Raw genomic sequence first — 70,126 nt, forward strand, 5'->3', positions numbered from 1 at the left:
AATCGCTTTGTCTTTTAGTCATTGTTGTTGCCAGCTGACAACAACGAGGAGCGCTGTTGCTAGCAGCACACGTGAGAAACTTTACAAATGCTGAGATGCTAGGAAGGAAGCTGCGTCGCCGTCTGTGATTAAAAAGCAGCAGCAGCAGCAGCGCGCAACGCCATTTTGCCAGCTAGCTAGGTGTTGTTTTTTGTTTTTGTTTTCTGCTGCTGCCTTCATCATTTTCTGTGTGCGCGGCCATTTTCATTTGCAACAAAGTTTAAGGTCCTTCATACATAAATAAGCAGTAAGCAGGCGGCGTCGCCTCAAAGTGCCAAGCAAACAGCAACAGCAGCAGCAGTAGCAACAACAACTAAACGGACATGACACCCACTAGAGGAGCGCACTTCAAGAACGACCAACAACAAGGCGACAACACTCATCAACAACGGCCAAACACGATGCGATAAAAACAAGCGCAACAAGGACTCGAGACTCGAGACTCGAGATGCGAGACGCGAGTCTCTCGTCCGCCCGACACATGACACATCGTCAACGCGCGCGAGTTCGCGAGAGCGCCTGACAGTGTGCCTATGTCAATGTGTGCGTGCCACTGTGTGGCAGTCAGTCATGGGCTCTGGCACATAATTAAGCCCCAAAACCAACAGGCCAACTGACAAAATGACAAAATGACGTTGCTTTAGATACGCTAACAAGCGCTAGTAAAAGTTGAATTAAGTTTAATCAGCTTCGACACTTGTTAATTAATAATAAAGGCAGCTAAGCTTAAACGCACGTTTGCTATTTTCAATACTAAAAGCGAGCAAATAATTTTATTAGCAACGCCCCAAAGTATGCAATGCTATTTGTTACTTTCCTCATATGCAGCAAGGACAAGTTTTTGTTTTTACACTGACTGCCACTGCTTGCATTTGATGAAACAGTATACGTGTCTGTGTGTGTGTGAATGAATGAATGATGAAAGCAAAAGGCACAAGACGTTAGCTGCCAGTGCCGAGACTAGAAGACAAAGCCTCAAATGAGCATAATGAGCATAAGGAGGCGTCAAAGCCAAAAGTGCTCTCAGGCGCAGCTGGCCAGGACAATGCAGCAGGAATTGTGTCATATTATTAATGAAAAAAAAAAGAAAAGAAAGCAAGCAGCAGCGAAAGCAAAACGAAGCGAAACGAAACGAAGCTGAGCCAGAGTAAGTGAGACCGAGACAAAATGTTGGCTAAATGAGCAGCGGCGGTAAAATAAAAACAAAAACAGGAAACTGAGGCACTTTTAATATGCAACAGTCTAGCGGCTGCGTATATGTAAGTTACTCTCAGTGTATGTGTGTGTGTGTGTGCGTGCGTGTGTGTGTTTACTAAATGAAAATGAAAATCAAGCCCGGGACTTGGCACAAAAGCAAATAAACGCACCAAGCACCGAGCGTAGCGTCAAGTTATTTATTTGGCAATTGTGCGATGCTTTTTATTGTCATCAGAGTTGCGGTGGCTTGGCTGCTGTTGTTTGCTTTTGGGCCAACCAGCCAAGCAGCCAGTGGACCAAACAACATTCATCCACTTGCCAGCTGTGTGTATTTGAATGCTACTTGGCGGCCCTGGGGCGAGTGCGAGTCGTCAAAGGTCAATGGAACAATTTTCAAATGCTCGCCCAAGAAATCGTCGCTACTTGGGGACACACCGCAGTGCACCTGGGGGCATGGGGCATGTGGCATGTGGCAGAGTAGCAGCTGGTGAAAATTTATGCGCTGCGAGTTATGATTTTGGTTTTGCTTTCGTCTGCATATTTTCTATATTTAATTAAATAACAAATTTTAGTTTACTCACCTTTTCTCCTTAGTTTGGGGTTCAACGTATGTTGCTTTCCAATTTGTTTTTGTATTTATTAGAATTTGTTTGAACTAGTAGCTGAATGCTATAAATATTCCATTTATTGTGTCTTTTTGTTTTTTAATTTAATTTGTTAAATAATTTATCAAATTTATGCATATGAATTTAATTGTTATGCATAGATTATTAGATGAATTAATGAATGTAATAATTGTAGTACAATTAATTGTAGTTCAATTTGTGATTAGTTCTTTAGTATTTATTAGTATTGTATTTGTAGATTATATAATATGCATATGTATGTATCAAATGTTAATGTTTTAATTCGCTTGTCTTCTCTTTTATATTTGAATTATGAATAAATTTGCGCTGACGAATTCAGTTTTTTTGTTGTTATAACGCGAATGCTTTGAAAATTCAATGCAGCCAATAAAAATTCACTTCTTATTTATTTAGATCAATCTTGTGCGTGTTTCAGTTGCTCATTATTGAATTATATATAATATATATATACTTGGTTGATTAAATATGCGTATGACTTTTCTATATAATAGAAAGATTTCGTATTCAAACTGCTGTTGAGTATTATGTTTTAGATTTTAAAAATGTTTTCATTCAGCGATCAAATGCCAACGATTCAATGCGTTATTAAATGTAAAGATTTTAATATTTACAATAAATTTCAAATATTTTAAAGAAGTTCGCTTAGTGCTGCTTTGGTATAAATATTCCGTTTTTTTTTTTTTGTTTAGTTTCTTAAGCCTTTTTCAATTGCTTCAGTAATAGATTTTCAAGTTTCTTTCTTTGTGTTCAAAGTTTCTCACGCAACCAGAAAAAATATTGCTTATCTATAAGTAATTTGCTCGAATATGCAGTTTTGAATAAATTGTTTTCCTAGATTTCGCATCCATTGTTTGTTGCTTGCACTGCAAAGAGAAAAGAGAAGTTTGAGTTGCCATATGCCAAATAATTTAGATAAATTCAAACTAAAGGCGCCGCACTTGTTGACCAGGCCAATGAAAAACTCAATTGTTACTTTACTTTTTGGTTTTCTTATATTTTTGGCACCTGTTATACACACACACATACATACAAAGAAGCGTGCACTTGACATGTATCCAAAGGATACTCATTGAGTTACTTTATTTGTCGAATATTTATATTTTGAAGCTGCAACATTTGATTTGATGGTCAATTAGAAATTTACTTTGCCATTTGCAATTCGGCTTGTTCGTTTTTCCGCAGCAATAAAAAATATAAAAAGCAATGCAAACAGTAAATAAAATATATACTGATGATGAGATAGCAAAGGCACAAAAGCCAAATGGTAGCGGGGGGCAAAAATATGTACACAATGTGCCTCAAATAACGAGTCCTCTGCCTCGCATCAACACTAAACCACACACACACACACACACGCACACACATACAGGCGCAGGCAGAGAGAGAGCAGCGTGTGTGTTTTTTTTTTTTGTGTGTTTTTTGCACAAGAAGAAATAAGAATATCAATTTCCTCCTGTTGGAAAGCGCACACACAATGGCAAATGTTGTACCACGCACACACTCTCACGCACTTGGCTGGCTGGCAAGTCGATCCAGCAGAGAGCAAAAGATATAGTAGCAGATATAGATAACTGACTAGTTTGATTGGCTTTAGCGATTTACCTGCTGTTGAGTTTTGTTGGTTATTTAACGGTTCGAGCATCCATGTTGAACATTATTGGTCGCTTGTAGTGAGTGTGTGTGTGTATTTAGTACATATTAGTCAACACACGCGCAACACACGCACATTTCACTACACACACTGACTGGTCACACTGTTTCACACAGAGTCACTCTAACTCAAACAGTCTTTGAACGCGCGCGCAGCGTTGGCGACAGACAACAAACTCACACGCACACACACACACGCACAATCACACGCACACGCACACGCATAGGGCACAGGACACACACTGGCACTGGCACGGGCCACGACGCGTCTCCGCTTGACTCTGCTGCTGCTGCTGCGATTGCTGCTGCTGCTGCTGCTGGCTGTGCAGGAAAAGGCAACTAACAGCACAACCCGAAACCGGAACACCAACTGAATCCGTTGCCAGCCCGAAATTGCCAGCCAGGCGTCCCTGGAAGCGACTCTGACTGCAGCGACAGCAACAGCGACAGCGACAGAGACGAACCCCCAGCAGAGCAGCTAAGCTCCCAGCACCAGAGCACGACGAGCATCCTTTGCAGCAGTACGAGGCGATTGGATTGGACAACGTGACTGGAAGTGCAGCGAACGCTGCCTGGAAAACACAGAGAGAGCGACAGAGAGAGAGCGAGCGATTGCTAAGGAGAGAGAGCTCAGCTAAACGCTCGAAGCGGCAGCTTTTTTCATGTGCGTGAGTCTTGTCTTCCTTTTTTTGTGCGTTGCTGCTGTAAAATGAGTCGACGCATGTTCTTTATTAAGCTCTGCTTGAGGTAGCTAAGCACGTTAGCAACTTATACAGGGTGTGAGCAAAGTCCGCTGTGTATTGTCAAAATAATGGGCAAACATTTTGTGAATGAAAGTTTGTATTCGAAAAAGTCGCTTAAGCTTTTCTTTTTCGGAAATCAAATTGAGCAACACTTTGGTTTAGCTACAATTTAATTGATTTATACTTTGTCTTAATTTTTAGCGCCTCATTTTTAGTTACTCGAGTCAAATATGCGTAACAACAAATTCTTTCATTGCAATCGCAACTAATTCGAAAGATTTCAAATTTCACGCACGTTCATTCATGCACAAACACACACACACATACACACACTCTCTTCTCACACATACAGACGCACACACACACTCTCTCTTTCTCTCTCTTTGAGCTGTACGCACTGGGCAAACGCTCTGCGTAGGCTGCGCCATGCCAAAAATGATTTATGGGCCCACAAAAAAATTAATTTAAAGTAAATTCGCATGAATGAAAAATGGCTTTTACAAACGGAAAAACTACAGGGCGCCTACACAACTAACTGTGCGTGCGAGAGAGAGAGAGAGACCGAGCCGAAACGCAGTTAAGAGCGCCACCATTCCAGTTGCTCTTTTAAGCCACTTGTAGGTGCAGCCGAGCCGAAGCTTAAAAGCTTAACTCGCTCTCTCAGCTTCCATTGCACTTATCCCTGTTTGCGCTTCCAGTGGCTGTCAAACTTTTCTTGCGCATACGAAGGACACGAGAGCCCGCCCGAACTGCTCTTGTTCCCGTTTGCTATTCCTGGCCTCGTCTCGGCCATTCGGTTGGTATCCATGAATGAAGCCTGCTCGCCTTGCATTTGCGCTCGCCACACAGCGCAGTGCACATGGCGTATGCGTAATATGGCTCAAAGATCTTGCATACCATGCTATCAGTAATAAATAAATACCTTAATAAATATGATAACAACACAAAGACAGTTTAACTTTTAAATATTTAGCTTGAAGCAAAACTTCTTTTAACTTTGAGGCTACATTTAATTTACTCTTGACTTTTGTTGTTTTCAGCTTAATTGCTTAAGACCATAATCTTTGTCCCGCCTATCTCAACTCTCAAAAAAACACGTTTGGCAATTTTATTTATTTGCTTGCCGGGTGTGTTAACAGACATTTATGTCAATTTTCCCCAAATAGTTTATAAAGCACAATGTGTTAACTTGGCGTATACGCAATTTATCTATGATATGTTTACGCAATTGTCTGTCCGTCCCTTGAACCAGCAGCAGCATTTGCTCTCTCTCTCCCTCTTGCCCCTTACTCTGTCGCTTTTATCTGCCTCTCTGTTCAAATATTAATTCATATCAAGGTTTCGCCTTTCATTTTGGTATGTCTCAACGACTGAATCTAGTTCTGGGCTCTGGCTGTGGACCGATTCACTGGGCAACGTGTAATGAAATTTAAGCAGAGTTGTAAACAAAGTTGTGCAATAAAATCAACAAACCGCAAATAAAGTGCAATTTAGAGCAGTTCCGTAGTAGTCGCAAGCAAAAAAACGTTTTATTCCTTTTTTATTTGTTGCCACACTTTTTGTCAATATGCCGACGAGAGCAAAGCAGGGCAAACGACTGCCAGTTTGACTTGGCGGCGCTTCGAGTGACTCGAGTCCTTGCAGCTGCAGCTGCAAGCTGCTTGGTTGGGTGGGGGACGTTGCAGCGTCGCGAAAATTGCCGCAAATTGAGGCAAAGTCAACGAATTTTATTGAAGAGTCAAAAGCTGACTGTCAGTGGAGCTCTTAAAGTCCTTGCAGTTGGCAGTTGAGCGTTCCCTTCATTGTTTCAATTTGTGTGCATTTGCGCCCCTACGCCAATTGCCAGCTGATAAGTTATGCAAATTCCAAACAATTTACCGCTCTACTCACTCCCTCTCTCTCTCTTGCTGCCGACTCTATTTCGCTCTAATGAATCGTGACTGCGACCGAAATCACCCATGCACAAATACGAAAGTGGTCGAGGACATGGACGCTCTCTAAATGAACTCGCCATTTCAACCTGGAATGTGAATTAATCTGCTAGTGATACATTCTAAACCTCAGGACACCGCGTAGGCAGCAGCAATTAAGGCAAAGCCAAGCCAAATAATCGATTGAAATTCCACCATTTGCTGTACGACTAAAACCCACACACACACACCACTCTGCATTCTATGCTAGACCTTTGACGCTGCAAACGTTTGTCAAAATCTTCTTAGAATTACATTTCTTTTTTTTTAACGCAGCAAATTGTAAATTAAACAAAAAACAGCAGCAACGGCTGGCTGACAACTTTGAGATAACATTTCATAAGAAAGAAGAAAAGAATCAGTTGAGCATGTACCACCACACAACACACTCATACATAATGTATATAAACATATCAATCATAATCTATATAAAAATAAATCCAATTATATCAGAAATATAAGTAAAGCAGATAAAATAAGAACAAGGACGAATAATTAGTCATTAGAATTCACACCACCACACACCACACCCACACCACAATATTGAGCAAAGAAAACAAAAGCAAAACATATATTGTGAAATGAGCGGAAATAATTGTCATTGTCAATTGTGTGCTCAATGTTTTTGTTTATTTGTCTACACTCTACTCTACATCTGCATGTGTTTTATTTAATCTTTGGTACAAGACAGTAGGAGAGTAGTCTTATAATAAGTATTAAGTTTCAGGGACCACAGTTTTATTTAAATTTATTATTAAATAAATAGCCATCAACTTTTATATAGAAAACTCAGTGGCTCAGCATAGCTGCAAATAGGCAAATTGCTATCGAACTTGAATGAATTGACATGAATGCAAATATGAACCAATAGAACCAGATGTCGATGAACAAAATGCGTGTATAAATTAAAATAGATATGAATTTTTTAGTTTTACAGTTTCATAAATAAATAAACTCTGCAGCTGCTGTAAAAACAAATATTGATCAAGCAGAGTGGAACTGAGCAACTCCGGATATGCCGCTCAGTATGCGCGAGAGCTTAAATATTTTTTAAAATATATTTGCTAACGAGTTTATTGAAACTTGGACTTCAATTTAAAGGCTTTGAACGCTGGAAGTTTGCAACAAATAAATCAAATCAAAGCAGCAATAAAAAATTTTGTTCTTATTTATATCCAATTGCACTCACATTGCAATGTGCATAATGCTTCAATGCAGCATTTGTAAATTGAAGTTACAGTGGCCCAACGTGCCGACTGTGGCAATACAGACTAGTCTGGCATCCTGCTGCAATTAAGCAACAACCGCAGGACACATGAGTATGAGTATCAGTTGGGTATGAATGTTGGCAAGTAACCAAAAAAAAAAAAAGAGCTCACAGGTGTAGCAGCACATAAAACCGCCTGACTGCACACACACACATACATACACACCAATGTATATATATATATGTGTATATGTTTGGTTGATGGGGCAATGTTGCATTTCATGTTGCATGCCAATAAATCATAACGGCTCCGGCTCAGTTGAAACTTGGAGCATCGAGTGGGGCAACAGTAATGGTGCAATCGGTCATGTTATTATTTTGTTTGTTGCAATTGTTGCTCTGCCTTTTGTTGTTGCTGTTGTTGTTGTTTGCTGTTATGACTGGCATGTCGTTCGCTTGGCGTTGCGTTCCGTGCAAGTTGACTTGTCATAAAAATTGAAATTGTTATCAACTCGTCCGTGCGTCCGACGTTCAGGATTATTGCATTAAGGTGCGCCCGGGCGCTTCGTAATGGAAAATTCTGCAGCAGCGAGCACCTGAATGTGTGTCACGCACACCAATACAGCTGCCACTTATAATATGACAGCACTTCCTTTCGCTCTCTCTCTCTCGCTCGCGCGTACGTGAGCTGCGGATTAACATCGACAAAGTGTTGGCAGGCTTGCTCACATTGCTGTTGTTGTTGCTGTTGCTGGAACTTTTGGTCCTTGTATACGCGACTGGGCTGTCCTGACGGCTTATCGTTGGCATGCAATGAATCGAGCATTCGCAATCGCAGCATGTCCAATGCATTTACGTGTTACGCCATTAAAATTATACCGAACTGCATTTTATCATTTCTACCCATTTCACATTTCGCATTTCGCATTTCGCAATGTGTGCGCCTTCATAAGTAAGTGCACACAATATGAAAAACGATGCCTCGATTAATTGTAATTAATGCATGAGGCACACAACGTTGCCTCGACTGCCACTCAATAAAATTAATAATAATTGCCTGCATGATGGAAATGCACACACAGAAAGCAAATGGCGCAGCAGTCAAGCATAAAATATGTGAAATGCACTCGAATAAGTTGACAACCTGTAGCACAAGCACTAGTTCGGTAACTACTTGCAGTCGCACACAATTTAATTTTAATTTGCGCCTCAACTGAATTTGAAAATTACAACGATTATTCAATCAGTTGTCTGGGCATGATTTTAAACGCTTTTCACATAACACTGATTTGCTGAAAGTTTCGTTGTCAGCAGCAATTAAAACAACACCCGAAAATGCACAATAAAAGCTCCACCAACACACAAAAAGAAAGAAAATGAGAGAGATGAGAGAGAGAGAGAGAGAGAGAGAGAGAGAAACCCGAAATCAAGTCAGGCCACAGAGCACTGCAAATGGGGCAACGAAAAAATGGACAAAAATAAAACAAAAAGTTTTGCAGGCACAGACTGTGCGCAAAATGAAATTAAATACAAAAGGCATGCGGGCGGAAAAGCGTCAGCGTCAGCGTCAGCATCAGCATCAGAGCCAGCGTCAGTAGCATCAGTTTGGCCAACAGGCTTTTGGCCCAGTGCAGCAAAGTCAGCTAGCTAGGCATCCGGTGCGATTCTAAAACCAAAACCCAAACTCAGGACCAGGCCCAACTGCCAGGCAACATTTTCATTCACATTCTCGTTCATTGTTCACATGCCGAATTTTCAGCAAAGCAGCAAGCACCAAATAAATAAACACACATACGCATAGTGTGCTCGTATTCGTTTATATGTGTGTGTGTGTGTGTGTGTGTGTGTGTGTGTGTGTACATATGAAACACTTGTATTTATACACAGCTCACATACGCAGCCTTTGCAGTAAAAAAAGGAAACACAAACTAAATGCAGCTCTGTGTTTCCTGTAATGAAAACTTTAGAATTCCTTTTTTGTTTTTTTTTTTGTTGCTGCCAGACGCCAAGCTGCTAAATATAAAATTTCTTTTCGAAACTTGTTAAAGCTTGAATAGAGCATAAACATGAAATTAAACTGGCAAATAATTGAAAGTTTCAAAACAGATTAACAGCATGCAAAAATTTTTTTTGTTAATTTACTTTTATACAAAAGTTTATGCTTTAATTGTTGAAACAAACACATGTATTTTTCCACTATTCTTAAGGGCTTAGTTGCGCTTCAAATTTTTTTTTGGTCATAACTCTTATTCACGGTCCCTGATATAAATCTTTTGAAACTACGTGCAATGCTCTAAAAGCTTTTTCAATGAAATTCAATGATTTGCTTTTACACATGGGAAAAAGGCTTAAAGCAATATTTCATATATAAAAATATTTATTTCTGTAAATTTATCGACTATAGACAGTCGACAGTAGAAGAAAATTGTTAAAATAACTGAAATAAATATATAATTTAATGTTATTTAAAAGTAAATGAAAAAAGACATCAGGCAAATCATTTGTTGTAAGATTAGAACTAAGTTAATGATGGTTAATAATGATTATGAAAGGTAAAATACAGCGTTCACCATTTACTAAATTAATTGTAAATATATAATGAGAATAGATTAAAAAAAAAGTCTACTTGAGTAATGTGGTAGATTACCAGCTGCAGCCCAGTTAAGGCAAAGCAAAAATACAACCAGATTTAATATTAATATTGAATATTAGAGTATTGTGGAGATCAAAACGCAAGAGCCATAATTCCAGAATCGGTTGGAGTAAAGAAAATATACAAAATAATTTGAAAATCCAAAGAGCAGAAACATGCCTATCAAACATCAGTTTACGATCATGAGCATTTACATTTACTTCTGTTAATATATTGATAAGTATTACTATTATTATTATTGAATGGAATATTTGCAATGCGACCTATGAGATCTATTGTGGCTCCCACTAGTTCAATTCACTGACCAGGCCAATCAAGTGGAGAAATGCCAAAAATGTTCCCTCGTCTTAAGTTCCTCATCCCCAACTGACACTCCACCTGCAAATGCACCGGAATTTCCTCAGCCTCTAGCCAGAGTCTGCATATCACATCATGCATAATTTGTAGCTTGTGCAGATGTTTCAGCAGTCTAAAGAGATCCGTCAAGAATCGTGTGATTATCCGAAGAGAGTTTTTATTTATTGGGAGGCAATTTATAAACGTTGTACTTAAAAATGTGAGGCGAGTGTGGATACGCCTTGAACTTAAAACACTTAAGCTATGCTTTAACTTTTATTATATAAATTTAAGCAACTAAACTAACTATTTTTATGCTACAGTTTGTGGTAACTAGACTGGCTTACACAAATCCCAAGTCAACGGTACATTGAGTTCTGTAGATAAAGCATAAACATAACAAAATTCATTTTTCTTCTCTAATTGATTGCTTGCCGTTGCCTTGTTTGTTGTTTTCTTTTCTAATTGCACTGTGTGTTGGCCCTGGCAACCGCACTGGCGTTGGCAATTAAAAGTTGAGGTAACAGGCCAAGACGGGAGCACGTACAATGAGCATATTGAAAAATTCATTGTTAGCGCAAACAGTTGCGCAACAGCAGCAACTAGAACAGAAATTAGTGTAAGCTGAGCTGAATTTGGGTTAAATTGAATTGAAACGAATTAAAGCACATGCGATAAGTAAATATTATGTCACTTTATGCACATAATGAAGCAAAGAGCATGCACTCCACAGAAATATATATGAGTGAAAAATAAATATATAAAAAATATTGCGCCACAGCAGACAGACGAACGCAAATTTATTTTGCGGAACTAAATTGAAATAATTTTGGCAGCTGAAATATGCACAAAAAAAAATGTAACGTTGAGAATTATTTTAATACGAGCCAAGCAGACACAGCACAGAGAAGTGAGAAAGGGGCGAGCGGGGGGCACAACTTTGTGCACACATACAAATAAAATAAGCTTTGCCGCTCTCTCTCGCTCTATCGTCGCACCGCAAAAGCAACTCGATGTTATCTGCAAATCTGTTGTTGAATTGTTGCTGCTTTCTGTCTGGCAGTTGGCCAAGTTGAAGTTTTTTTTTTTTGCTTTTTGTTGGGCACTTGCAACTGCAGCCAAGTCGAGGCGTTGGGATGGCAAACAAACCGCCAGCAATTGAGCTACATATTAAATTTGTCATTTTAGCGCAAACTGTGGGAGTGGCAACCTGCCCAACGAGCCAAGCTATGCTTGCTGTCAATTGCAGTGCAATTTAAAAACGCATTTTGCATTCGCCGGCCATGAAAATCGAATTATAATATGAAAGCGAACGGCAAATGATAAAAATGCAATTGCAAAGGCAGTGACAGCAACAGCAGCTTTGCCAAGACAAAAAACAAAGTTTCAAAATGCGCAATATATATGTATGCATTGGCTGCTGTGGCGTATGCGTAACATATTACGCATACGCGCATCGCATTGCTTTAATCGTGTTTGCGCAACTTCTGACTCGAAACCTCAATGGCATCCAGAAATAGTTTCAGCTCCGCCGGCAGCTCAGGCAGCGCCCCCGCCACCTCCGGATAAGTGCTCAACACCTCGAGCACACTGCAGTCCGTTATGCATTGCTTGGTGAAGACAACAGCGCGCACAAATCCATCGCTCAGCGTTATGAACTGCTGCTCCAAGTAGACAGCCTTGTCATCCCACCACACCAAGCGCGTGCATATCTTGTACGGCTGGAACAGATATATCGAGCGGCGATAGCGTATGCTGGTGGTGCAGCGCATTATGCTGCCGCCGCGCTGACGCACGCGTCTATAGAGTCGCGTCAGCGTGTAGAAGTCATAGCAGGCAAAGTCCAGTTCGCGCAAGTAGCGCGCATTATTCATATGACGCATAAAGATGTCCACATCCTGTGTAGTGCACACTCCATAGATCGTTGTCATATCCGTCACTTTGTGTTTCTTCTGCATTATCCAGCCCAGCCCCACTGTCAGACCGGTGCGTAGAAAATAATTCACATCAAACATAATGTACAACATCAGCGGCAGCCACAGCCAAGCGGTGCCCACAATCTTCGCCATGGCCTCGTCGTTTATCATTAAAATAAAAAATAAGAATTTCAATTCAACGCGTGGAATTTCTTTGAAGTGTAAGTCTATAGTTATAGTGTTTAAAATTTAAGAGTCATAGTTTACTATTGAGTTCAATATTGAGTGAAATAAAATAAAAATCGTTTGTACTTATGAGTTAAATAATTTAAACAAATTCAAAGAATATCTGGTTGGTAGCTTTTTGAACTGGTAATATGACAATGAAATTATAGAATTGAATACTTAATAACTTTTATACTATTAACATATTTTTATCATTACATTTTTTTTATATTTTATTGCTCACCAGGGTTTGAGCTGCTTAAGATGAATTTAAATTTATTAAATCAAAAAACCAACATTCCTACGAAACTTTCCCAATTATAGTCGAGGTATGATATCGTAAGAAGGAGAAGATAGGGGCAATACTATCTTTAATTCGTGAAACAAACTTTATTAGTAAATTCGATTCGAAACTTTAACTATCTGTAATTATCCAATATACAATTTCGAAAGTTGCGTGAAATTGTTTAAGAGCTCAAGCATTTTATATTAAAAAATATTATTACTATCTACACAAAAAAAAATTAAATAATCTATTTGTCATAATCTGCATTTAGAATTTTCTATAAATTAATATCATACAGATCTGACTTTATGCATATATTTTTAAAAGCTTACAGATAGCGCTCATCAATATAATTATTTTGGAAAGTTTACTTATAGGAAAACGCTGCAAAAGTTGTTTGTCAAAATATTTGTGCCGACTTGTGTAAATACAAATTCAGTTAAGCTCTCTATAGTTTCTTTTTTTCTTTTTGTTCACACATCAATTTCAATTTGAATTTGCTGGCAGCGCAACTGCAAACTTGGCGCTGGCTCAAAATACAAAATTAATAAACATTTCAAGTGCGGCAACAAGCAAATTTGTATAGTCATAATCGCCTTGTCATACACACACTCACACACATACATGGGGGCTTGTGGACTAGCATATTGTGGGCAAAGCGCATTTGGTTAGTGTGGCTTTTGGCACACACAATGAAACAATATTTTACAAATGCAGGCAGCTCAAATAGAAGTGAACAACAGGCAATGGCTAAGCAGACTTAATGCAAGGAAGATAGTCTCTGGATTGCGGCTTTTTGACAAAACCAAAAACATGTTAATGAATTAAATATGATGAACGCATGCTTTGATGCGGATTATAGTTGTTGCCATTATGTATTCGGCATATTATTTAGTTGTTCGACCTAAGCAATTGAAAAGATAAAGATAACTTATTCGCTCGTCTATTGTTTGGCATATTTTGTGTTTATGTCAGCTGGTGATTGGACAATTAAATGTACAGCACACATACAAACAGCATTTTACGTATAAGTAATAAATATATAATGGAAATTTAAGCTTGGCGTAGTTGTGTATGCGATATTTTTGGCATCGATAGAATAAAGCTTTGGTTGTTGTATAATGTGAAGAATCAGCTGAACTCGCCTCTTCAATCTTCTGATCTTAACCCCATAGAGCACATATGAGATCTCCTGGAACGCACGATCATGGCTCACATTTTAACGTCTAAGGACAAAGAACAAAGTAATGGCTGACGAAGAGAGCAAAATAGCGAAACCAGATACCCAAAAATGTATCCAATCAATATTAAATCAGTTGGCAGAAGTTCTTAAACGTAATGCACACACGATTTTATATTATAATCTTATAGAGTAATAAACTAGGATTTCGTAGTGAATAATGCTTGTGTACACATATTTTTTTGACTAGTAGTGTGACTATTTTAAATAATTTTTTTTATATTTTAAAAACTTAAGTGCTAGAGTTTAACAAAATCTTTTGCTCACAGTCTATTGCGGCTTCGCTTCAAAATGTTTGTTGTTGACGTCAAAATAATTCTCCTCGTCTTGGAACAGATTTTAAAAAAAGGCCAGTGCTCATATTTAGTTTAAGCATATTTGAGATATTTAGCTTGTTCGGTTTTGGTCACACATTTTGACTCGACAAACAATTGATTTTGAGCTTGGGTAGCCACTTGATTGCTTCTACTTTAATTTACGCATCTCCCTTCAAAATATCATGCACATCGACAGGCTCATTTTAATTTTCCCCTAATATTAGCGAAATAAGAAGAAGTCAAAGTGTAAATATTTCGATATCGGCCGGACAGTTGTTAATAGCCTATTTTGTCTATACACCTTTGAATCGATAACAGTTCTGCCTAACACTTATGAATCAGAGTCCTAGCTCTTTAATTATTTTTTACCACTTTCAATTAGTAGTTAGAATCCAAATGAAATTCAATTATCATTCTTGCGAAAGTGCTTTAACTTAGTATAACAAAGCTGCCTGCTATAAACTCGAGTACATTTTTTTTTTTCCATAGGCAATTACATTTTATATACAAATAAGATTCAATACATTTCGAAACACAAATTGTTGTTATTTTATATCAAAAACAGTGGCCAAGACGTAAATAAAAAAAGGATGAACAAATATGTGTAGAGGTGAACTTTTCTCATTTTCCATTTTAATTGTTTGTATTACACTCTCCATCAAAAAATGTCACATTCTCAGCATTAACTTGAGCCAAAATCAACACAATGCAAGTGTATTTCATTTTAAACATAATTAATGATTGCTTTACATATGATTTAATTTGCTTCCGACACAGTGGGCGTCAACAATAGAACTAAAATTAAATTTAAAAAAACAAACGCTGCTTATCGGCAGCTGAGTCTTGAAATAAACTATTGTGGGCTAAGCTATGAATCATTACAAATCGAAAACTTATTGGGCACAAAGACTGCCCAGTCCTTAAACGTGCTTAAGTCATCTCTGGTTGTACACGAACCAAGGGATGTGCGCCAGGATACTTCATTTGCATAGGCTTCAGCATTGTCGTTTGGGGGTCTAAGAATTCGCCTGTTTCTTATGAAAATTCGAACTAAAATTATCAAAGCGATTAGAATGATAATCAAAGCGACTACTAAGCAAACATAAATGATAATTTGCAAAGTCTCATAACCTTGCTGCAGTCTACAGCTGCGCAGCTGTGGCACGAGATGGGAATTCATTTCATTTGGCGCATAGCCCGGATTGCAGGCGCATTCATTTGGTGCAACACACTTGCTGTTTGCCGGACACTGAACGTTGCAAGGACGCTTGCAGCTTTGAAGCTGCGGCACCTTGCTACTATCAATCCTATCCGCTAATAGCCCCATGTTGCAGACGCATTCATTAATGCCATTCTTTCGAAAGCAGCTGCTATCTGCAGGACAACCAGCGCCACCACAGTCGGGTTGGCAGTTCGGTGGAGTTCCCACGCAGCCCGCAAGACAATCTAAAGCCAAGTCACCGCTGCTATCGTTCTATCAAAGAAAAGACATTTGTTAAGACTAGCTTAGGAATAGTTAGTTAATACCTTATAGACCCAGCCAATGCAGCTGTTATCAGCTGAGACGCCGCCAGCGAGCAGCAAGCAGCACACAAAGCAAATTAAACTTTGAGACATTGTGGCAACCTCAAACGTTGAAAGCTGTTGCAGAACTGAAATGAGAAAATAATAAGAGACTGAAACAAATATGCTGAACCACAAATGAGTAATAAAATTGCACGTAATTTAAATTTTATAATAACACTTGATTCATTTATTTATTTATTGAGCAATATAGTAAAATTATATTTATATTTTTCATTTATTTAAATCGTATCACTAGGCTCCAGTTCATAGCAGTGAACTGTCTTAGCTTGGGCTCTGCGCTTATGACACACATAAATGACAATTATAATAATTATTGTGAGCAATAACAAAGCAACTGCTACCGCACTTATGGCAAAGATTAAAGCATCTGAGCGTATGCAGCTTTTCAATATCTCGGTACCAAATTCCAGTTGTGTTTCATTAACATTGTAGCCAGCATTGCAGCCACAGACGCGAGGCATGATGCAATGACTATTGGAAGGACAGCCCATATCGCATATGGGCAGACATCGATTTCCACTAACTTCTCTGTAGCCCGGACAACAGAACTTTTGCAGCACAGTTGTAAAATTAGCCTAGGACGTATATAAGAATTAATATAATATAAGTATTAAGCGTAATAAGTATTACCTCTGGGTTATATTCCCATTTGGTGCAGTATCCCTCAGCTGAGCAATTTTCTATAAACAAGACAATGCTGCAGAGTAAGCTAAGTTCGAATTTCAAAATATACTCCCACATTTTGATAGCAAAACAATCGTTCACCGAGTTTTTCTACATAATAAACACAAATTTGTACTGGGCTCAGCTCTTATAAAAAGCTGATGACCAATTGCAAACGCTTAGGTACAGTCATAGAAGAGAGAGAGAGAGAGAGAGAGAGAGAACGTGAGAGAGCTGGCAGTAATATATGCGTAACCTTTTAATCATGTAAGAACATTTGTTTTTATAGCTTAAAAATATTATTTATTATTATAATATACCAGGAAATGATCTGAATAAGCATTTTTAGTTTACAATTTAATTTTTTAGTTTATTTTGAATGTGATTAAATTTATTGATATTTGACTTTACTCTAAAACTAAAATTGTACATATTTTAGTAATGTCTGATATTGTAAAATATTGTTTGATGGTTATTTTGGTTCGGCTTCTTTAGTAAATCTGCTCTCCGTTTTCCAAAGTGTTCATCAGTGACCCGTAAACACGAAAATAAAATTTAACAAAATGATATAGTAAGTTTTAAGTATAGAAACTTAAAAATACATTTAAGTTTTTAAATGGCCCAGATAGCAACCGTTATAGCCCAGATATTTTGAATTGTCTACAGATCATCAAAGCTCCAGCACAGTCGTCAATGTCGTTAGAAATTTGTGAGCCATATTTGTAATAAGAATAAGCTAATGAATTGCTAGAAATACTCTTAAAAGGAGTTCTTCAAAAAAATGAGGCCATACAAAATACTTAAACTTGAACATAAGAATAATATTCCTATGGACATTAAGTGCATATGGTTTAAATATTTAATAACAATATTTTTGTTTATTATTAATATTAATGTTCCAATGCAAATTATTGCATTTAATTTTTTTGATATTTTTCTCACTTAACGATTTTAGTTCTTAGCTGCGTTCAACTGTTTAATTTAATTTAACAATTAATGCTTTGCTTAATAACCAACATTTACCAACGTCCCATTGCCCCCGATTGTCTCTCCAATTTACATTAAGTTTGAATTTGTTGGCTGAGAGGTTCCCAGCTGGCCAATTAGTTGCCTGCATGTCAACTACTAGTTGACCATTGAGTGTGGACAGTCGACAGTCATATAATTAATTGCAGCCACAAAGGCAACTCCGGCAACTCCCAGCGTGGCAGTTAAAGGCAGAGCTAAACGGTAGTCGCGACAATTTGTGTTGACTGTAAGATGTGCAAATATTTTGACAACTCACACACACAGACTGGGCCAGCTGATTAAGTAACTGATTAACTATCTAGACGTGCCGACAGGCAGCGCTGAGCAGCTGCATTAAGATAAGCGCTAGTACTATAGTCCGCTCTAGAAAACGCGTTTAGTCTGCTGCGAAATGTGGCCTTTATTGCTGCTACAGCTGCTGCTGAGCTTTGACGCTCATCAGGCGCATCCTTTGCAGCTGAGCAACTGCAACAGCAGTCAGCTCAAGGAGTTGAGCAATGTGCAGGCGTTGACAACGCTTACGCTTAGCAATTGCAAACTGTCACAGCTGGAGAACGCCGCCTTTCTGCGTTACAATCAGCTATTGGAGCTGAAGCTGCAGCATAGTGGGCTGAGCACGCTGCAGGACTTTGCATTGAATGGCTTGACGCGTCTGCAGCGACTCTCGCTGGCGCACAACAACATAAGCCAGCTCGGCAGTTGGTCGGCTGAGCCTTTGGCAGCGCTAACGCTGCTGGATCTGAGTCACAATCGCATTGCCGAGCTGCCCGCCAAGTTCTTGGAGCGCTATCCGCAGCTGCAGCAGCTCAACTTGTCGCATAATCTCATCATGCGCTTGGGCGTTGACTGCTTTCATGGTCTGGCCCATCTCAAGCACTTGCAGCTGCATCACAATCAACTGCAGCAGCTCGAGAGCAGCCACTTTCTGGGTCTGAATCGCCTCCATAGTCTGGAGCTGCAGCATAATTTGATCGAGCAAGTCCAGCCGGCTGTCTTTGAGAGCAATGCCCAGCTGCGCACGCTGCGCCTGGAGAGCAATCAACTCAGCCAGCTGCAGTTTCTGCAAGGACATGCGCTGTCTCGTCTCTTGCACTTGAATCTGTCGCGAAATAAACTGCAGCAGCTGGAGCCGCTCGGATTTGCGAGCAACGTTGAGCTACAGCATTTGGATTTGAGTCATAATCTGTTAAGGGAACTCCATAATGATAGCCTTACGGGCTTAGAGTCGCTGGAGGTGAGTTGACAATCGAATCCATTCGATTCATGAGTTTATTGTTATTAGCAATTTGAATTACGCCCATGGCGAATAAGGACGATGAGTTGATTCAACTAAATAAGTCATTCAGGCACTCTAATTCAAATTGTTTTAATTATTTTTTTTTTAAATGAATAAATCTTAAGCACATTATTTCATTAAAATCATTGTTTAGATTTACTCAAGGATTCTGCTTAAAAAGACAATTTAAGATTAATGAAATTCAACAATGATTTTTTTACATGTCTGGTATACAGCAAACTATTTTGTAATTTTAACTTTATCAAATCCCACTACAAAGTCTTTATCTTAACTTATCTTATCTTATCTCCCTCACCTACAGCATCTCAATGTCAGTCACAATGCTGTAAGCCACATCGATGCGCAGAGTCTACAACAACTGAGTGCTTTAATTCAACTCGACCTGAGCTACAATCAACTGCATGTCTTGCCCGAGTCGTTGCTGTATTCGAACACCCAGTTAGAGCAATTGGACATATGCAATAACCATCTACACAAACTGCCTGCCCATTGGTTGCAACACTTAACGCAGCTGCAACAGCTGAAACTTGCTGCAAATTCGCTAGAAAATGCACACTGGCTGCAACATCTGGCGCCCGGACTGAATCGCTTGGCCTTGCGTGTGGATTTGAGCGCGAATCGTGTGCAATCGCTTAATCTGAGCAGCTTGTTGAACTTTCAGCATGTGAATCTGGCGGATAACCATTGGAACTGCAGCTGGCTGATTCGAAATATGCTGCGTACACCGCCTGCCAACTTGAATTTCGGACGTGTGTGGCCACTGTTGGCCGCGTCTAGTGATGATGTGCTGCAGGTTAAGGGCGTTGATTGCTACGATGGTCACAAGAATCGCTCCATAGTGCTGCTGGATATGGGCGAGCTTAAGTCTGAGCAGTCCACGCCATGTGATTGCGATGAAAACAGCGATGAGCTAACTCCACCGCCATTGAGCTGGCCCAAAATACGTACAGATCGCTTTGATTCCCGTTCGGTTATCATCTGGATGTTGGTAGCCATAGCAATTGCCTTTGCGGGCTTGCGTTGGGGCAAGCGTTTTATGGATCGCACCGAAGGAGGCCGAAAGCTAAGACTTGTTAATGGTGTGGTAAGTATAAATACCATTTGCTATACACTTTGACATTTTTTTTTACATGTGAATTTACATAAATTTGTTTTGTAGGTCGCTAGCAAAGTGGATTATGAGACACATCGCTTAAACAATGATCGCGATCGGCTGTAATGTTGTGTTTTGAATTTTCAATTTTGTTTTTTGTACATAAATATATTATAATCTTGTCTAAATACTTGTTAGACAAACTTGTCGCCCAAATATAAAACATCAAATCCATATTATTACTAATAAATCTTATATATGTCGGATCTAAAATCATTGTTCTCAGTATATGACAAATAATTTGGCACGTTGATTCCTTGCTTTGCCCCGGCTATTCGCCAGGTGGCCAAAATACTCAGTGTATGATGCATCAGGTTAGAAGTTTGAGAGAGTTACGCACAATACGATTGTCGTGCGTGTATTCTTGAGTCACTGCGAGAGACAGAGACGGTGAGAGGTCTTTGACAGAAACTGCAAGGTAGCATGTGAGGTGTTTGCGGCAGGAACACTCACTCTTAAGTTAGCTGCAGTGAACACAAGACTATTCGCCAAGTACAATCGGTTATATTAAATAAGGCAATTATGTCCAACAACGAGAATTGTGATAACCCGACATCAGAAGTGGGATCTGGCCTTTTGCCTCCAAGAGTCGAAGAACCATGGCGTATAATGATGGAGTTGCAGAATAAAAATTTAATTGAACTTGTGCGGGCCATTAAAACAACTACACCTGACGCAGGGCAGAGCAGATCTGTGCAACTGCCTAAATTCAACCCAGACAAGGCAAGCGCCAACGCTTCATCGTGGTGTAATACGGTTGAAATAATTTTACAAGAAAATGAGCTAAAAGGCAGTGCGTTGGTTGTGCCCTTAAGTTCAGCATTGGAGGGAAGCGCTTCGCAATGGCTTTCGCAAGTGTGCTTCGCTGATATAACCTGGCTTGGATTTAAAGAATTATTTTTACAACGCTTTGACATTATAGAAACACCAGCCGCCATGTTTCTAAATATGTTGTCAAATAAACCGACTGATGGCGAGAGTCTGGCTGTGCATGCAAGCCGCATGATTACCGAACTAACGACAAAATGGCGTCAAATGGAAACTGAAGAGATTGCTGTGTCTGTGACTCTTGCATTATTGGCAAATTTCGATAGCCGACTGCAGCGTTTAAGTTTTACATCAAATGTTCGAACCAGAGCCGATTTACAGTCCGAATTAAAAGCGTTCACTTTTAATAAAAGAAAAAGTGGCTTTTCGGAACAACAACCCGAAACTTATCCTAAGCGGCAAAAACAATCATCAATAGAGTGTCATTTTTGCGGAAAATTGGGCCATAAGATGTTTGAATGCAAACTCAAAAAACAGCAGAATCTCTTTGCGGCTGACAAGACACGACATGGCAGATATGGTTATCACCGTGAAAAACCAAATATTACTTGCTTTAAGTGTGGAGAATTGGGTCATATATCTACGCAATGTACAAAGAAGGAAGCTGATAAGAGCAAGATTTTCAACCGAGAAAAGCGAGTGGAGCAGTGCAGCGTTGCAGTACCTAAGGGATGCCTTAACCATAGAGACGAAATTTTTGAAATTACTTTTGATTCTGGATCGGAATGCTCGTTGATGAAAGAAAAGCTAAGTACAAAATTTTCTGGTAAAAGATTTAATAATATTGTTATGTTAAAAGGCATAGGCAGCACTGGCATATGTAGTACTGTACAGATATTAAGTAACGTAAAAATTGATGATAATTGTATGGAAATTTTGTTTTATGTCATAGCCGATGACCATATGCAAAACGACATTGTGATTGGCCGCGAGATACTAAATCAGGGCTTTGATATTTTCATGTCATCAAACCAATTTAAAGTCTCAAGAGCTAAAATAATTAATTTATGTACCGGCAGTGAACCGACTGATATTAATACTGAGCTTGAGGGACAAGATAAAATAAAATTAAATTCATTGTTAGCAAAGTACTCAAATTCGTTTATCAATGGTATCCCAAGTACCAAAGTGACAGTTGGCGAAATGAAAATAAGATTGATTAACCCAGCAAAAACTGTCCAAAGAAGGCCATATCGTTTAAGTCCATGTGAAAGAGATATAGTTCGGGAGCAAATTAGTCAACTGCTAAAATGCAATATAATTAGACCAAGCTGCTCACCTTACGCAAGCCCTATATTACTGGTTAAGAAAAAGAATGGCTCGGACAGACTTTGCGTTGACTATAGGGAACTTAATTCAAACACAGTCGCTGACAAATATCCGTTACCACTAATACAGGATCAAATTAATAGACTTGGAGGAGCTAATTACTTTACATGCTTAGATATGGCCAGTGGATATTACCAAATTCCCTTACATGCAGATTCTATTGAGTATACAGCGTTCGTAACACCAGATGGCCAATACGAGTTTTTATCTATGCCATTCGGGCTTACAAACGCACCTGCTGTTTTTCAACGATTGGTGATGCAGGCGCTGGGGGATCTTGCAAACTCTTATGTTATTGTCTACATGGACGATATCATGATAGTTGCTTCAACTAAATGCGAGGCGCTAGAAAGACTACAGATCGTTCTAAACGTTTTAACAAAGGCTGGGTTTTCATTCAATATTACAAAGTGTGCCTTTCTGAAAACATCAGTTCAATACTTGGGCTACAGTGTAAGTGCTGGAGAGATTCGTCCAAACCCACAGAAAATTGTAGCGTTAACTGCACTGCCGCCTCCACAGTCAGTCACTTCACTTAGACAATTTATTGGGTTAGCATCTTATTTCCGACAGTTTATTAAAGGATTTTCACAATTAATGAAACCATTATATTTCTTAACCTCTGACAAAAATAAATTTATTTGGAAGGCAGAACATGAACAGATACGGAAAAATGTTATTGCTACTCTTACCGACAAACCAGTCCTTGTTATTTTTGACCCAGTTCATCCAATTGAATTGCATACTGATGCTAGTTGCAGTGGCTACGGTGCAATTTTATTACATAAAATTAATAGCAAGCCCCACGTAATAGAATATTATAGCAAAACTACTTCACCAGCTGAGTCAAGATACCACTCATACGAGCTAGAAACTTTAGCTGTCGTAAACTCGATTAAGCATTTTCGACATTATTTGTTGGGCAGGAACTTTATTGTTTATACTGACTGCAACTCACTAAAGGCGTCTAGTAAGAAACAAGATTTGACCCCCAGAGCACAGCGTTGGTGGGCTTATTTGCAGTCATTCACATTCGATATTCAATATAGAGAGGGAAAACGAATGGCACATGTAGACTTTTTGTCAAGAAATCCTCTTTTACCAAAGCCTAATCATGCAAAAATTGTTAATGAGAAAAGAGTAAATCTAGCTGAAATTTCAAGCAACTGGCTTATTGCTGAACAGCGTCGAGACTCAGACATAACCGAAATTGTACAAAAAATAAAAGATTTTTCTCTGCCCGAAAATATTGCTAAGACATACGAACTGAGGTCTGAAGTGCTTCATCGGAAAATACAGAGAAATGGCAGAACACGTAGCTTACCAGTGGTGCCACGTGCATTCAGATGGTCTGTTATAAACCAAGTTCATGAGTCGATAATGCATCTAGGTTTTGATAAAACATTGGATAAAGCTTACGATTTTTACTGGTTTGACAATATGTCAAAATATGTTAAGAAATTTGTTGACAACTGCATTACATGCAAAATGTCCAAATCCACCTCAGGAAAAGTGCAGGCTGAGCTGCATCCAATACCAAAAGTAAATATTCCTTGGCACACTATCCACATCGATATCACAGGAAAATTAAGTGGCAAGAATGACCAGAAGGAGTATATTATTGTTCAGGTAGACGCATTTACCAAGTATGTTTACCTTAGTCATAGCCTTAAATTGGACAGTGAGAGTTGCATTAAAGCTGTTCAATCCTCTGTGTCTTTGTTTGGAGTACCAAACCGAATAATAGCTGACCAGGGAAGGTGCTTTACAGGCGCGAAGTTTAGTCAATTTTGTTCGGATCAGAAAATTAGCTTACATTTAATAGCCACTGGCGCAAGTCGAGCTAATGGTCAGGTGGAACGAATCATGAGCACCTTGAAAAATATGTTAACGGCGGTTGAGGTTGGAACGCAGTCTTGGCAGAATGTGCTAGGAGAGGTACAGTTGGCAATCAATTGTACAACCAACCGTGTTACGAAAGCAAGTCCTTTAGAAATGTTATTGGGAAAGGTAGCACGGCCATTAGGATTACTTCCACCTAGTGACATAGAAAATGTTATTGACTTATCAAACGTAAGAGCGCAAGCCGAAAAAAATGTGCTTGCTACTGCACTTTATGATAAAGTGCGATTTGACAAAAATAAGGCAAAAGTACTGAGGCACAAAGTTGGAGATTTTGTGTTACTTAAAAGTGAAGAAAGACATCAGACCAAGCTGAGTCCGAAATACAAAGGGCCTTTTGAGATAATAGAGGTTTTAGAGGGTGATAGATACATTTTAAAGTCTTTAACCAATAAAAGAAATTATAAATATGCACATGAAGATATAAAAAAGTTACCAGAGGGGCAAGTGCCCGAGGAACTAAATGTGTTTGATGATTATTGCGAAAGTAAAAAAGTCGCTTTAGACGGCAGACAAAGAGAAAATGAAAATGTTGAGAATGTTGAAAAGCAAAATGTTGAGAGTGTTGAAGACACTGTAGAAAGTTAAGTACGCCAATAAGGGCGAAGAAGTACTGCTGGCCAATGACAATGGCAGAGTTTTGCATAAAAGATAATGCAAGCACAAGTGCAAAACATATGAATGTTGTTTTGATCATGGCGTGTGGAGCATTTGATTATGTGGCATTAATGATAAATAAAGAAATGTAAATAAAGAAATGTAAATAATATTATAAAAAAAAAAAAAAAAAAAAAAAAAAAAAAAAAAAAAAAAAATAGCAAAATATTGGTTAAGGAGGTTAATTTGTGAAATTGTGATCATGATAAGACAATAAATTAAGAAATTTGAATTTTGTTATGCTTATGCTTTATCTTGTAAATAAAAAGACGAAAAGATAAATTTGGTGTTATTTGTTACACGAGGACGTGTTAGTGTCAGAATGGCCGTGTCGGATCTAAAATCATTGTTCTCAGTGTATGACAAATAATTTGGCACGTTGATTCCTTGCTTTGTTCCGGCTATTCGCCAGGTGGCCAAAATACTCAGTGTATGACAAATAATTTGGCACGTTGATTCTTTGCTTGGCTATTCGCCAAGTACAATCGGTTATATTAAATAAGGCAATTATGTCCAACAACGAGAATTGTGATAACCCGACATCATGATCTGGGGTGAGTAAGGCAACCGGCCGCCGTAAATTAGATAGAACAGCTGTGAGAAAAGTAACTACTGTCTTCTCAACAAGATCGGACTGGCGTGAGCTGTCGATCTATATGGAGGAAGGCACAGGATCTGGAGTATATTCCTGTGACCTCGTTGCGCGGTTGTCCTATCGACATTTAGATTGGTGCACGGTACTCCAGGCGGAGGGTGTATTCATTCCCAATGCCTTTTATGGATACAAAAATAACTTGACTGTTAATTAGAAAAAAATTATTTAACAAACATTGTATTTTTATTGCCAGCTGAGTCAGCTCAGTTGGTTGTGAAATATTCTCAAAACATTCTCACCTCTAATTAGCAGGCACCCTATATGCGAAGTTCAAATGCGCCCATGACTAACAGTTAAGTAAACAATAAAAAGCAGATTCAGTATTTGTTTATCTGAAAAGAAGACTTTATTTTCTAAAGTACAGTTTATGTTTGTTGTTGTTGTTACACAATACACATTTATATAAAACGTATTTTTCTTTTTTAGTATTATGTAGATTTTTATTTAATTAAGCAATATTTAAATATTTTGTAAATACAATTTTCGGTTATGCTTTTAATTCATTTAGGCTAGTCAAAAACTGTTTGCTATGGTAATTTTGCTCTTGAGATTTCTTAGTTAGAACTTTGGAAGTAGGAGTAGGAGCTGGACACGAAGAAGATTCAGAACAAACTCTTCTTTTTCTTCTCCTTCTTGGCATCCACATTGTCGGTACTGTTGTTGGTGCCCAGGCTCTGTCGCCTGAGATCCTCAAGGGACACATGATTCACATCCTCCCACTCCTTCTTCTCGCGCTCAAACTCACGCCGCTTATTGTCCAGCTCGTGTATCTCCAGCTCCAGCGCCTTTTTGCACTCCTCATGCCTGCGCGCCATCTCGAGTTCGGAGTCCTTGAGCTTTTGTATTTTCTCCTTAACCTTCATGTCGAAAATTTGCTCCATCTCGGCCTCCATTTTCTTCATCTTTTGCTCATGCTCGCGCTTCGACTCCTCCATCTGGGTTAGCGGATTCTTGTTGGACAAGCGTGCCTTGCTATCTACCAATCCCAGTTCGGACAACTTGCGGCATCTGTAGTTCTCATAGTGCACATTATTCGTCACATCCTTCAGATTCTGCAGATGTGTGCGTATGACCATATTCCGAAGAGCAATGAAGTCGCAGTGCGTCAAGTTTTCAATCTCGACTAGACCCCAAGGATAACGTCGTCCTCGCACCTTCTTGCCATCCAACTCAATGATCGTATTGGCGCCCACAACGGCAAATGGCACACGATTGCGCAAATTTTGCGTATCCTTGGATTCCTCGGCATCGTCCTCGAGCGTGGCGGGAAAATCATAAGTCTTAATCTTATGCTGAGCAATTTCATTGCGTATCTGCTTCTTGAACAGATGCAGCTCGTCCAGCGTCATGGTGTCGGCCTTGGCAATAACTGGCACCAAATTCACCTTCTCCGACAGACTCTGCATGCAGGCAATGTCCAATGGCCGCAGACCATGACCCGATGGCGCTATAAAATACAAACAACAGTGCACACGATTGTCTGATAATTGGTCTTGCGGTATAACGCTGTGACTCGGCTGTTAGATACTCCTCGTACTTTGCTATCCACATACTCTAGTATGGGCAGCCCAGCAGTTGCTGTTGTCCACCGGCATCCCCAAAGCCGGGCGTGTCCACCACGGTGAGCGTTAGATTAACGCCATTCTCTTTGAGCATCACTTTGGTCGCCTCCACCTCGAAATGTCTTCTTTTTGCGCAACGATTGGACCTGGATACTGCTTCCGCATTGTAGATGTCTGAGAGGAACATGGAGTTGATCAGCGTTGACTTGCCCAGGCCGCTGGCGCCCACCACCATCAGTGTGAACTCAAAGCCACGCTTGACGGCCTTGCGATAAACCTGATTTGGCAAATTGGCAAAGCCCACATAGCCGGCTATTTCCATTGGTTTCTGACGCTTCTGGGACTTTTGTTGCTGCTCCTTCTCCTGCAAGTCGTATATAAGCTTGTTTGAGTCACCATTGGAGCTGCTGATCACCTGCGACGATGCTGCTGATGATGCTACTACTGATAATGGCACACTGGGCGGCTGTGTTTGGGGTCGGGTTGCGTTTGCTGGTGCAGTCGGGGAATCGCCATTCGAGGTAGCCGCTGCCTTCTGCTTGTCGCGCAACGCCAACTGTGCCAAAGTGCTGGGAAGCGCTGCGATGGCGCCGTTTGTGCGAGGATTATTCATTTCTTGTTGCTGCTGTTGCTCTGGTTCGAGAAACTAACTTTTAATTGAACTAAACACTAGAGAAGCTTGCGTTTGCACGCTTTGGTTTCGTTGGGTTTCTCTGACTGTTCTGCGCTTCTTCTTCTTTGCAAGAAAATAAAAGTTATAGTTAACAGAACACGCTATGGTCGTGCTGTTGATTGAGCGAAAAGTAAACGACTGCAGCGAGAGCACGCAAGCTTACTATTTAAATATTGCTTTGCCAGCTAATAAAGCTATATAATAAAAAGATGCATCACTTAAAATCCTTTTCAGGTAGATCAATAAGATAAATAATAATATATTTATTTTGACTGCACAAGTAATAAAATATTGCGATGACCTGTTGTTGTACTCCCGTTCAGACGCACTAAAGAGATTAAAAGAGGTTCGAAGTAACTCTTTGAAAGATGTACATCTGTAAGGTTGAACAAGCAGCTGTGCTTTCTCGGTGGAGTGACCAAAATACCCGAATAGAAGACGTACATAGATAGCAATGTTTCTTATATTTTTCCTAGTTTATTGACAAAAGCATGGATTGTACTCATGATTAAAATAAAGCTGAATGCTAATGAGGGTAATTCGGAAGAATCAACTGCGTAGTGTTTCCACCATTTGTGCTTCCAAGTCCGACTTGTCTTGTTCGATTTATTTTACACATTTGCAACTATTACATGCATATCAAAACTCTTGCTTTAAATTCCATTTGTATATTTAAATAAATTTCGAGGCTTTTTCTTTTCGATTGATTGACCGCAAATTGTTTGTAAATAACAACAAAATAATTATAGAACTTTGGTTTATTAAAAATCTGAGTTAAGTCTAAGTCAAACTGTAATAATAAAAAAACATTAAGAGCTAAATCAACAAAATTACGCTGAGCTTGCAACTAATAAAATCACTTATAGAGCCGCTCGATCACTTGGGCGTACTTTGCGTGCACCACCGAGCGTTTGACCTTCAGCGTGGGTCCAAATTCCCCAGTGGCCTGTGAGAATTCGTGTGGCAAGAAAGCAAACTTTTGCACACACTGAGCATTAGAGATAGCATTAAGATTAGCACGCTTTATGCCCGCCTCCAGAGCTTCGATAAGCTTCGGCTCAGCATTGATTTCCAAAGCAGCAGCCACATCAGCCGCATCGTTGGGCAGTTGCAGATCGGCGCGTATGCCCAGCAGCTCGGAAAGATTTGTTTGCTGCAGACCTAAGTTCTGTAGCCACTCGATAGTTTCGACACTTAGCTCATCCAGGGGCAGGCCAGTCTCGGCGTCCGTTTTAGTTTTCAGCGTCAGCAGAATAGTGAGATATTTTCGTCGATCGCCCACTAGCAAAGCATTCGCCACGCAGGGAAGTTCCTTCCGTATAAGCTCTTCTATATGCACGGGTGGTATATTTTCACCCCCAGCTGTTATGATGAGCTCCTTCAGTCTGCCAGTAACAACTAAGTTGCCAAGAGGATCCAAATAACCCAGATCCCCTGTATGCAGCCAGCCATCCGCATCAATGTTGTCCGCCGTTTTTTCTGGCTCGTTAAGATAGCCCATGAAATTTCCACGCGAGCGAGCCACAATCTCACCCTGACCTTCGCTATCGGGTTGCAGTATTTTAACTTCCACGCCCTTTAGCGGTGGTCCGGAGCTAAAAAGATTGGTTATATGCACATTATATGCAATGGCGCCACCACTCTCGGACATTCCATAAATATCAGAAACAGGCATATCGATGCTCAGGAAAAAATGCTTCAGTTCTTCGGTTACGGGTGCACCTCCGCTAAAGAAAGTCTGGCATTGATCGAGGCCTAACATCGTGTGTATGGGACGAATTAAACGCGAGGCCAACCAGTATTTGGCGCTGGTATAGTAGGAGCTTTGCTCGCTATAAGTAAAAACAAAAATCAAATTATTAGATCACTGCAAAATAAATTCTAAATCTGGGACTCCACCGAATTTCAAATCAATCTAAGAGACTGTTTAGGAATCGGAACAAGTCTTCGTCAAAGTAACTTAATATTCGAAACAAATCAAATTTATCCATTTGGCTTGAAAGATTTAATTTAACTTCTTTTGTAGTACTGCTTAGTTACGAGGACTTGGAGTTTTTACCAATAAGAATTCTGTCAGCTAAAACCAACTCGGTGCTGATTTTGGGTTAATTTGCTGTAGACTTGAAAATGGTTTAATAACTTTATAGCTTCTGCTGGTTTCTGAATTTACTTGAAAGTTTGAAGGTTCATTAACTCACCCTGCATATGTTGACAAATTATGCTGAGCGACCGTCTCGCGCGCCTTTCGTAGCAGCAGTCGGGAGAGTGGCTTTGACTTGGCCTCGGCGGCTGCTAGGCGCTCCTGGAATTTTTCAAAGACGCGCGGTACCCCAAACATGCGCGTGGGTCGCGCCTTTTGAAAACTGCGCACCAGCGTACCCTTCAACGCATCCTTGTCCGCAAAGTAGCAGCAGCTGCCATTCTCAATGCAGAGGAAGATATCAAATACTTGGGCAGCCACATGACTCAAAGGCAGATAGGTAACCAGGCGCTCGGCGCCTGGAACAATGTTGCCCATGGTGGCGGAGACAGACTTGGTGCCGAAGTACATGTTATCATGGGAAAGCATCACGCCCTTGGGCATGCCCGTGGTGCCGGAGGTGAAGACAAGCATGACGCACTCATTGGCGCAAATGTTGCGCTCACGTTGCTGCAGCTGCAACTGCAGTTGCTCCTCATTGTCGTTTAGTTGTGACTGCAACTGCTGCCAACTGTGGTAGCCTGGCTCCTGATCCACAAATGATTCGTAGGGCGCATGCAGCTGCACCACCGCCTTAAGGCGTGGCAGGCGCGACTTAATGGCCCGCAGCTTGGCCATTTGCTTGGCATCGTCCACAATACAAACTGTGGCATCGCTGCTGGCCAGCACATGATGCACTGCCTCAGCAGAGTTGCTGGGATAAATGCCAGCTATAATGGCGCCCGCTCGCACCGCACCCAACTCAGCAAAACACCACTCCGGGCAATTGAAGGCCAAAATTCCCAGCGAACTGCGCTCCTCCAGCCCCAACTGTAGCAGCATCAACGCTGTGCGCTCCACATGCTCCGCATACTGCTTGTAGTTCAACGTCGTCCAGCCATTCTCTCCCGCGCCCGGCGTCTCCCACACCAAGGCAGGTCGCTCCGCGTGTCGCTCGCAAGCTTCATGAAAGAACTCAGCCAGTGTCTTGGGCTCCATTGTGTTGTGCTCATCGAGGCGCAGCAGCACGCCTTCGTGCAAGGAGCAGCTTGTATAGCTTGTTGCCGGCTTCAGTTTATCGCTAATCCGTTTGCTCATCTTGAAGTTGTCGCGTTGACTAAACGCCCAAGCGACATACAGCGCGCTATTTAAGGCTCTGATAGGCGCGTCTATTCGAGAGAGTTGATAAGCCCAAGCAGACGTTCCGTAATCTTTGCTTAAGTCTGCTGGCCTGCCTCTAAGTGTGCCAGCATACATCGTACGACCTTTAGACATCTCTTGGCTTATCAACGCAGGCCCTCTGTGTTTTCAGTTTAGAGTCCATCCGTTTGCTTATCAGAAGCTTAGAAAACCTGCACAAAATTTGGGTTGGTCCCCATAATCGCACGCACTCTCACTATCATGACTTGAAAATCCGAAAAGGTCGATAGTTCAACACTTGAGTTGTCTACCAAACATATGTATTTGTATTGGTGTGTTCAATGCTCTTAAATATTAGATTTCAATCTGTAATTTAATGTCGCCTATGTTTGATCATCCTGAAATTTTTTGCTTCGTTCGAGAGCATGGCAAAGCGTTTTTGCTATTTATTTTAGATTTTTCCATTAAATTTTGTGTGTGTAAATCGAAGGAAATAATAATAAATAAAATAAAAGCACTCATACAGACGGACATGGCCATATCGATTTAGTTTGTCTTGCTGATCAAGAATATTATTACTTTATAGGGTCTCCTTCTCCCTTTGCACTACATCATAATACACGTTTCCATTTTTTAAAATCATTCAAATGTGTATAAAAAGTCTAAATACTAAAATAAGTATTTACAATTAAACAAGAGAATGAACAATTGTATTTAAATTTATAAATTCATTTTTGTTTACAGCACATTTATGATTGTCTAATGGGTTCTTTCACCTAGGTACTAACATTTTGATAATTTGCTGATTACAGGACGTCAAAATTCACTTTCTTGGAATCAACAAACTGAAGGTTATTCACTGCTGCCTGCCTATACAATAGCCACATATGTAATTATGTACCTAGGATTTGTCACCTCAAGTGTGTAGAATGCCTGAGCTAATCCGCTTAAATCAAAGCGCACGTCATACAAACATAACTGACCTTAGACAAACACTGGCGGCCAATCAATCGGCACACAGCTGTTGTGTGTCCGTCAACTGAAGTGCAGGGCCCAGGTCAGTGGAACAGGTAAAGAGGGAGGGGGAGAGCGTAAGCTAACAGGTACCCACACACACACATACATATGTGTGTCAACGCTTGGCTGTACATAAAACATGAATTTGTTGAGGTTCTCTGAGTTTATTTTGGCTGCTGCTGCTGCTGCTGCTGCTGCGCTGCTCAGCTGAGCTAAAGGGGAAGGGCCTGGCGGCTGGTCACTCATCCACGCGCTCTGCTCGCATTACAGCTATGTTACGCATACATAGGCATGTTACATATGTACATACATATGTTTGTTTGCCCATACAAAGCATTGAAATAGAAGCAGAAAAAAACGCACACTCCAAAAACAACAACAACAACAACAGCACTCGCTGCTGGTTGTGGCAGAGTAAAAATCGCTGCTGCTGCTGCTGCCGCGTCGCTGCCATTGCATTGATGCGCGCCTGTTCGAGCAACAGTCATTTTTTGTACAAATTTATAATTTATTGTTTAATTTATTTTATTGCACAATGTGTTGTCAAAACACAGCGCCGCGCTCTCTCGCTCTCTCTTTCGTACTACGTACACACGCGCATATTTTACATGCAAGTGTGGAGCAATTATTAAAGTATTATTAACTCACTTGTAATTGTTGCAATTTGTAGTCGGCGCTTATCATTTGTCAAGCCGCAACAACAACATTATTATGAAATTATTTACCAATGAACAGCAGCCCATGAATGTCAGACAAGTGTTAACATTGTTGTTTCCCCACCGCTCTCCACTCTGCAAACATAACATACAAGCACAAATAGTAGTAGTTGCAATATTGCGCTCTGTTGTTGTTGCTGCTTTCCTTTTTTTTCTACAAAGCGTACATACATAGAGTAAAGTGCTTCAAGTGTAACGGTACATGTGAATGTCATATATGGATATGAATATGCATATCCAGCCATGTTTGTATGTATTCTATGTATAAACAGTCACCTAGGGGCAATGTTGTTGCTATGTAAGAGCAAAAAAAAAAAGAATAGTTGGCTAACCTCAGAGCAAGGTTAATAGGCGTAGCAAATGTTAAGCCTAATGACAGATTAAATTCCTAATTAATATTTGTACACAAACTTGTTGATTCCAACTCTCAGCTTGATCATTTGTTAAAGTGTAGCAAAGTTTGTGCCACTTTGTTACTAATATGTTTATATTATGCTCATATTGTTTGCAATCTATCTTAGCCAGTAGCTGATTTAACTATCTATCTATTACCATTAGTTATGTATACATACAGTTATGTATATAAATATATTGATGTGTGAATTTTTTACTGCTTACACGCACGATTCGTGACGCGTTAGTGGCGCAGGCAGTGGGTTAGTGTGTGTTGCGCGGGGGGCGTGGGGCTTGTGCATATGCATGTCTGTGACTTTTGTAGATTTGTTTGTGTACATATAGATATAGCGAAATAACCAGGCGCGCAGCATTGATTAGCAGGCGGGAGAAAAGAGACCAAGCAAAGCCAAAGCAAAAATTTCATGCGAGCAAGTGAATAAAACAGCCAGCCAGGCAGGCAACAACAATAACAACAAAAACAGCAACAAGTACACACAACAATAAAGAAACACACACATATTCATGCAAGCATACATACATAGGTATGTACATATGTATGATACACACACAAAACTACTAAAAGAGGCAGAGTACCCGACGGATACCCGAGACGACGGCTGCGACGACGACAGCACGACAGATAAACAACATTTATATTCATGTACCCCAGTAACAAGAACAACAACACACACAAAAAAAAACAGGAAAAAAACAACGAAAATCAAATAACATATGTATGTATGTACATATTGACAAGCGGGTAAGCATATGTATGAACATACATGCATGCATAGCTACTTACACACACACACAAGTATATATATGTACATATATTCGTAAGCATTGCACTCGCCAGTCGCCACCACCAACGCCAAACGCCCTGCACGCTCTCCCCCGCCTACGCTCACTGCCCCACAGCCACTGCTATCGACTCATTCAAACTCATTTCTAAGCATATGTATGTAACTATGTTTGAATATACAGCGACGACGACAACGCCAACGTAGTAGTAAGCATATCAGCTCAGCTGCCGCCGCCGCAGTCGCTAGGCCGCAGTCTCAGCCAGCCGCAATCATTGCTTTGGAGCAGCGGCTGAGCGGTGGGGAACAAATAAACGATAACAACACATGTAGTCATACTTACATACACACACACACACACACACACACACACACACTGACTGCTCTCTTAACCCTGCTCTCTGTGTTCTCTGCTTAGTTGCCACATCAGCCAGCGAACCACATAAATAGCTATTACAATAACAACCGGTATTTAAGACTGTTTATAATCCTCTCATTAACACACGACACGTAACAACATTGCAGAATAACAAACACCCCACAAAAATGTCAGCAATGAAATGCATTTCAATGAAAATATATTCAAATTCACTTTATTATAATTTGCAGCGGAGATGCAAATACATATTATGGAAGTTCACTGTTTATATGGCAGTGACTGTGCAAGTTAATATACCGTTTAATCGTTCGTCGTCTTATCTATTTAGAGTCATGCATCTTTTGCTCAATGACGTTACAATTTGTTGATTGGTTCAACGATCATCGGAAAATTCTTAGCGCATCGATCGGTGTTGTTGTCAGATACAATTTTGCGCTGTCATCATCGCATGACATTACATATCTATGGAGCTGCCACAGAAATCTCTAGAGTATGAAAGCTCTAAGGTGGAATTCAGAGAGATTGGAGAGTCTTGGAATTTCTACCATTCATAATAATTCTAACTCCAAATAAGGATTCTGTGGGTTGATTTATTTAAATTTAATTTAAATATAAAAAAATATAAATAATAAAAAAATTTTAAATCACTTCATCTTACTATTCGCTGTTTATAATTTATATTAAGTAAATAGTTTAGTTTATCAAATGTCAAGCATGAACACTTGAATTCTATTATTATTGATTTATATAGGGACAAATTGTGCAGCTGTACCTACTTTGTTGGCCACTAGTGTGACACTCTCAGTTGATCACTCAAAGCAACAACATGACATTTATTTACTAAGACGTATATTTCTGACCGCTAGTGTTACACCCTGCAAAAATATAACTTTCAACTGGATGCTGCAATATTTAATTACTGATTTTTTTAATTGCCAAAGTTAATATAAGCGCTACTACAAATGTATTTCAATCTATTAGCTTGAACAAATTCTGCAGCTAGACATACTTTTCTGACCGCCAGTGTGAGCAACGGTTTCTTTTGTAAACATGCAGCGTCGATAATCATACAAATGAAGTTGTTGTGCTCTGAGTGGTGAGTTGCAATACGTGGGCAGATGCACTGAGAGTAAGAGTCTGATGTCGCGACGTCAACGTCAAAGCTGAGGCAGAGCTGAGGCCTAAGTCGCCGGAACGACATCATGAAGACGGGGAGCAGAGCAGAGCGAATAGCATATGTAAGACATGTGTACATATTAACATGCATATTTACATATGTATGTAAATATATACATAAGTATGTATGTATGTGTGTAGTCGCTACACAAGTTTTTTGTTGTTGTTGCTGATTACATTTCATTTTCATGCCATTTCTGGTTTTGGCGCGACGCGCTCTCTGCTCATTACAAGCATGCATATAAACATATGTACACATGTATGTACATACATAACATAAACACAATTTAAGAATGCCGCTGCTGACGTCGCCGTTACCGTTTTAGCTACATACTTCTGCTCGTACTACACGTATGTACACATAACAACAACAGCAACGTCAACAACATTAATACACAACACATATTGCCTACATATGTATGTATGTATGTACGTTCGCTTTGCTAATCATTTCTGGGCGCCTGCTTTGTGCTCATGTTTATTTGTATATATCGAGCAACACAAACGCACAAAACTCATATGCAAAAGACCCAACGCACATACAACTGTACATATGTGTAGACGCGTGTGTAATCAACAGCAGAGCAAAGCGCGCTGCCCACAAACAAACAAACATGCATTGTTTATGTGGATATGAGTGTAGATATGAATACCATTGTACTTGCTGACGCGCATGGGCTGATTATAATTTTTGGAATGATAATAGATACAAAACATATGTAGAGTCACTACTGTTGGAGCGACCCTCGCATGTAATCGGGTGGTGGTATATAGGATATGAGTGAGAAATGAATACCATTGTACTTGCTATCGCGTGTGGTAGTAGCTAGGATTTGAGTGTAGATATGAATACAATTGTACTTGCTATCGCGCATGGGTTGAACATAATTTACTAAAAACGAATTAAAATAAAAGATATTGCACAGAGATTTAGAGTGTGGGCAGTATGAGAAGCAGAACTATTCGTACGACCCTCGCTTACATTAGAGGGTGTGGTAGTAGCTAGGCTAGTGGTAGAGCTGGTGGCGCTAGTGCTGCTGCTCTCCGTCATGTCTGCAGATATTTTCGGGGAGGGCTTGAACTCCAGGCAAGCATAACGACGCGGCGGCTCAGTTGGCTCAGATTCGCAAATGAATATATTATTGGCCGTAATGCAACGGCAAGTACTCAGCTCCACGCAAGGCTCCTGGAGCCCTCTATTGCAAATTTGTAGACATGCATCGACGCTACGTTCGACAGCCCAGTGGGTGATTTCGTGCAAGCAGTTACAGTTATTCAAACAATATTCCACCGACTGCACCGCATCTGGCAGCGCACGGCATCCCGCGTCTCTAAAGAATCCCGGCCAGCAGCGACAGTGCTCGGGTGCAAGGCAGTCACCATAGGTGCAGTTGCTGCACTGTGGCTGGCACCCCTGCAGACTGTACGACCTGCCGCCCATCGTCTCGTAGCCCTCGTTGCAGGTGCACTCCTGCGGCGCCGTGCAGAGCGCGTTCACGCATTGCGGCTCGCAAATGGGCTCGCATTGTTGCTCCGGTAAGTTGCGCTGATATCCCTTGCGACAGACACAATCATCGGGAGCTGCACAATAGCTGTGCTTGCCACACGCCATGACGCAGTGCGGCACGCATTTGAAACCGCCGGACTTCCTCGATTTGCGGTGATATCCTTTATTGCATTCGCATATTTCGGGTGCAATACAATGGGCATTCTTTTGACAACGCCGCTTGCAGTGGGGCAGGCACTTGGGAGGCGTTCCTACATAGCCCTCGCAGCAGACTTTGACCAACTGCAAGAAGGTAAGTTCGGACGAATATGTATATTTCAGCTATGGCCATTTATCGTACTTACGTCTTTTCCTCGTTTGTCAATATTTATGCATAGTATATCGCTCTTGGCTTGACAAAAGCTGTTTGCTACGATGACTGCAAGCAGTAACCATGATTTAGTCATGGATCTTCTATAAATAAAACTCTAAATTTATGTGGTTAGCTTAGCCGCGAAGCCGCACTAAACTAAACTCATAGCTATACATTTTATTATCAAGACAGTTTACTAACAGTTTGCTTGAGATTTGTCAGCAAATTATAATTATTTTCATATGCATGGGAATTGTGGTTACTCATTAGAAATATGTTCTGCTTAATTATCAATTATTTTTCTAGTATCCCGGAACTTGCTATTGGGATAATAATCAATTGCACGTCCTTTGCGCAAATGATAAATAATGGTACCAATTATAATGCCAAGTATTAGTAGTACAAACAGACCTATCGCCCAGTAAAGCCAAATTGGCATTACATAATAGCAACTCTGCTTTGTAGCATTCTCTGGTTTATAGCCGGTTAGGCACTCGCACTCATTGTGCCCCTTGCAGTAACTATTTTTCCCACACTTTGGTTCACATTTTGGTTCACACATCCAGCTATTGGGATTCCATTCGTAGTTCATGGTGCAGCTACAAACATCGGGTGCTTTGCAGGGAGAATATCGTCCGCAACCCTGTTCACATTGAGGCTCGCATATACCATTCACACGCATATAGCCCACTCTGCAGTCACATTGGTTGGGAGCACGGCAGAATTCATGGTTCCCACAGCTTGGATTGCAAATCGGCAGGCATTTGTTGCGGGGACCGCCTCTCCTATATCCGGGTTCACATTCGCATGTATCGGGTGCCACACACTTGTCATGTGCACCACAAGCCTTTTCGCAAATGGGCTCACAGGTTCCGTTCGTGGACTCCCTATATCCATTCACACATCGACACACATCGACATCGCAAATGCTGTTCTTCGGACATTCTAACTTGCATGGACTCTATTTGAATAGATCTATTAAGTAACTTTATCACAGTTATTCAAATACTTTATTACTTTATCTGTGGGGACGTGAATTAGTTCGTACGCTGTGCAAATTTGAAGACTTATCAGCAGTCCAAGAACTAGACCGTTATACAATATATCCATTGTATTGTAAATTATTCCGCTTAGCTTATAAAACAATTCGATCGCCAAGTCAGTGAATTCAAACTAAGCTTTCTCCTGCGTTCTTACAAAGTATTTATATAAACATATGCGTATGTATATGTGGTTAATGACACATACATGCAAAGTTATTTATGCTTGATTCAAACCATTTTTACTATCGGGGATTTCACAAGCGAGAATAATTTTAGTTGCATTCTGTGATACAAAGTTCACTTCCATTGACTCCGTTCCAATGAGAAAGGAATAATGTTGCGGATTGTAATGGAATGGAACTCCACTCGAAGTTCTGCGGCACCGCTGAAATTTCATTTCAAATTCAGTGGAATTTTGTTTCACTGGTAATTTTCGTTGCACCCCTGAATATCTGGGATTTCAGAAGAGAAAATAACATTAATCTTAAAAGTACAAGTGTGCAAGAGATTACTACGGGTAATTGATAGAGTTTCCATAAATGCTAATCCCTCTCTTAAGATCCCAGTAGCGCACTGATATAAGAGCTCGCAATAAGGGGAAGCAACATGCTCGATTGAGTCAACTGAGTGCATTTCCAATGTTGCGACATTTGCTGCACAGGCTACAGCGATAAGGCCGCCGACAAGTGCAAAACAACGCATCGATGATGCGACCACTTATCGTGCAACTACAGACGACCCCGAGACTGATTTCGAACAAAAGAACTCCGCCATCATCACAGAGTCTGCCCAAGCAGCGACTACAAACGATTGCGGCATAGCCTAGCGAACGGACTGACAAAATATGCTGGCGCTATGTACGTTGACGATCTCGCTGATGTTGCTGCTGCTGCTTCCGGATGAGTCGCATTCCATGGCCATTACTAATGGGCACTGTCAGAAGAACATCAGCGTCAAGTACCAAGTGCCGGTGACCAAGACCAAGACCAGGCTGTTGGCCAATGTAAGTGCTGCGGATGCGGATGCAGTTGCCGAGCAGTATGTGGTGTATGAGGAGCGCGTGCGCTGGGACACTGTGCAGGTCTGCTGTCCGGGCTATCGCACCATTATCTTTGGCTTCTGTGAACCCATTTGCGTGGAGGCGTGCCCCGCCCACAGCTACTGCGTGGAGCCGAACAAGTGCCACTGCATGCGTGGCTACGAGCACTCGCATCATGCCAACAAGCAGCATCAGTTCAGCTGTCGTCCGATCTGCGCCGGCGGCTGTCCGGAGCACAGTCATTGTGTGTACCACAACGAGTGCGAGTGTCGTCCTGGCTACAAGGATATGAGCAGCTGGTTCAGTCTGCAGCTGCGCTGCGAGCGTGTGCAGTGTGGCCAGGAGCAGCGCTACGATACGCACCGACGTGCCTGCGTCAAGATCGAGATGAGCATGGAGGAGCTAATGCAGAAAGTGGCCGAACGCTTGGCCCAGGGACTGGAGGCGGCAACTGAGGCGGTTTCAGAGTAATTCAATTTTATAAAATCAACTTTATTGTTGTAATAATTCAAACAATCGAATATATCCCGTCGTTTCAGTAAATAAAACAATTTGTCTCATATAATAATTGTAGGCTTACACACTAAATAATTAACTAAATAGTTATGGAAAAGCTGTAGGCAAGCTATCAGCGCAACTTCATCAACAAGCTCGCACTCATACCAACTGAGTAGCGTGAATAATTAATTATTATAAACAATTTCTAGATACAATCTATAAGCATAGGCTGGCTGGCACTCGAAGGCTTTGGGAAAAGTCTCTTAAATTCATTTTCAATTTAAAGCTCAAGTTAGGCTGCTCTCTCTCTCACTTTCTCTCTATTTCGTTAGGGTTTTTTTTGTTTTTGGTTTGGTTGTGGGTTTTCTTTAAGCGTACAGCTTCTCAATTATGTCTTCGTACGATTTGTTGACCACATTACGCTTCACCTTCAGAGTGGGTCCCAGCTCCCCGGTGGCAATGGAGAAGTCATGTGGCAAGATGGCGAACTTTTGCACCTTTTGAGCATTTGAGATGGACTGTTTGTTGGCGCGTTTGATACCATCTTCAATGGACTTCCAGACCTTCGGGCAGGGACCGGCATTAAGTATGTCAGTGAGGGTCTTGTGCTCAACGCCCAATGTCTTCATCCACATCATGGACTCGTGTGTAAGCTCATCCAAAGGTGCGCCGGTTTCTCTGTCCATTTCGGTCTGTAAGAACGCAAGAGGATGTTAAGCAAAGTCGGCAAAGTTTTAATTTTGTAAAGGACTCACCTTAATCGACACCAGCACCGTCAGATATTTACGCTGCTCGCCCACCAGGAAAGCATTCGAAATACCATCCAGCTCCTTCTTAATCACATTCTCAATTTGCACTGGTGGAATATTTTCACCGCCAGCTGTAATAATAATCTCCTTGGAGCGACCCGTCAGGCAAACATATCCCTTGTCATCAATAAAGCCCAAGTCTCCCGAATGCAGCCAGCAATCGTCATCCAAAGACTCCTCCGTCTTCTCCTTATTGTCAATATAGCCCATGAAGACATGACGACCACGTATGCACAGCTCACCATGTCCGTTCTCATCCTTGTTGATAATCTTCGACTCGCAGCTGGGCAGCGTCTTGCCAATGGTATTCAACGACGTCGTGTCGGGCAGGCAAAGCGTATGACAACCTGCGGTCTCGGACATGCCAAAGCCATCCAATATCTTCATGTCAAGGCTGAGGAAATACTTTTTGGTCTCTGGCGACATGGGCGCAGCAGCGCTCACCAAGCTGATGACGCGATCAAAGCCCAGGGCGGCCTTCACCTTGGACAAAATAAGCGATTTGGCAATCTTGTAGCGGAAACCTGAGCTGCTCTTGCTGCCAAAGAGAAGAAAGTTGTGTGTAAAGTTTAATTTAAATTGTTGACAAGTTTTGTGAGTGGCAAAAGTTGCTGAGTAATTGGGGCAAGGATAATGGCCAAGCGCAGCAGCAACACTGCAGGTAATTAGTATGCTGACACATGAAAATAAATATGCAGAAAGTCTTTTAGCTTGCTTAATAATTTGCAACTAACAATATTTGTTTCAAATGCTCAATTTATGTTTCAAACAAAAAACAACGTAAATTAATAGCACAAACAATCAAAAGTTAAATAGTAAATTTTAATCTTGATTAGGAATTTATAGAAGAAGAGGATATATCAAAAAAAAATGGTGGAATAATTTTTAAAAGCAGCTGTAAGTCATTTAAGCGCTATTACTTCTTAGCTCTAATCACTGTCAAAAAGTTTGGCTTAAAGCCAAACTCCAGAGTGCTCCGAAAAAAGGAGAGCACGTGCTTGCTGGCACGGCGTGCGGTTGGCTGGCGTTCGTGTACAAGCTGACGTATGAGTAATGTTGTTGTCTGTGATTTTAGCTTAAACCAAAGCTAGCTGCCATTGCTGGCAGTGCTTGGGCCGTGGGCCCCACAACGCTCTGCGCGTTCTCTGCATAATTTAGTACACGAAACGCGGCAGGGATTGCTTACAGCTATAATAGCCAGCCAGGATAGCTCTGTCCAAGAGCAGCGGCGGTGCCTGGGATGCAGCCACTCTTAGCTGTGCAGCCATTTTGCATAATTTATGCGCACACAATGTTTTCATGTTCATGTTTCACAGGTTGATGTTGCACTAAGTAAAGGATACAATTTTTCGAGGTGGGAGGTGGCTGACGACACTTACCCTTGACTCTCCATGTAGTGCTTGAGCGTGATGCCCTTGGCCCAGCCAGCGAGCATTTTCTTAAAGCTGCCGCTGGAGCTGGCGACGGCGACCATGCGCTCCTGGAATTTTTCATAGACGCGTGGCACGCCCATGAAGCGCGTCGGATGCGCATCCTGCAGCGTCTTGACCAGCGTACCCTTCAGCGCATCCTTGTCGGCAAACCAAATGCAGCCGGCGAGCAAGGCGACCGTATAGATGTCCACCGTTTGGGCAGCCACATGGGAGAGTGGCAGATAGGAAACCAAGGACTCTGAGCCAGGCACAATTCGCTCCAATGACTTGGCAATGGCGCGCGTATCATAGCAAATGTTGTCGTGGGAGAGCATCACGCCTTTGGGCATGCCCACGGTGCCGGAGGTGTAGACCAGGGAGCAGCACTCGTTAATGGCAATGTTCTCCAAGCGGCGCTTGAACTCATCCTCCACATCGGTCACGTTCATGGCCTCAATCTCAGACCACTGGGAAGTGAAGTGAAGCACGCAAATTAGTTTTCGTAGTCGAGAAATTCAATTTCTTAGTAGACTTACCCTATAGTAACCATCCTCCTTCTTGAGGTACGCTGGATAGGGTTCCTGTATCTGTATGGCGGCCTTTAGATTTGGCAAGTTGGCGCGTATGGCCTGAATCTTGTCCATTTGCTTGGAGTCGTCCACAATGACTACCTGGGCGCGGCTATTGTCCAGCACATGCTGCACTGCATCCGCGGAGTTGGTTGTGTAGATGCCCGCAATGATGCCACGCGCATGAATCGCACCCATGGCGGAGTAGAACCATTCGGCGCAGTTAAAGGCCAAAACGCCCACCGAGTGATGCTCCTGAAGTCCCAGCTTGATGAACGCCTTTGCGACCTGATGCACCTTCTGTTCATATTGCCTGCGAATTGAGTTAAGTGAGCGCCCCCAATCAACTGGCAACTAATTGGCTTAGCTTACTTGTAGGTAACTGTGTTATAGCCCTTGTCGCCGTTCTTGGTCCGCAGCGCCGGATAGTTGGCATAATTGTTGGCGGTGCGCTTGAGCAGGCCGGGTATGGAGATGGGTTCCTCGGCGCCCAGGCCATCCTTGCTCATGCGTATCTTAACCGCCTCCTCCGGGTTGGTGGTGCGATAGACCTCCGACTGCCGCAGGCGGTTCGGGCCTGGGCGATTGAATAGCGCTTCATTTGTGGACATCTCTCGTCTTTATGTGTGTGTGTGCACTAGAATTTTAAAAATAATCAAAATTAATATTTGTCTTATGCTAAATTTCATTTCAAGCTACGCAAGTGCAGCAGTGTCAAGGCTAGAAGCTTATCGGCCGAGCTTAAAATTATGACTTAACACCTGATTAGTAGAGGCATGTTATTGCCTTATAAATTAAAAATGTTATGTCATATGTGTTATCAGCATAGCAATTTTAAATTAATGCAATTTGACTCATTGCTCATTAATTCACAAACAGTTTTTTATCTGTTAACTTAAGTTAACACATGAGTTTTAATTTTCCGGTGCAAAGTTTATAAAAACAGAGTTCACTTACGATAACTTTACCCCCCACACACACACACACACACACACACATACACATACATATATAATGCTTTATTAATCAATAAATTGCCAAGTGTGCCCAAGATAAGCAAACCACAAAAAATGTTCAAAGTAAATGCCTAGCGACGACTAGAAGTTCAACAAATGAAAAGAAAATCCCAAAACTAAAATTAAGTAAATAGGTGCAAAGTTTACTGTTTACTATTATTAAACATATTTTCTATAGTTTTAAATAGTTTTGATTTCCGTTCAAGATTAGCAGCATTGATTGATTGATGCATTGATTGGCAGTTGCTTAAAGCTCAGACAAGCACAACTTACATTAAATGTAATAAACTGAAAGTCAATCAATTAAAATATTTTTTTTTTATAAAATGCGCATTTTCTCTTTTATCTACTTTGTAACTCAGTGGAATTTTTTTTTAATGAATGATAAGTTAGTTATAGTGCTATATCATGGCCATTTTTCCTAGACACTTTAAATTGTTTATGTTTTTTTTTTTATAATTTGAACTTTGTGCCATGATTAGCGAAAAGTAATTGAACATTAATTATGTTTTGTAATTATCAAAAGCAAAACAAACCATTTAATTAATTTCCGCAAAGTGTGAATCGATAATAATTTCTGTACTATAAATATTTAATAAAATTTTGTGGTTGTTTTGATTTTTGTTTTGTAACGAAATAGAGCAGAAACAGATAAACAAAAATCTATAAATTAGTTTTCGACACACAGGCATTTGTTTAATCCAACAGAATTATATTATTTAATAACAAAACTTTTTACATATGTATGTATATGAGATGGCGTATAAATATTATATGTGTACAACTTTTGTTTCTATATTTATGTGTGCTAGTGTTAGTCTAGAGCAGAATTATAGTTGTTGGCAAACCGGCTTTTGATAACAGGCAAAGTCTAGAGATTCGCCGGTCGGTCATACGATCAGCATGAGTTGAATATTTAGAGCTGAAGCTATTATTATAAAAGCATGTGAATGTCAGAGTTCATGTAATTTAAAATTTTGTACTTTACTTTGCTAAGAAGCTGCGTATAAAAACAAAACTGATGATAATTAAGTATGCGCAGCATCTAAAAATATTTGCCATGTGCTTTGCTTTGAATAGTTCGCCAACGCACACCCCAAAAAAAGAACCAAAAACAAGAATTCGAAATTAAAAGCACGCAAGACAAAGTTGACAGACACACACATCCACACAAAGCGAATGTTTGCATGTGTGTGAGAGCTTACACAGCTGAAGAGTTATTTGGCGGTGGTTGGTTTGGTTTGAACAGTTGTGATCAAAGCAAAAGAAGAAATTAGAAATTGATGTCTGCGCAAAACAAAGATGGAAAAAGAGAGTTCGCTTGACTTTGAGTGAGTGTAAGAAGTGACAATGAACTCAATAGCAAGTGCACTGACCCACTAAAAACCAAAGACAAAACAAAATTAATGGAAAAACAGAAGAAAACAACAACCGGTAAAGTTTTCGCCCATATGCATTGTAATTTTATTTTATTTTTTATATTGTGCTTATGAAAGCTTTGCACGTGTTTTATGCTCTTTCGATATTTGTGATATTCTTTTATTGTGTTTTCATATTCGCTGCGCTTGCCGCTTTACTTTGAGGAAGTCACGCACACCAAAAATATATATTTTATATATTGTATTGTCTTTTAGCCAAAGCGAACTTACATAATGAACAGAACTTTTAGTTTTTGTCAAATCGCTTTTTTAACAATTTTGTTTTTTTCTTTTTGTTAAACAATCACTTTCGGGCCCAGCACGATAAAAACACAGAGAACGACCGCACGCAGCAAAGTCAAAGCGTCAACTGAGCATAGCACAGGATCGTTTGTTATAGAAATTGTTGTCGCTCGCTGCTGCCGTCGCTGCTGCTGCTGCTGCTGATTTAGCTGCCGATATTGTCTTCGACGTAGACGCGATTACCGGTACCGCTACCTGGGACTGGGACTGGCATTATCAGTAGTTTGGCTCAATTTGCGTACTCGCTCACACGCACGCTTCAAGAATTGATTAGAAATTACAAAAACAAAAGTATATATGACTCTAGATGGGGGTACATGTGTAAACTTGGGTATGCCATTGAAAATCTACGGATCTGCGTTTTATAAATACAAACATTTATATATTTGTGCTTATCAGTTTGTAAAGGTTGCGCTCTTAGATCATCGATGCTGATTGGCAGATAAGAAAACAGTCATACTATTCAAATTATTTACTATTTTTTAAATTTATTTCAACGCTATTTGAATGATCTCAGCTCATCAATACTAATCTCTAAAATTGCATGTCTAGACATATATAACTATTTTATATAAAATGTACTAAAACTGTGAGTTTTGATTGCAAAATTTTAATTAATTTTTGCATTTAATTTTCAAAAATCTATAGCACTTTATCATAGTGATAAAAAGAATTTCCTAAAAAAAACTTATTAAAACCCAAAATAAAGAGTGAGCAAAGATAATTCCAAGATTATCTCGTTTCCTGATGAAATAAATGCTAAAATAGCCCTGACCTTCATATTAGAGGGAAATTATATTAATTTTAATTATATTTACCTACACGCACATTAGATAAAATATTTATCAATTGTTATTGAATAGTTGGATCTATTGCTGGTGTGCAATTTTATAGTTTCTACGATTCCTATGGTATATATAGGTATATGTATATAGTATCCTAATCAAGTGCTATACTAAAATTTAAAATAAAACACACACACACACACACACGCATCTTATTTAGTTGCTAGTTGTTGTTACCGCAGCTTATCAAATTATAATAGCTGGCAGTTATTTATGATTTGATAAAATTAAGCCATAAAATGCAGTGTATATATATGAGCTATACATATCGTGGTCGGCAGTTCTTTTTTAAAATTTATGTCCAGTTTGGTACACACACTTCCGTTCAGGCCTTTTAATCTATTAGCAGGAGCAAAGGTTAACATGACGCCGCTGACTTCTTTGAGAATCAAATGCAGCGTGGATTTTACCCCTACTACCAGTACAATTGATAAGATATGAGCTCCACCACCAAGTGATATAAATCAAAATTGAAGCATCTATATGGCTTTAAAGATCGAAGGTACACTGATTATCTCTGCCCAATAAGTAATCTACGGTTTATCAACCACAAAATATAAGAATCGCGTGAGTTGGCGTTTGGCTCATTCATTGGCAACAAGGTTCAGTTGATTATCGCGTTGGCTTTGTTGGCAATAAATAAATAAAAATAAACATAAATAACTTGTCTAAAATTGAAAATATAAGTAAAACATACGATTCATATCAGCTATTGCTTTTAATTAACTATATCTACTAACAGCTTTGGGCGCACTAAAATTTAAAATTTACGCTCAATTGCTTTTAATATTTATAGTAAATAGCCATAGCTAACAGCTGGCATTTAAAGTTTTAAACATTTCTCATTCTATTTCGCTTAAAAAAATATAAAAAAAATAGGCAAAGAGGCGGGCTCAGTCGATATTATGTGGCCGTGGGTGGATATAAATCTATAATGTCGACTGTGAAGTTAAACAAAAATTAAAAACAAATTAAAAATAGCAAATACATACAAAGAATTTAATTTAAAACAATAAAATTTAATAAAAAGACGAAAGTCTTGAGTGCGAATAGAACGAGGAATACAAACAGTTCGATACATTTTTAATTTCGAACACCAAGTTGAAATTTTTCTTCATATACTGGTATTGTTTCATTAATGATTTTTGTTATTATATTTACTACGCAAATAATTATAACAATAAATATAATTATAATAATATTAGATAGTGATAAAAAAAATAATCATCACTTAAAGTAAAACAAAATTAATGTTGAACAATTTACTTAAATATTTTAATGTTTTTATTAACATTATTTATTTCTAACACCAAAATAACCTTTTTTATTGTGCATAAACTTTGAAAGCAAACTGTAAAAGCTACGCGAAACGTTTTGAAGACTTAGCTAAGTTTCGAACCTGCGAAAAGCTGTTGAAGCGCTTAAAGCTTTATTCATTCATAAACGCAGCAGCTCACTTACTCACAATTGTATACAAGTATGTTTGTATGTTTGCATGTGTGTGTGCTCAAGCATACTTTGTATGTATTTGTATATTTATATGTGTGCAGCATTCTTACAGACAATTTGATGTTATTTGCTAGAGTAATCAATTTACCATACAAGACAGGAGTAAAGTTAATGCCGATTGCAATTGCAAAAAGTGCATATAAACCAAATGTCAGTCATTATTATACGATTGTTCCTTTTAGCGCGGCTTATATGACAACATAACCCTGTCAGTTGGATAACAAGTTTAAATGCTTAAACAGGCAACTTTGAATCCATTGCGCTGTTATCGATGTTGATGTCATGTTAATGAGATTGTCATCAAACTTGTCGCCGGCGGAATCAAATTACGCGAGACACACACACACACAAATATATACATATATTTAACTCACACGCACACGCATTGGATTTTAGCATAACTGCATGCAAATGAAGTGTTGTTGTGGGCGTTGGAAAATGGGGCTAAAAAGGTGTTAAAAATAAATGTGCGAAACATTTAGAAGCACACACAGGTTGGCAACAAGGCGAACGAACGAACGTGTGTCCTGCCTGGCTCTGTCAACAAGCACGCAACGTGGCAAGAAGCAAGTGGAGAGTGCAGACAGCAACTGCTGAGGATAACAAGTGTTTAACTAATTAGCACAGTTGAATGGCACGACGCTCACACAAAGCGACAAAAACACGCAAAAAGTGAACACAGAGCTTAAATGAGCTGCATATAATTGTCTTGCCACGCCCACTGAGGCGAAACTAAACAGCTTAATAAAGGACAGCACACACAACGAACTGTTTGTAATTGACTAGACACAGGATTAAGTTCAAATCTGTGAGATGAAGACTTTAATTAAATGCTGTATTAAAATGGTTAAGAAATAAAATTAAAAATATATTTGATGATCATTTTATCTAATTGAAATATTCAAAATATTATTCTTAACGTGACTAAGCACTTAGCTAATTTAGATTATATATATGTATATATTTTTATACATATATTTATATTATATCTTAATCATCTTAAAATATATCTAAACATTTCTAAAAAAAATAAAATTATTAAATTTAAACTAAAAACAAATTAATTAATTAGTTTAATTATTGAAACTATATCTTAAACGATTATATAAGATAAGATTATTATAATTATTTTTGAAAAACTTATATAATAGTTTGGAAATCATTTCAAAGTAGAATATCTAAAAATATTTAAAAAAAAATTTCTTATCTAATAAAATAATATTTTACTATTAATAAATTTAAACTAAATACACGAAATAGTTTGATTACTAAAGCTTAATAGTTTATAAAGACCATAATGAAACTTTAATTCTTTTCGATAAAGTTACTTATGAAATATGCGTAAAATATATCTAAAAATATTTTAAGAATTTTTAAAAATATTATTTCTAAATTTAGAACAGTAATTAGCATATACTTTGCAGATCTAAAGATTTAGCATGAAACGTTTTAACTGTATGATAAATATACTTTCATTAGCTTTCGCCATATATCCGGTTCTATGGTGTAATGGTTAGCACTTTGGACTCTGAATCCAGCGATCCGAGTTCAAATCTCGGTAGAACCTAAGGTGGCAAAATCAATTTTTTGCTTGGCTTTTATTTTATTAGTGTTGTAATTTAAAGTATTTATTATAGCTGGCGCTTCAATTTTCTTTTGTTGTGCTGGCAATCAGCTCAAGACTGTTGTTGTTGGCTTATAGAATTTACTGTTTCCATTTTAGAGCTTGGCATTGCACACAATTGAATTTGCATGTGTTGCGCAGAGAGTTGTGGGTGGTTGTGGGGGCTGTGTCTAATAAAATGCGATGAGGCTATAAAAGTGGCAAAGGCTGCGCCTGGCCCCAGCGGAATTGAAAGTCTGTTGCAGCTTTCATTTGGCAGTTTGGCAACAATGTTTTGATTAATTTGTCAGCTTTAAAAGCCAACAGTTAGTTGCATTTAGCTTTAAGTGCATTTAAATTAAAGTCTAACTGACATCGGCAACAGGTTTGCATGCTTAAAGTAAAGCGGCTTAAATTGCCAGATAAGACGCAACTGACAAATTAACTAAAGAAAACGAGCTCAGTCAAGAGAGTTCAAAGAGCGCACAGACGTCAAGCGCAGCTGGTGCTAATAATAGCATTGGATAGTTATTGAGCACAGCATAATCAATAATCGATAATTGACAAATTAGGCAACTGGCTACGCGTCAGAGACTGTGTTGGCTTTAAGTGTCGCCATGTCGCACAGCTAATTAATTGGATTTCTAAGCTGAAACTGTAACTAACACCGCAGCTGTGACCAGTGACCAGTCGCTAGTTTAAATCTCAAAGTCTCTGCACTTAGTTCGCTTGTCAAATTTCAATAATTTGCCACACGCATTTGCGCCCCAGACAGAAGCTGTCAGCGATAAGCCAGACGAGCAGCAAAGACAACGATACAACCCTTAGTTAGTTGCTAGTTAAATACACTAACTTGCCAAAGGTTAGTTTGCTTGCATACATACGAATTTCTAATAAAAAATTAAGTATACGCAACATTGTGCCAGCAAGTGTTCTAAGTAAAATGCTGCTCAACAATTTTTTATAGTGTATTCCTCACATGAGCTATAAACACTTTTTCTTTTATTCTTTGTACTATTTAGTTTTGGGTTTTTTTTTTGCTGGCAGAATTACTGAAATTGTAAACGTAAAATTAAATGAGATTCGTCTAGTAGCGTTTTATTTACCGCGCTTCGCTGCTTTCTTCAATAACATGCAGCAACTTTAGTTTGCAACAAATGTCACATCGCAGAGGTGACATCGAGCTAAATTTTTATGCCACACGCTACATTTTTTATATATATCGTGCAATAAACAATCGCGAGGCAGTGACACGACATTAAAGCTTAAATAGCTCGAGCAGCACTTGCTCTTGAATTTAATCACAATGTACTATGGATATTTTTATATGAAAGTTTTGGATAAATGTGTACGCAAATTTGTTAAATTTTAATTTTATTATTGTCTATTTAAATGTTCTGCAAAGAGTTAAAATGAAGCAAGTTCATAGTTCAGACTTCTATGTGTTATAATGTATTATATTTTTCAATAAATAAATTAATATTTATTATGTTATGCATGTGTTTGTTTACAACTTGTAAGCTTATAAGTTTGTATTTACATTGATCGATTAATATTTTTAAGCTTTAATATAATTTTATTAATTTAAAGTGTGAAATTGCCCATGTTCAATTTTTAATTTTTTCAAGTATCCAAAATAACATTCTTGTTGAGCCTTCATAAAACTATTTAATAAATAAATAAATAACATTCTAGATATCTTGTTTGCATGGCAGCACTGATAGTAAAAGACTCTGATAACTAAGCATAGCTGTTACATGTTTCTTGATCGATTGTATTGAATCAGTTTAAATTTAATTACAGAGAATCATTTTGTATTAAAGCATTTTGATAAATTTAATGTACTTGGACATTTGCTTTCCTCTTAATTTGTTCAATATAAAAATGTGGCTACATTATTTTGTGGGCACGCATATTAAACAAGTGGACGCATTAAAGTTGAGCGCAACCAACTTTTAAATACACTTTGCCGATCGTTCTGAAATTGATTAAAACATCACAAGGCTTATGTGTGATTTATTTAACATTTTTTCCGATTTTTTTTTTCGATTAGCGGGGCAGGAATAAAATATAAATAAATATATATACAAAATCTAATCGAATTGCTACGGAAATAGGAGAACTTACATACCAACATTGGTTGCTCTATATCTGATCAAGAAAATATGGACATTAGACATTATATTACAATATATTTAAGTATGAATTTTCAGTCGTTCCATGTGCTCCGTAGTATTGCTTACTAGTTTATTTATAGTCAAGTAGATCACGCCACCTTTTTTCTTTTAGTCAAAGCGAGCTTCCGTTATCTTTTGGTGCCTACGTGAGGTTAGAGCTGCTTGCTCTCTCACTTTTTCCCACGCTCAGCAGCGCTGCTTAAGCGCTAAGGCAGCGACGCTAACTCTAAACTTCGTTGTATGCGTAAGCTTCGGTCTCAGGTACTTAGGCTCAGTTTAGCGAGGGTGAGTTTAGTTGATAATTAGAACCGAAGCTGTGCACATCTCACGAGATCGCTGTCTACCGATTTTTATCTTGGTCTGCTGTTCTAGTCAATGAAATGTTAGTTTCAATGCTTAGCTTATTTTAAATGTTAATGTTAAGTTAAAGCTGATGATAATCAGTATGCAGAATTTTCAATGTCTTCCATACCTATTCCATAGCTATGTCAAATGGCAAATTAATAAGGCAAATCGTTTGTAAAAAACGCAAGATCAGCTGTCATCAATTGATCACATATCTTCCGAATCCTTAGTATTAATTCCATAGAGTATCCATTCAGCATATAAGCTAAAATACTAAACTAGTTTCTATTCAGCATTCCGCATATAAAATAATCTACAATAATTGAACTTATGTTAAGCTGCCTAACTAAATTTAAAATAAGCAAATAGAATTAAGCGTTTGTTGCTCCGGCTGTACTATTTGACTTATGGAATTTAATTCTAAGCTGCAATTATAATAACTATATAAAAAAAAACAAACAGGCCCTCTTAACAAAATTTTCAATTAAATAAATAATGCAATAATAATAAGGGCAAATATCTTGCAATTAGTTAGGCAATATCTCGGATTAAAACTATATATATTTATACCAAAAAATTATATATTTTTTACAAGCCACTAAACAATCAATTTTGTTAAAAGAATTAATCAAAATAATTCATATATAGTATAGACACGTTGAAAAGTTAATCTGCCGTCTTGAGAAGCAAATGCGAGAAAGTATTGCCAAATATGTGTTTGTAGCTCAAACAATTGGCAGCCAACATGCGAGGCATCATTGGCGCTTGCCAGATGGACTTACTGTCCAAGCACCGCTGTTCTGGAGTTTTAATAATCAACATAATGACACAGGTCTGCCAATCCGCGGACATTGTTTGGCACAACGCGGAGCTGGAGTCGCCATGCCAAAGGTACCGCGACCTTAATGCAATATAGTTATAAGCCTGGCTCAAAGGACGTTCAATGTAGATACATTGCAGTCTGTTCAGAGCGGCCTTCAAATGCAGCCAGTTGTAGTGAACAAACATAACTGATTTGTTTATCAACTGTGTGGAATAGGCTAAAACATCGCCTAGATTTGTGCCATTTAAAATTTTCATAAGCTTGCAGTAAATTGAAGTGTCGGCCTCTCCGCTTCGAATGGCTTTGAGCTTGGGCTGCATGTTGGCATAGAAGCGCACAGACTTGTAGATGCCTATGGGCATTTGTTGTACGGATAGGCCATCTGGAGCAAGCTTGGCTTTCTCGGTGCTCATGAACTTGGCTGGAGCTCGCTTGCGATTCAGCATCGTATTGAGCAAGGCCATGTAGCTCGCTTTCCTCAAGACTACAGTGGCTGCATTCTCCTCTAGAATCTCCTGTAGCATCAGGGCCCAGTTGTGCTTAATCGGTGGCTGCTTGTAGCATATGGGAGTATAGTACGCATCCATGGGCACACATTTCATTAGATAACATAAAATTCGCTTGGCAGCACAGCCGGGCGCAGCTTGGGTTGGATTCTTCTGCATTTTTGAAATCTTGAAAAACTTTAGAAAAGAGTTGCTAAAATATTCTAAAAATTACGACAATACATGTAATTTCGAAAAGTAAACTGAACAGTATTTTAAAAAAATATATACTAAAAGTACAATTTGATCTAGAATCTAGAACGTGTAGTTATAGGAATCAGACTTTAAAGGCGACTAACACACATTTTTGCTAAACGTAAAGCTTTGACAATCAAATTGTTAAGTCAGTGCCTGCTTTTGTTTAAAACAAAGGCATGCACTCCAGACAAATTTGAAAATATCATGTGAATTTTAAATTGATAAATCGTTTGAGATTTTCTTTATGTAGCGCATCCAAACAAATATGCAATGGGTGAGAAAAAGTTTTCACAACAAAAGTCAACAGCAATAATGAAAACCGAAAAGTAAAGGCGAATGGCTAATGCTCTACAAAAGAAAGGTGGAGATAGAAAAAATATAAATATAAATATAAAAATTAAAAGTTAAAAATAATAAATTTAAATATTATTATAATTATTTTTAGTTCAGGGAGCGCATTTAGTTGCTTGCTATGCTCGCTTTATGTGTTGCCAATAAAAAGTGAATGCCAATGTTATTTTTTATTATATTTTTTGCTTTGGTAAATTTGGTTTGTTGGCACTTTGAGTGCAAGTGGCCTGCATATGAATAACAATGTGTTTGCATTTTTTTATGCAAATTGTTGGGCAGGCAGACATTGAGGCAGAAATAAAATTCAATTTCATTTGAATGCCTTGCTCTTCGGGCATATCTTTCAATCTAGCTGAACGAAGTGTCGTTCGCTTTTATGCTAAGCCCAAGAGAAAATTAATTAACTAGATTTGGCACAGCGAGATAATTTGTGGACTGACTAATGTCCTTTTCAATTTATTTAAGCTACAATTTGACTTTAAGCATCTCCTCAAAATTTAGCTTGGACTTTGGAAAGCGACAATGGAACCTGTGGGGCGAGGTCAATGGCCAGGCTAAATCCGCGGAAGCTCTGCCCACAGTTGAGGCCATAATCAATATTGCTAGAACAAACGAAAATTATGTTGGGCACTGTGGCTTCAATTTCGTGGCAGTTGCCAGTTGCGTGTTTGATATGTCACTCGCCTTCGCCTGGACGCACACAGGACACGTTTGGGGCCTTAACGTCAACAGGAAACACATTAACCATCAAGGGATGGGGGCGTTATGCGTGCTGCGGGCCAAATTCCTAGACAATTCGGTGACATTTGAAGTGAAATGGCCGACGGGCCGGCTTGACAGCATTTTTATGCCTCGATTGCTTTACGCTTAAAAAGCGGCTTAAATGCGCTGCCAGCAAAAATGGTTAACTGATAGTCCGAGCGACAGCTTGATAGCTTAAATAAATAAATAAATTTTCTTATATAAAGTGTAGTTTATAAGCGGCGGCTGAAACATTTTGCGCAGCAAGCAAAATAAAAAACTAAAATAATTCAAGTTCTATCAATGAGAAAACAAATTTTTTACTTTTTGGCTCTATACCTACAACATAAATATAAATCTTGTGTTGGATTTGCAGTTGGAAGCAATTTATATGTAAAATGTTCGGTTGAGTTATCTTGATTCAGCTGACATTTCCTTCTAGCTGTCTCCTATATATGTTTTCATTTTGAATTATGAGCAGTCCAATGCTGAAACTAAATTAAAATAAATATGTAAAAATAACATGCGCCACATGCTCATAAATGTTGTCTGTGGGCGTGACCGGTGAAGCCTTAAAAGGGTTCTCTTTTTTTTTGTTGTGTGGAAACTATGCCTAAACTTTTTCGGGGTCATTGAACTCTTGGGCTCAATTAATGAGCTCTGCTTTTGTATTAAATGATTTATGTGCGTTGCGTGCTTGTGAAATATTCATGCATTGTATTGAAGCTAATCGTTAGTTGCGTTTAAACAACATGTCGTATACTTAACGTGGCTCACTGCACAGTCGATTTGCATATTTATCTAATCCTGTTAACTCGCCCAGCCAGTCAATGCAACAGCTGGTGACAGCGCTTGCAAATGCTTGTCGGATTTGCAAAAGGGGGCCAAACTAATGCCACTTTGATGAGCTGGCCCAACGTTTAAGGGAGTGGAGGGGGGGTGGAAGTGTTCCGCGTTGGTTTACAGTGTCAAAGGTGCAATGGCAGTGTGAAAATGCGCCAGCATAATACTATGAGGCAGTTATATGTACTGCAGTTACTACATTAAAACGCTTTAATGAAACTACACTGAGAGAAATGTCAAGTTATGTAGCAGAATATATAAAGTCAAGTTAAGGAGTTCAAAGAGAGTGGAGTGAGCTGCTAGAAGATGCTTTATGATACTTTATACTAAACATACTTAACACTTCAATACAAAACTACTTTAAATAAAATAAAAATTAAAAGTGGCCTTTATTATACCAATGGATATGAACCGGATCTTTACCAGTGACAAGAATGACGTATCCTACATAAAATTACATAACATTGAATTAAACATTTGTAGAATGATTGCTATTCTTACACTACTGGAAGAGTAAAATTTCTGTTTACAAATATATTTTTATAATATAAACGCTCATTAACTGTAATCGCTATATTCCATTACATTCTTATATTTCTCCTATATTTAGCTAAGTGTAATTACAATTTAAGCAAACTTATTAATTAAATATTGTGCATTTTTTTACATTCCCAGTCTAGCATTAATACTGAAAATAAAACAAAAACAAAAATATATTCCGGGCTGCCACAAAAAACTTTAATGAAATTGAATTTCGCTCAATGCGAAAATCCTCGGGAAGTAAAAACATCAACTTTTGACTATAGTAGTTAGTGGTTTTAAATTTAATATAACAATAGTTTGGTCAAAAGATGAGATGGGTACAACATACGTGTCTGATGATTAATGCAAATGTCCATAAACCTTGGAAAAAGTTGGGCTAATCTCCATACTCAAATATCGAATCCATTGTCTAATTGTAGAACAAATTATGACATTTTGATGTTACATCGAAAGGTAAGAATCAGATAATGGGCATACGTAACAAACTGAAAATGTCAATCTACATGGCCTGAAGACCAAATTACCAAGGATGACTTAAATGATGAGGAGGTTTGAGAGACAGGACATAGAGATCGTTCGGTAACGAATTCAAAGAAATCATAATAAAATGTAATAAATAATAATGTAAGTACTCGTAATGGATGGAAATTACTCAAGAGAATGGGCAAGAAGAAGACTGTGATAACAAAATCAACCAAATTTCTAACAAAACTCAGCATGGTTGGTATAATCTTATTATTATCTATAGTGCCTCCCACTGGTAGATAAGCTACAGTTATTTGTCCAGTCCTATCTTACCTTACTTATTTTAATAAAATATTATGTTAATACTTTTTCAATGACTTAACTTTACCTAAAAACAAAAGCTTTAATAATTGACTCAACAAGAAATAAAAACGATTGTAAAATGTAATTGTTAAACTTGCAAAAACTCTAACTATATAGCAAGCTTTAATATACGCACACTGAGAGAAACAACTTAGCAATAATACTTGCAATTTGTTAGTTAACGTTTTATGCTCGCTGTGCATTGAATCAAACATTTGTGCAATGGCTCAATGGGCAATGCTGGCTGCTTTCGCTGCTGGCTCGTTGCTCAGTTGGGTATTGCAGTGACAATATCCTTAGATTGGTTTTCCACTGCAGCGTACACGGAACGTGGAAGCGCAAGAAATTGGCACAGAACAGAACAGACATGACAAGCTCGGTGGCGGCGGCGTTTAGTGGGTGGAGTGGAGTGTGGGCGCGGTTGGGCTTGGATTGCTAACCCTATTGTCTAAGCGACAGGCCAGGCACATGCACTGGCATTGGCAAACAGGATCAGCAGGAATTTGCATTTTATGGCGTCGGCAACTGCAGTTCGCTCACTTAGCCGCAATTTAGTTGCACGCGCTGTAATTGTTTAAATTAAATGCTGCTCTTGCTCTGCAAGAAAAACACTGTAAAATGCAATTAAAGCGCATTGTCCTTGCTGTCCCTGCTGCTGTTTTCGTCACACACGGCCGGGCAATTAAAACGTCGAAAAAAGAAGCAAAAAGCATAAACACTGCTGACAACAATTGTATCCTGCGCTGTGTATCGCTTTACAGTTTTTAATTGTTCCTGACATTGTAGCTTGTTTATCTTGCTGCTGCCAAAATGATACGAACATGTCAAGGCGAGAGAGCGAGGACTTGTTTGCGCTTTGGTCAAGAGCACGTGACTGATGGTTGCCGCCTCAGTGTGCTGTGTGCTCAATTTATGTGTCAACTGTTGTGGTGAATTAGATGCGCCAAGGACTTGACTTTAGCTTGGGCAACATAATTGGATATTAATAAACTTGGCTTACACTTTTAGCTGGCATTATGACGTTTCTTACAATTTGCAGTTCTCTTCCTAAAGCCGCAGCAACTTTAGTTTGTTCAACACTCCCAAGTAATTGATAGCTCTTAAATTATGCTGAGCGATTGCTGACAGGATCATGAAATATTTGTCAAATAAAAACGCACTGACTCGACTTGCTTGGCATCTAGTTACCAGACAGACAGTAACACCCACAGTCTAACTACAGTTATCCATGAATTTACTGTAATTTGAGTTTATGCGACACTCGACACGCAATTTAGTCTGCGCCATTTGACGTTGTCACTCGACTTTGGTTACAGCTTTACAGCCAAAACTTATTTCAATACAATTGTTTGAGTTTACGGTGAATATAGTGCTATAACATTTACTAGAGCTAGTACAACATTAGTTGATGAGTAACAGTTAAATCTTATTTAGACTGTTACGCTTTTCGCACTTTAGTCTTTACGCTTGTTATTATATTTGAGTTTATGCTTTATTTTAAACCACCCACTTAATAAGATTTTGTTTTCATTTATAACTCAACAAATTCGTTTAGTTATTAAGTTAGATATTGCAAATATTAAGTTTTATGTTTAATACTATAATAATAATATTATGTATTGTTAACTATGAACATTTTATTAAATTAAAAATTATGTGTACAAAATATTGTAATGAACCATTTAAATATTTATTTTTCTTATTTAAGTTTCTAATAGACTATCATGCCAGAAATATCTACAAAAAATAAGTGTTGAAACTAATAAGTTCAAATATTAATCTTCTGGCAACATTGTTTGGCTTATATATACATATGTTTAAAATATAATCTACGGGAATAAATTCTAGTATGTTTGATAAAAATTTCCAATGCCAATGGGGTATTCGTACTTCTGAATGACTTTAGTGAATGCTGCTTCCGACAGTTTTTTCTTGTTAATTCAGAATGAAACAGACCTAAATGAAACAACTAGACTTAAAATATTTCTAAATTACACATTATAATTTTAGGTGGAGTCCTAGACCTTTTTTGTAAATGCTTTAAAGCAATATTTAGCTTGTGCTTAAAATGATAAATAATAATAATTATTCAAGCATAGTTTAAAACTCCATTAAGAATAAAAATGAAGTATGGTTAAATTTTGTAATCAATTTTATTTCAAGTAAATGCATAACAAATATAAAATAATTTCTGCATAAATTCTAAGAAATGTTGCTATGAATACAACATAGATATTTCATAATTAGTTTGAGTGCAAGTCCTTGCCAAATTCTGAAAACAGAAGTTGCTCTAATAATTCATAAATTCATATTTATATTGTCCTTACCTTTAATTTGTGAAGCTGATGGCAAATTTATTCAATTGCTCTGGCTTCAGCTTGACTGCTAAGCAGAACAACTTGTAAGTAGAATGTTATTGAAGACGCACACACATGAGTGTGTGTGTGTGTGTGAGTGTGTTTAAGTATTTTCGCACTAGCCATGGCCAAGTGCTTGGCTAGTCAGCCAGGCAAATACTCTCAGCAGGATAGGTCTTACCATAGTTGTCGTTGCAATTGTCCTTTTGTTGTGCCGCTTGGTCAGCGCTCATGTTACAAGGGCGACACAGCAAGAAGAACTTTCAGTCTCTAATGTCCGGGCCATTGCGTATGCTTGCACGCCATTTGCTGCAACTTCCGTTTCCGTTCAGTGGGTGGCCTGTTGCCCATATATATGTTCGTGACTCTGTCTCTCTCTCTCACTCTCTCTCTCTCACTCTCTCTCTGTAGGTCAGACTAATGCGCAAACTACTCAGCATAGCGTAGCGAGCGGACTCTGAATTTACGAGTGCGGCCTTTCGCCGCATTCCTCAAATTACCGACACGCATATTTTATATTGGGCCTGCATTAAAGCCCGTCTGCTCTCACCATCTCTCTTGCCATTTGCGACGCTTTTAATTAACGCGAATTTATGCATGATACTGCGTCCATGGCCGCAGCTAAAGTTGCAAGTTAAAAGTGCACAAATTTTATATCTTGCTGTAAATAAACGTTGCCAGTAATAATGGAACTGTTGATAAGACAAATAAATCAAATAAAATATATATTATATTTTATAGAAGTAAGAAATTCAAATCATTGTTGAATTAAATTCATCTTCAATTTTAATATTTTTTAATGCATTATTTTTTTTCAATCTGAATTGAATTACGCTCAGCTGCATTCTTAAAGAATTTGCTTGATATTGCGTTAATTTTTTTCTTCAAATTTAAATTGAATTCTTATTTTGAATGCGTTTAATTCCAACTGAATTCATTATCTAAGTTCTAATTCAAATTGAATGCAATAAGCTACTACAATAAAATAGTTTCATTTACTTAAGGCATCACCCAATACACAGGAGATTACTTTATGAAATTCTTGTAAATACGGCCCTCCTAAATATTCGAATATTATTGTTTATTATTATTATATCTAAGCGATTGTAACTCTAATAAATGAATAGCACAAAGTAGAATCTTTTAAATTTTTGATTTAGAAATCTTGGACACATTTCATCGTATTGCATTTAATTTCAAAGATAATTAAAATGTCTTTTACCTTTTTTTTTGAGTATTCTATTAGCTTATGAACTAAAGTTGCTGTAGGAAAATTTAGTCTCGGACAAAGATAAATCATGAAAGTACTTCCAGTTTATAATTTTCAAAAATAAATGTGATAATCTACGCCAGATCCATACTAAATCCGACCCTTCAAGTTGGAAATAAACTTTGCCAGTTAAAATATAACTGCTGATAAGAAAATAAACAACTATATAAATGCTAATGCCAATAGCTATATAGTATAGCTATAATCACTGCATGTGCGCATATATACTTACTATAAGTTGCCCGATAATATTAAAATATAAAAAATATTTGAAGCTGCAATTTAAGCACAGCTCTTCATAAAATCTCGTGCATTAGTCGGAATAAGACGCTTTTAAATCAGAGCTCAAAATGATTCTACGCTTGACTTGTCTTATTGCTCGGACTTGGCCAGAGCCTAACAAGGTTTGGCGTAAGGAGAACTCCAATATGCTCACCAGCTATAGACTGCGGAGAGTCTCTGATCTGATATGAAGCTAATGATGATTGTGCATGTCCTAATGGCTTTATGAAAAGATGGATTTTTATAAATGCTTATTGCACACCGTGGGATATTTGTGAAAATCTTGGGAGCTGGACACTCGAATATGGACGATTAGTTTGCAAGCGCAATTGGTGGTATTCGTCTACCGAAAGGCAAAATCAATTGGAAGTTACCGAACCCAATCAACATCGAACCAATAAAGCACAGACCAATGTAAAACCCATGAACATCGGTATTGCTCTAGTTATATATATTATTGCTGCTTTAGGTGTTGCTGCATAAGTCTTAGAAATAAGCAATGGCTGTTGTGTAAAATAATCAATTAATGTTACATTTAGCATTGGAAAATAATTATTCATGAGTGTACTTTCAGTTTAGAATTTTAAAAAATAAATGCGATAATCTAAGCTAAAAAGCAAACTATCATTAGAAAAACACCCTTGCAAAAGTTGGAAATAAACGTTGCCAGTTACAATAGAACTGCTGATAAGAAAAAAACAACTATATAAATGCTAATCCCAATAACTATATAGTATAGCTAGAATCGCTGCATGTGCTAGTTCTCCGATAACATTAAAATATAAAAAATATTTCACGCTGCAACTAAAACTTTTCATTACATATTTTGCATTAGTGGAAATAAGACGCGTTCAAATCAGTGCTCAAAATGATTCTACGCTTGATTCTATATGTTTCATTGTTCGGATTTGGGCTTACGTATGAGCTAGTGTATCGCTATCGAGCTCCAATATGCGCGCCATCTCTAAACTGCGGAGTGTCTACGATTTGCTATGAGGCTAATGATGACTGTGCCTGTCCTGTTAGCTTTAGAAAAATATGGATTTCAACATCCGCATATTGTACACCGTGGTTTTTGTGTGAAAATATGTTGGGGAACTGGACAGTGGAATATGGAAAATTATTTTGCAAGCACGATTCATTGGAAGTGTCTTCTGAAGAGGAATATGACAGTAGCATAGAAGTTACCGAACACATCGAATATGTTATGAATAAAGGAGAGACCAATCTAAAACCAATAAATATCGGTATTGTTATGGTTATATATATTATTGCTGCTTCAGGTGTTGCTGCCTAATCATTTGAAATAAGCGATCAAGTCAGTAAGGATTGTATAACATTAATCATGTTTACTACATATAGATAAAAATAAATGGTAATAGAGAGACAACGGAAAAAGATAAAAATAAGATGCAATTTAAATTAAAATTTTCGATTTAATATATATTTGTTATATAATGTTAATTTTAAAAATTTAAAATTTTAAAACAAATAGCTTGAATATTAACATAAGTTTATTTAAAACGTGCGCTATATAAAACTCTCATTTTTTATGTCAAATTATTTAATAAATAAAACTAGCTCAGAATTTTTGAGCTTATTGTTAGACTTTTTTGTAAAATTTTATTTTAATTATTTTAAATACTTTTTTGTAATCATACCTTCGACTATTCATAGCCAACGTTGCATAAATAAATAAAACTAAGCAATATGTTAGTAAACAAATTAAATGCTATTTACTTAATTTTTAATATTTATACCCAACGTGATTTCAATAATTACTATAAATTTTAATACATGTATATTTAGTCATATGTCAACCTAGAGCATTTGTCAATTATGCACATGGCAAAAATTACTACAAAGGCCAAAAATAATGTATTTCAATTAACAGCTGTCAATAAGTTGACAGTTCTCACATTTGGGGGGGTGGCTGGCAGATATTTCCATTTAAATTTTTAACAAAACTAATTCATATATATAGTATATAAATACCATGACAAATAACAACGCTAATTCCATGTGAATGGAATTAAATTTTGTAGACAAAATGTTGCCTAGCAAATGCTGAAAAAAATAAACAAAGTGCTATTTATAATGTAAGCTGCTGAAAAAGAAAGAAAAAACTAAGAGCATAAAAAAGTTAATGGGTCATAAAAAAAAGTTTGTGCAACCAAAAGGGGGTTGGGCGGGCTGATTCAACAGGTGTGCACATGGCCCACTCGATGAATGGAGGCGTAAATCTTGCATTAAACACGCTACGTTAAAGGACCTCAGACCGTTACGAGCTGTAAACATTGCCACTGCCGGTTGCAGGCTTTTTTAATAACAAAGACAAGTGCGCAGACTCGGCAACATGTTGCAGTTAGTAAGTTAGTAAATAAATATTTTTTATTTGTTAAATTTAAACGAACTTGAACAAACTTGAGGCAACTCAAACTATTTATGAATAAAATATTTGGCATATTCAATGTAGTTTTTACTGTGGCTAAACAAATTGTTAATTATTTTTACTATTTTGGTTTTTTATTACTGTTAAATTTCACACGCATCTGCGCACAAATTGCTTAAAAAACAATAAAAGAAACGCTGCACTAAAAATAGAATTAAACAATTTGATTGTTAGCAGCAGTGACTACAAAGTAATGCAACATTAAGCTCAACATTTCTATGTTGCTGGCAACACGCATGAAATGTTGCTAAGGCAGCGATTGTCTCCTCCAGCGCCAGCAGCAGCAGCAGCAGCGGCAGCAACAACAACTGAATAAAAATCACACACTTGTGAGCTCAGTACGCTTTGTGCGTTCGACGCGTGCGGTTCACTTTGACGCTGCTAACTGGAGAAAATAGTAGTGTATATAAATTAAAGGCAATTCAATTAAGCTGACCAAAACGGATAAACTTGGCTCAGTGGCTCACAGTTCGTTGAGGTGCCGCAAGTTTTTGTAGGCGCGTGAGCTCGTTACGCATAAATTACATTTCTGACCGCGTTTTTATAACAGATCAGCACAGCAACAACAAGAGCGACCACAAATTGTTGCAAGGAGTCGTTGTGGCAGCTTTCGCTCCTTGTTGTTGCGTTGATTGTTTGTCGCTGTTTTGAGCTTTTGTCTGCAGTAAATCATGCGGCAGTCAACAACTTGTCAAAAGGCTAGACTTTCATCTGCCTATACTTTTAAACGTGTGTGTGTGCTTGAGTGTGTGTGTGTAAAATACACTTTCAATTTTCAATAAAAAAAAAAATATTACGCGCGCTTTGCTGCTGCTGATCGATGACGTCGATTTGTTTGCATTACTCGTGACGATATATGACAAGCAACGTGATTGTGATAGCCTATAAAAAATATATATACATATATCTATATGCGTGTTAGCCATATCTACGTATAAGGCACGCGCTGAGTGTTGCTTTTATTTCGAATAAAAATTATTGCAAATTTTCAAACTGTGCCACTGTCAAGTCAAGTGCTGAGTAAATTTAACTAATTTGCTTATGTTCAATGAAAATTAAATAAAAATATAAATTATATTTAAATAGTGCACACAATCGTTTTGAAAAGTGCTAAGCAAATAGCAGCAAGCGAATCAAAGCTGATAAAAGTGAAAACATGTAAACAAATATAAAAAAAATGCGTGCAAAATTTAATAAAAAAATTAACGCATGCAAAGTTTTAAATGAAATAAATTCATACAAAATGTGTGTGTGTGTGTGTGTGTGTGTGTGTGGGCAACAAAAGCTTTGCGAATTTCCCAAGGGCAACATAAATTATCAACAACATTTAATCAGCACTAAATTCAACTCTAGACAGAGCAAAGACAAAAAGGTGTCAATGCACTGCCAGAGACAGAGGACTCAACCAACTCAATTGTTAACCAAAAGCACGCACTGATTGCAAGTAATTATGTATGCCACTGTGGTAGCAACATGTTCATAACACTTGAGCAAATAGCAAAATAAAAGCAGAAGCAGAAGCAGACAGCACACATTCATTACATTTTGGGGCAAGAGCCGCCACCCACTGGACGGCAAAGCGAAAGAGTCAAAAGACAAACAGTAAACTGAGTCAAAGTGTGTTGACTAAGTGGCGCGTGTTTGGATTTTGATTTAGGCACTGTCAGAATCAAAAATTCCCCAGCACCTTTGGCGCATATTTAATCAGGCCCTGACAGCGGTACCGACTTTAGTTTGACTGCATCAGTGAATCAATTACTTGTCTTCATTTGTAATCCATCAAGCTAACGAAATTAATGTCTGCGGAGTCTGTCCCATTGTCAAAGGTAGAACTTTGGATACACTCAAAGCACAGCTGTGAGCTATTTAAAGTGTATTAAATATTTGAGCAGAACTTGGCAATTTTTATTTGCAACTGTAAGCCATTCTGTAAATTATCTAAAGTGTATCAAACATTTGCATAGAATTTAGAATTTGTTTATCAATTTTAATGAATGTAGCAATATTTATTAATTCATTTCAATTTTTTGAAGAGCATAAAATATTTGGGCAGAATTAACAATTTTTTATTAACAATTATTTATTGTTTATAACTTTTGAGCAGCAATAAAACCATTTTGCGTTGTTTTTAATGAGTATTAAATATTTGAGCAAAACTTAGCAATTTTTATTTCAAGCTGATTACCATCTGTGATCTATTTAAAGTGCATTATGTATTTAAGCAGAATTTTTAATTTTTTATTGGCGCTTGTTAATTAATTTTGGCAAATTTTGAGCAGCTGCAAACTATTTAAAGTGTATTTATTATGTGAGCAATTGTTCATCAATTTTGGCAAATGCTGTAAACGAGGCAAAATTGCAGCCAATTGTAAAGAGAATGAAATTGAAGCCTAAGTGCATTTCCAAGGCAAGCCGGACCCCAACTTGTCTATGCGAATTGTTAACGAGCTGTGCGGGGCGCTTATAACGATGACGACAGTTTATAAATATTACGCACACACGACTAATTTTCATTATGAAAAATCAGGCGTAGAAAAAATATTGCAAAAATTTCATGCTAGCCGAATAGCAAATGCGCTGCAAAATGGCAGTCGAGCTGAGCGACAGCGACATTAATGTGCTGTGATTACTGCTTAATCTTTACGATTAAGCATGCATAATCCTGCCCAGCTGTTGGCATACAAAGATTACGTATACGTAGCCGGCAATTAAAAGCGTATTTAACAGAAAAAATGCAAACAAGTCTGAACTGCTGAACGGCTGAACGTCTGAGCGTGAGCAGCGCCAATAACAACAAAATTTTATATTTATTGAAACGCGACAACTCTTTGATATGATATATGATGCGACGATAGGCTCGACCGATATCTGTGTGGGGCAGTGTGGGCGTCTCCTCGCCGCTGCGCTCTACGGAAATCATTTTCATTTGCCAGCCAAATGGAAATTTGCTACGCAATTGACATGATTTTGCAAAGTATAAGCATGCAGACTATATAGTATATAGCTTTTGTGTTGCCTTGGCTGCTGCTGCTGCTTGCAAGTTTTTAATGATGTTGCCACTTTGCTATAATTAGGCAAATGGGGCAGGCAGGGGATGGGCCTGAGAAAATCGCTCAACTTGAAAGCAAAACTTGGGCGTTAATGCAATTTGCCACAGTTGCCCACAAATGGAAAATTTTCTGCTTGGGCTGTGAGAAGCTTCGCTTTGCTTTGCTTTGCTTTGATTTAAGTGTAATTCAATGCTAGATTGATTGGAAAAATGTTGAGTACCTGTGGTAAAGGTAAATGAAAAGGAAAAAGTTTCAATTTGATATAGTTGAGAGCGGTCTCTCTCTCTAAATCTACGTTTATTTACAGCAATATAACTGTCACTCGCATGTCCACAAATGAGAAACACACACACAGTTATAACAGACAAGCAAATAATACTGAGTGTGCCTCTGTGACTGACACTAAGCGCTTCAATTGGCCAGCCTCATAAAAATGTCTGCAGAGTCAAACAAAAAATAGAATAGAAAGAAATAAAGCAGAGAGAGCTAAAACAAAATTCATTGGCTTTGCTTAAAAGTCACTCTTCGTGCCGATTGTCTGTCTGTTTGTTATCTGGACACAGTTTTTGGGTCCATGGCGCGTATACGTAATCAATTGTTGCAGCTTTGCTCCATGGGGTTCACGCATTTTCATTCACTTGTCAGCTTGACCTCTCTACACCCTGTCAACCCACCCATCCACTCCCACTCCCACTCCCATTGCAGTCTAGCCTATTATTTTTGGCTTCTGCTTTTGGCAAACGCTTCATTTGTATTGCAGTCTCTTTTTTTTTGTCATTTTTACAATTTGCTTAATCGAGTTTGGCGCACACATTTTCAGGTCAGTTGGCAGCTTTTGTTAACGCAAAAATAAAAAAGAATTTCCATTGCCAAAAGCAAACAAATAAACAGCGTATTGAGTGCAATTTGCAATGCATTTCTGTATAGATATTTCTAGCAACAATTTATGAGCAGCTTCAGAATTGTTTGTTCAATCAACTCGAAAGCAAAGTTCGTACTCTCGCACTTATATCAAAAGCATTTCGAACACATTTCAACTGTCGAACAATTGACCCAAACTGCCAATAAAATTGAGTAGCATGAAATGTAAATAACGCAGGCTACACTAATAGCCCGATTATGAGCGACGACCACGATGACGTTGCCAATTTATGCGATCTGTTTCGCGAGATGAGCGTGTAATGAGAAAGCCATAAAATAAACAGTTGAATAATCAGCAATAATATGTATAAACATATACATATGCCCCCAGGCAAAACACGAAATCGATTCAGAGAATATATTGTACATATGCAAAGGAGAAAGACTATTTAAAGACTGTTAACAATTACAAAAGAAGAAGTGTGCGGCACTCAAGATCAAAGCAATACTCTTGGCTGTGGGGTTGGCTGAGGTGTGAACTTGCCACAAAATTGGGCACACAGCTTGCCGGCAGCTTCTCTGATTAAATTTGTTGAATGAAATTTCATTATATATTTACTCTTTATAGTTAGCATAAAATTGTTATGCCAAAAACAGCATTTAAATTTAATTATTTAGCTCCTTAAAAAATTAAATAAATTATGCAACAACTGTCATTAATAAAGTCGAGCGAAAAATATATATAAAAAAAACCAAAATCCCACATTGATTGAAGGTCAGCATAAAGCATAAATGCAACAATAACAACAACAACAACAACAACAACAACAACAAGCTGCCGCAACAGCAGCAGCAAAATTTAGTTGCATTACTTTTTTTGTTGTTGAAATACCAGTTTTGTATTTGGTGAGTTGCACTTGAAAAAAATAAAAACAAGTCAAATTGCAACGCAGCAGCAGCAGCAGCAGCAAAAAGTCGACTAAAGAATATACTAATAAATTAACAACTTTAATACAAATTAGTAAACAATTTAATGCAAATATTTTTAGACAATAACATACTTTATGCAAAATAAACTAAAGTAGGCAGTTGCTTTTCATTTTTGTTGTTTTTGTTGCTCTCTCACTTGGGCAAGTGAATTGAAAATGATTTAATCAATGCGCCAAGCCCCAAAGCGCAACTGCGACTGCAACGTCGACGTCGACGGCGACTGCAACACCTTTTGAGTTTTTTGATTTTAAAGTTGTTATTGCAATTTTCCGCCAGCTTTATGTACATAAATATATATTTTGGATGTCAACATCAATTTTCAGCTTAAAATTCGAAAAACTTTATAACGCAATTTTAGTGGCACATGGCGCTTTTCATATTTTCCATACGCAACGTTGCATTTGTTTCTCGAGGGCGTGTCCGTGTCTAAGTTTTTGTAATTAATCGTTATGCATGCAACAATTTATGTGAATTTCATGAAATTTTGATGCTTTTTGAGTTATATGTGGGTTGACGACGGCCAAGTGCGTTACAAAAAACTCAAACACACACATATGTATGCCATATATCAATTACAGTCCCATATATCAATTACAGTCACAGTCACAACAAATCGTGTGACAATTAAAAATTGGCATGCGTTGCAGTTGGCATCGCAATTTGCATACGCGATCAGCTAAAGAGCTTAGCTTGGAGCTCAGCTCAAAGCTAAGAGCACACAACGATGGATTGCACAATTAAGAGATTTATCTATGACAGTGGCAATTAGTGTCAGACTTAATATGGCAAAGGGGGGGGGGGGGGGGGAGGGGGGGGGGGGGGGGGGGGGGGGGGGGGGGGGGGGGGGGGGGGGGGGGGGGGGGGGGGGGGGCGCCTCCCTCCCCCCCCCCCCAAAAAAAAAAAAAAGAAAATCCCAAAAAAAAAACGTTACGTTTCGGGTTTTTTTTTTTTTGGGATAAAAAAAAAAAAAAAAGGGGGGGGAGGGGGGAACATTTTTTGGGGGGGGGGGGGGGGGGGGGGGGGGGGGGGGGGGGGGGGGGGGGGGGGGAAAGCTTTCCAATTCCGCTGCAAAGTTGGACTTTGTAGTTGAAGCCTTGCTAAAAGAGCAATTTACTCATTTGCATGACAATGGTGTTGCCATTGGCATAAATTGTTGCTAGTTGTTGAGCTTCTATTTGCATTAGACAGCAAATAATTTAATTTAAGTGATTTCCTGGAATTATAGCGAGTCACTCACACAGACTTTAAATGTAAAAGTTTGAGAACTAAATTAAATCATAACTAAAATTATTTCCAGGAAAATCTTCAAAATAGCTGCAGCTACGAACTTTGACCTTCTCAGCTTGTTCCACGTTCCCTGAAAACTTTTTCTAGCTTGTTTATTATCAAGCTTCATAAACAAAAACAATGCTGCCCACATTGATTTATATACATACAACCTAAGCCTGCAAACTTTAGAACAATAAAATATTTTTATAAAATAAAAAACACACACCTTTGCTTGAGCTTCGTTTGTATCTCAATCGATGAAAGATTGCCAGCAAAATTTGTAACCAACATTCATAACAGTGCTGCCAATTTGACAATTTTATAGCTATAATTAAGACTAAGTTCTAAATTGGTTTGACTATTTAACTCTTCAAAAATTTGTTGAATATTTTTGTCTTTATTTGTAGTTCGAACTATAAACATTTAGTTTTTATTAGACTGAAGTCAAGGAGCAAAGTTGAATGCCTAAAATTTCTTATAAGCAATGATTTCGCTGCAAGATTTGCAGAATTTCGAAATTTTTGGATGGGATATGGAAAATATAACCAACACGACAGATATAGCTTATTAGGATTTTGCAAGATGAGAAACTCCACGAAATTGTTAAGGGACTTAAAACGTCGCATCAAATTTGAATACACTAAAATAATTCAGCTTTACATTTTTAGTATATGATTTTGAATGTTGAAGTAGAGCATAATTTATAGAGTGTTG

At 38.5% G+C, this 70,126-nt stretch overlaps 9 protein-coding genes, 1 long non-coding RNA gene and 1 other non-coding gene across 11 annotated transcripts; 3 read left to right on the forward strand and 8 right to left on the reverse strand.

The window, feature by feature from the left end:
• Positions 1-2,535: 2,535 nt before the first annotated feature.
• Positions 2,536-3,602, reverse strand: LOC117135055. Its single transcript, XR_004458963.1, has 2 exons — positions 3,486-3,602; positions 2,536-2,746 (listed from the first exon to the last, which is right to left on the reverse strand). It is a non-coding gene; the product is annotated as an uncharacterized LOC117135055 (long non-coding RNA).
• Positions 3,603-11,840: 8,238 nt separating this feature from the next.
• LOC108604404 (protein THEM6-like) lies at positions 11,841-12,582 on the reverse strand. Its single transcript, XM_017993870.2, has one exon. It carries the CDS (start codon positions 12,527-12,529, stop codon positions 11,909-11,911), a length of 621 nt encoding a protein of 206 aa, XP_017849359.1. The 5' UTR covers positions 12,530-12,582; the 3' UTR covers positions 11,841-11,908.
• A 2,712-nt stretch (positions 12,583-15,294) lies between these two features.
• Positions 15,295-16,043, reverse strand: LOC108594245. The gene is made up of 3 exons (XM_017979363.1): positions 15,954-16,043; positions 15,558-15,900; positions 15,295-15,476 (listed from the first exon to the last, which is right to left on the reverse strand). The coding sequence occupies exons 1-3, from the start codon at positions 16,041-16,043 to the stop codon at positions 15,295-15,297; spliced, it is 615 nt and encodes a 204-aa protein (XP_017834852.1).
• Positions 16,044-18,096: 2,053 nt separating this feature from the next.
• Positions 18,097-20,322, forward strand: LOC108598213 (insulin-like growth factor-binding protein complex acid labile subunit). The gene is made up of 3 exons (XM_017984832.2): positions 18,097-18,939; positions 19,304-20,086; positions 20,162-20,322. The coding sequence occupies exons 1-3, from the start codon at positions 18,097-18,099 to the stop codon at positions 20,219-20,221; spliced, it is 1,686 nt and encodes a 561-aa protein (XP_017840321.1). The 3' UTR covers positions 20,222-20,322.
• Positions 20,323-26,128: 5,806 nt separating this feature from the next.
• Positions 26,129-27,701, reverse strand: LOC108605881 (protein peanut). Its single transcript, XM_017995697.2, is given in 5 exon segments — positions 26,129-27,022; positions 27,024-27,065; positions 27,067-27,093; positions 27,095-27,115; positions 27,117-27,701. Coding segments are annotated over 5 exon segments (1,569 nt in total).
• An 803-nt stretch (positions 27,702-28,504) lies between these two features.
• Positions 28,505-31,071, reverse strand: LOC108597925 (long-chain-fatty-acid--CoA ligase heimdall). Its single transcript, XM_017984545.2, has 2 exons — positions 29,960-31,071; positions 28,505-29,593 (listed from the first exon to the last, which is right to left on the reverse strand). The coding sequence occupies exons 1-2, from the start codon at positions 31,036-31,038 to the stop codon at positions 28,618-28,620; spliced, it is 2,055 nt and encodes a 684-aa protein (XP_017840034.1). The 5' UTR covers positions 31,039-31,071; the 3' UTR covers positions 28,505-28,617.
• A 5,359-nt stretch (positions 31,072-36,430) lies between these two features.
• Positions 36,431-37,627, reverse strand: LOC108602967 (wnt inhibitory factor 1-like). Its single transcript, XM_017991353.2, has 2 exons — positions 37,416-37,627; positions 36,431-37,353 (listed from the first exon to the last, which is right to left on the reverse strand). Exons 1-2 carry the CDS (start codon positions 37,515-37,517, stop codon positions 36,457-36,459), a joined length of 999 nt encoding a protein of 332 aa, XP_017846842.2. The 5' UTR covers positions 37,518-37,627; the 3' UTR covers positions 36,431-36,456.
• Positions 37,628-37,706: 79 nt separating this feature from the next.
• LOC108594235 (wnt inhibitory factor 1-like) lies at positions 37,707-38,533 on the reverse strand. Its single transcript, XM_017979351.1, has 2 exons — positions 38,441-38,533; positions 37,707-38,384 (listed from the first exon to the last, which is right to left on the reverse strand). The coding sequence occupies exons 1-2, from the start codon at positions 38,531-38,533 to the stop codon at positions 37,707-37,709; spliced, it is 771 nt and encodes a 256-aa protein (XP_017834840.1).
• A 752-nt stretch (positions 38,534-39,285) lies between these two features.
• On the forward strand, positions 39,286-40,342 carry LOC108607750 (epidermal growth factor-like protein 8). The gene has a single exon (XM_017998778.2). It carries the CDS (start codon positions 39,311-39,313, stop codon positions 39,974-39,976), a length of 666 nt encoding a protein of 221 aa, XP_017854267.1. The 5' UTR covers positions 39,286-39,310; the 3' UTR covers positions 39,977-40,342.
• A 19-nt stretch (positions 40,343-40,361) lies between these two features.
• On the reverse strand, positions 40,362-45,508 carry LOC108607749 (very long-chain-fatty-acid--CoA ligase bubblegum). The gene is made up of 6 exons (XM_017998777.2): positions 45,459-45,508; positions 43,166-43,430; positions 42,761-43,106; positions 42,192-42,691; positions 40,759-41,350; positions 40,362-40,695 (listed from the first exon to the last, which is right to left on the reverse strand). The coding sequence occupies exons 2-6, from the start codon at positions 43,402-43,404 to the stop codon at positions 40,372-40,374; spliced, it is 2,001 nt and encodes a 666-aa protein (XP_017854266.2). The 5' UTR covers positions 43,405-43,430; positions 45,459-45,508; the 3' UTR covers positions 40,362-40,371.
• Positions 45,509-49,379: 3,871 nt separating this feature from the next.
• Positions 49,380-49,451, forward strand: Trnaq-cug. Its single transcript has one exon. It is a non-coding gene; the product is annotated as a tRNA-Gln (tRNA).
• The last annotated feature ends 20,675 nt before the right edge of the window (positions 49,452-70,126 follow it).

Source organism: Drosophila busckii, chromosome 2L, assembly GCF_011750605.1.
Source record: "Drosophila busckii strain San Diego stock center, stock number 13000-0081.31 chromosome 2L, ASM1175060v1, whole genome shotgun sequence".
Lineage (NCBI taxonomy): Eukaryota > Metazoa > Arthropoda > Insecta > Diptera > Drosophilidae > Drosophila > Drosophila busckii.

What these genes read in the sequence shown, in the direction of transcription:
- LOC108602967 (XM_017991353.2), bottom strand. Translation starts at nt 37,517, where the DNA reads ATGACTAAATCATGGTTACTGCTTGCAGTCATCGTAGCAAACAGCTTT. An exon ending in TTGACAAACGAGGAAAAGAC is followed by an intron (nt 37,354 to 37,415) that starts GTAAGTACGATA and finishes ACCTTCTTGCAG; the next exon opens with TTGGTCAAAGTCTGCTGCGA.
- LOC108594245 (XM_017979363.1), bottom strand. Translation starts at nt 16,043, where the DNA reads ATGTCTCAAAGTTTAATTTGCTTTGTGTGCTGCTTGCTGCTCGCTGGC. An exon ending in GCATTGGCTGGGTCTATAAG is followed by an intron (nt 15,901 to 15,953) that starts GTATTAACTAAC and finishes TTTCTTTGATAG; the next exon opens with AACGATAGCAGCGGTGACTT. An exon ending in CAGCTGTAGACTGCAGCAAG is followed by an intron (nt 15,477 to 15,557) that starts GTTATGAGACTT and finishes TGATAATTTTAG; the next exon opens with TTCGAATTTTCATAAGAAAC.
- LOC108607750 (XM_017998778.2), top strand. Translation starts at nt 39,311, where the DNA reads ATGCTGGCGCTATGTACGTTGACGATCTCGCTGATGTTGCTGCTGCTG.
- LOC108607749 (XM_017998777.2), bottom strand. Translation starts at nt 43,404, where the DNA reads ATGTCCACAAATGAAGCGCTATTCAATCGCCCAGGCCCGAACCGCCTG. An exon ending in TATAACACAGTTACCTACAA is followed by an intron (nt 43,107 to 43,165) that starts GTAAGCTAAGCC and finishes CTCAATTCGCAG; the next exon opens with GCAATATGAACAGAAGGTGC. An exon ending in CGGTGCTGGTGTCGATTAAG is followed by an intron (nt 40,696 to 40,758) that starts GTGAGTCCTTTA and finishes GCGTTCTTACAG; the next exon opens with ACCGAAATGGACAGAGAAAC.
- LOC108594235 (XM_017979351.1), bottom strand. Translation starts at nt 38,533, where the DNA reads ATGGATATATTGTATAACGGTCTAGTTCTTGGACTGCTGATAAGTCTT. An exon ending in TTCACGTCCCCACAGATAAA is followed by an intron (nt 38,385 to 38,440) that starts GTAATAAAGTAT and finishes CTATTCAAATAG; the next exon opens with AGTCCATGCAAGTTAGAATG.
- LOC108604404 (XM_017993870.2), bottom strand. Translation starts at nt 12,529, where the DNA reads ATGATAAACGACGAGGCCATGGCGAAGATTGTGGGCACCGCTTGGCTG.
- LOC108597925 (XM_017984545.2), bottom strand. Translation starts at nt 31,038, where the DNA reads ATGAGCAAACGGATTAGCGATAAACTGAAGCCGGCAACAAGCTATACA. An exon ending in AATTTGTCAACATATGCAGG is followed by an intron (nt 29,594 to 29,959) that starts GTGAGTTAATGA and finishes TTTTACTTATAG; the next exon opens with CGAGCAAAGCTCCTACTATA.
- LOC108598213 (XM_017984832.2), top strand. Translation starts at nt 18,097, where the DNA reads ATGTGGCCTTTATTGCTGCTACAGCTGCTGCTGAGCTTTGACGCTCAT. An exon ending in CGGGCTTAGAGTCGCTGGAG is followed by an intron (nt 18,940 to 19,303) that starts GTGAGTTGACAA and finishes CCTCACCTACAG; the next exon opens with CATCTCAATGTCAGTCACAA. An exon ending in TAAGACTTGTTAATGGTGTG is followed by an intron (nt 20,087 to 20,161) that starts GTAAGTATAAAT and finishes TTTGTTTTGTAG; the next exon opens with GTCGCTAGCAAAGTGGATTA.